The sequence below is a fragment of the Ovis canadensis genome, chromosome 2 (assembly GCF_042477335.2).
Source record: "Ovis canadensis isolate MfBH-ARS-UI-01 breed Bighorn chromosome 2, ARS-UI_OviCan_v2, whole genome shotgun sequence".
Classification (NCBI taxonomy): Eukaryota; Metazoa; Chordata; class Mammalia; order Artiodactyla; family Bovidae; genus Ovis; species Ovis canadensis.
The window spans coordinates 241,147,193-241,218,239 of record NC_091246.1 but is presented as its reverse complement, the minus strand read 5'-3'; the positions used below and the strand labels follow the sequence as shown (position 1 = coordinate 241,218,239).

The following is a 71,047-nucleotide window of genomic DNA, read 5'->3' as shown; positions in this document are numbered from 1 at the left end:
ACATGAGCAGAACTCGAACAACAGCTCATATGCCTCTTCACACGCTTCTCCACACTGAAGCCTCACTCGAACCCACTTATCATACACAGAAGCTGAGGCCCAGACAGGTGAAATAATTTGCCCAGGTTCAATCCTCTGAGTTAAGCTTGACTGCAGGTTTGCCCAATGTTAAAGCGTAGGCTGAAGACAGTCTTCAATTAAATCCATCCAGCCCTCTGGGAACACCTCCTCAGTCCCTGCTCCTGATACAGAGAACTGGACCCAAACAGGCTCTGCCCTCAGAAGCTAAGGTTGGTGAGGGAGAAGCAGGATGTAAAAATATAATTGTAGCTCAGCGTGATCTGTGCATGACACAAAAGAGGAGATACAAAAGCTTTATCCTCACCAGTAATCAAAGACATGCAAATTAAAACAATACAATGCAATTTTACCTATTGAAATTAATAGTTTTTGGTTCTTTTTTTTTTTTTTTTAAAAGATGGCATTAGAGTTGATGAGAACTGAAATCTGGAGCATTCTCAGACTCCCAATGAAAGGGTGAAGGCCATTGCACTGTGGTGTCAGGAGCTTTTAAAACAGACAGACCCCTTGGCCCTCTTAATCTACTCTTACGAACTCAATCCAAGAAATAATCAAAGATGCTGAAAAAGAACCACGCAGAAGGATGCTTATTACCGTTATTTGTAGCTGTAAAAAATCACAACCACCATAAATGTCTAGCAATAGAGGGCTGGTTAAATAAAATACAATATATCCGTCCATATATAAGAATATCAGGCAAACAATAAAAGTCATGTTCTTAAAGAACTTTTAATAACCTGGGGAAAGGTTCATTATATAATGATAAGTGAAACAAAGCAGGAAAAGAAACTATACTTATAGGATATTCTTTATTTTATAACAAAAATATTTAATCAATTCACTTAAAGTCTGGAAGAAATTAGTTAAGTCTGAGAGGATTATCAGTGACTTTTTGTTTCAATTAACACTTTTGTGTTTCTTCTTAACCTTTTACAAAATTTTTTGGGGAAAGTCATTAGAAATATATGTAGCGTGTGTGGTGGTGGAGTTTCAGGGGCTAGGCAGCTCAGGATGTCATGAGAACACAGCCTGGAGAGTCAGGGAGGGCTTCCTGCTAGAGGTGATGCCTATGCTGAGTCTCACATGCATAAGTTTATCCAAAGGAGGAAGATTGGTCCTAGGCTAGGAAATATTATGTGCAAGGCACAGAGGCAAGAGAGATCCTGACCTCTCCTGGAAACTCTTGGTAGTTTGTGGAGCTGAGTGAAGGGGCCACAGGTAAGCCCAGTCAGTGAGTGGAGACCTTGAGTAGGTTGAGGAGCTGGCACTTTGCCCTGAGAATAAAGTGGATGTTCCTTTGTGGGGAGGTGGCAGGGGGGCGGGGAGGGTCCTGTAACATAACAGGATCCAAGTTGTGTTTTCCAAAGATCACCATCATGGCCACAGCATGGGGCGTGGGAGATGCGGGGAGGCAGGATATAGAAGCCTGGGAGCCCGGGGGAGCCGTTGCATCATCTGGGTGAGAGAGGGGGTTGGCCTGGGCTGGGCGGTAGTGACAGAGAAGAAGAGAGGAAGGGCGGGCTGGAGCAGTGATTATGAGGAGATTTGACAGGACTCGGTGATTAATTGGAGAGGGGAGGCGGCTGGGGGAGGGGAGGCGCTGCCTCTGACAGCGGCTCTAGCATACGCGTGCATGCACTCAGATTCAGACCGCATGGTTTCAGGAGTGGCTTTCCCCCCCCCCCCCCATTCTCCCAAAGGAGCAGATTCGGGGCTCATTCATATCTGGCTGCAGACCCTGGAAGAAGCTGACCTTGGTCCACTCACCCACCTGACCTCTGGTTCACGCTGGGACCCCCTGCATGTGTGGGCTCCCAGTCTGCTGCACCGGAAAGCGGGAGTGGGCAGGGGTAAGGGGAAGCCTACGTGGAGGGGAGCCGTGGGCAGGGGCGGGCACAGAAAGACCAAGGCTAGGCCTTCCCTCCGACAGGTACACACGCGGACCAGGATCCACAGAGAGCGCACAGTCGTCCACAGGGACTCTGAGAGCCAAGGCACAGGCAGAAGAGACGCACAGAGGCACAGCCTGACGTAGGCTGTCAGACACCGGTCCTGTCGCACACAGCCGCACACCCACACTCAGCCAGCCTCCGACACAGTCAGCCCCAGACAGGTTGCACACTCAGGCTATTGTGCTCAGCCCGAGCCCCCAAGGGCTTCTGCCCCCAGCCTCACACCCCCTCCTTCCTCCCCAGAAGGACAGGACAGAGGGGCTAGCATAGGGGACTGGCAGAGAGACCAGCAGCCAAACGGGGCAGCTGGGAGAGAGGCCTCTAAGAAGGGGTTGCCAAGGCAACAGGCTCCTGCAGAACCAACCAGGGGCTTAGATTCTCGACTCTTATTTTTAGAAGTTGGGCCTGGACTGGTTGGGCCAGCCAGCAGGCCAGGCTTCCCCAGGCAGTGCCTGAGGGTATAGACACCAGCCTCAACCCTGTCCCTGGGGGTTCAAGGTGGGCATTGTTCCTGTGGAGACTTTCACACACCCCCAGCCTCTTCCCCAGGGACAGGCCCTGGGCAGGATCTTCTACTCCCTTCTGACTTCACACAGACCCCAGGTCCTTCCACCAGCCCAGTCTCTAACCTCAGGTCCCAGGATGGGGACACAGCCTGCCCTCCTATCTCAGCCTACTGGCATCTATGGCTTAATTTATGGCATGCTGGGGGAAGAAAGACAGATTTCCCCGGGGCAGTAAAGAATGTGCCCACAACACAGGAGACAGAGGTTCGATCCCTGGGTCAGGAAGATTCCCCTGGAGGAGGGCATGGCAACCCACTCCAGTATTCTTGTCGGGAAAATCCGATAGACACAGGAGCCTGGTGGGCTACAGTCCACGGGGTCGAAAAGAGTCCAACACGACTGAAGTGACTGAGCACAGCGCAGGGGGAAGAAAGGTGGGGAGCTTGGCCAGATTTGTGTGGTGCTGCCTGTGAGGCTTGTGTCTGAACAGTGTATATGTGTGTACTTAGGGGTGATTCTCACCCTCAACTCCAGGTGTCCATGGGTATGCGTGTGTGCATGAGTTCTCTCTTCTGCAGGGGCAAAGAGGAGTTCTCCCTTTCTCCCAGCCCCTCTCCCAGCCCCTCTCACCACCCCCACCCTAACCTCCATCCTTGTCTGGATCTCTTAAAAATGGGAAGAAGGCAGAGACCTCAGCAGGAATGGTGGCGGAGGGCCCGGGCTGTGTTGTCCCCTCTTGTCCAGACCCAGTTAGCTTCCGGCAGGGAGGGGGCGCGAGACTGGCAGCAAGGACTGGAGGGGCCAGACACACCCAGGTGGACAGGGACGGGCTGCGGGGAGCTTGGGGATGCTCCAGAGAGCTGACGTTAGGGTGACCCCTCCAGCTGCTGGGGATTTCTCTGTTAATCTGGGACTGCTCCGTTTGCATCTCATTTGCCTATATTTGCATAACAAGGACCTGGCTGGCACCAGAAATTGAAATTCCTAGCCTGGGTAATTATGTGAAAAAGCCTCTGGAGACCAGCAGGAATCCTGGGGCCAGGGAAACAGAGGCAGGGAGCTGGATGTGTTGATGTACTGGTACCCATTCAATCCCAGAGCCTCCATTCCTTCCCTAATCTCTGCAGCAGGAGGGGCAGGGATGTCAATGAGAATGGGGTGGGAGGGATAACAAGGTTAAGAATCAAGTCATCCTTGAGAGCCCCAGCACCCAGACAGAGCTGAGCACAGCATTCCCGTGGTGGGAAGGGCCTGGATTTGATCAGGGCAGGGTTGGCGGTCGGAGTGGGGAAGTAGAACTCAGCAACCTCTGCACCTCCTGTCAGTCCCCTGCCCTCCTCGGCCCCCATTAGTGTGTTAAGAGCTGACTTCAGCCAGAGAGCCTGGGATCATAGCCTGGGACTGTCGTTTACCAGCTCCCATATTTTCAGACCTCAGCAAGAGAGGCCCCTGCCCTGAACCGCAACCCCCCCCCACCCCCGCCGTTTTAAATGACCCCACTTAGGCTCTCTTCTGCACAGGGTGAGGAATTTAAATGTCCAAAGGCTCAGGACCTCCCTGGTGCTCCAGTGGCTAAGACTCTCTGCTCCCATTGCAGAGGGCCCAGGTTTGATCCCTGGTCAGGGCGCTAGATCCCACATGTCACAATTAAAGATTCCATATACTGCAACTAAAAAAAAAAAAATCCCGTATACGCAACTAATGAAAGTACCCGCATGCTTAGCGAAGGCTGAAGATCCTGCATGCCGCATTAAGACCCAAGTGCGCCCGTGCACTCACTTGCTTCACCTGTGTCCGACTCTTTGCGACACTATAGACCGTAAACCTGCCAGGCTCCTCTGTCCACAGTATTCTCCTGGCAAGAATACTGGAATGGACTGCCATGCCCGCCTCCAGGGGATCCTCCTGAGCCGGGGATTGAATCTGAATCTTCTGCCTTGAGCCACCAGGGAAGCCCCCATTAAGACCCAGCACAGTCAAATAAATAAATTCAATAAAGAAATATTAAAAAAAAAAAGTAAAGGTCCACAGGCTCACACAGTTGTGCCCATCTGAAGCTCCAGCCCACTTCGAGACCACACCCCAACCTCAGTTCAGTTCAGTCACTCAGTCGTGTCCGACTCTTTGCGACCCCATGAATCGCAGCATACCAGGCCTCCCTGTCCATCACTAACCCCTGGAGTTCACCCAAACTCATGTCCATCGAGTTGGTGATGCCATCCAGCCATCTACTCCTCTGACGTCCCCTTCTCCTCCTGCCCACAATCCCTCCCAGCATCACAGTCTTTTCCAATGAGTCAACTCTTTGCATGAGGTGGCCAAAGTATTCGAGTTTCAGCTTTAGCATCAGTCCTTTCAAAGAACACCCAGGACTGATCTCCTTCAGAATGGACTGGTTTGATCTCCTTGCAGTCCCAGGGACTCTCAAGAGTCTTCTCCAACACCACAATTCAAAAGTATCAATTCTTCGGTGCTCAGCTTTCTTCACAGTCCAACTCTCATATCCATACATGACCACTGGAAAAACCATAGCCTTGACTAGACGGACCTTTGTTGGCAAAGTAATGTCTCTGCTTTTCAATATGCTATCTAGGTTGGTCATAACTTTTCTTCCAAGGAGTAAGCGTCTTTTAATCTCATGGCTACAATCACCATCTGCAGTGATTTTGGAGCCCCCAAAAATAAGGTCTGCCACTGTTTCCACTGTTTCCCCATCTATTTCCCATGAAGTGATGGGACCAGATGCCATGATCTTCCTTTTCTGAATGTTGAGCTTTAAGCCAACTTTTTCACTCTCCTCTTTCCCCAACCTAGGATCCTGGAATTCCTTCCCCAAACAGCCCTAAGCCAGCTGCCAGGGCCTAATGGTCTCTTCCCACGTCCTTTCTCCTCAAAGCTGAAGGGTTGCAGAAGGGTGGCTCTTTGCCAAGAGCATGGCAAGCAGGAACTCAAGTGTTGAGGCATCAACAGGCATGCACACAAGGCCCCTCGTGCTGCCGCAGGGAGCAGAGTGGGAGAGAAAAGGAACCGTTGGATGGCTAGATGCCTCCTTTTATACTCTGCCCTGGGCTCTCTAAATGCTTGGGGTGGCTCTGACAAGCTGTTTGACCTTGGGCAAACCTCCCTGTGTGCCTAAGTGGGGTTAATAATAGTAACTGCCTCATAGAGTTGTTATGAGGATGAACTGAGTTAATTCATGGAAAGCACTTAGAACAGTGCCTGGCACAGAGTAAGAGCCTGTAAGTGTTAGCTATTATTATCTATTATCCTGGGACTTGGTTTTTTCCTTCCAGCTGCAGAAGCAGCACCTTTTCTTTCACTTTGAGGGTCTGAGGAAGTAGGAGATGGGATACCCTTTCTACTCCGCCCCTTTCTCCCTCAGAGCCCTGGGCCCCTGCTTTGCTCCCTTCCCAGCCACTGTGCCCCCAGGCCAGGAAGCCAGGATGCCAGAAGGGCAGCCAGGTCATTAGCCTGAAAGTAATGATTTGCTTAACATCCTTTTTGGTTGAAAATGAATGAGTTAACACATGAACAAATGAAAAACAGTCTGAATGGATAAAAGCCCAACAGAAGGCTGGATTGACTGACAGAAGGAGAAACTGACATGTGGATGTTTTGGCTTCGGGGGCCCTCAGATCTGTTTCCTCTCTGCTTTCATTAGATGGTGGGTGGCTGCTGGGGAATGAGGGGTCTAGCCAGACACTCTGCAAGGTTAGCCCTGGCTTTGGCAAGTGGCTCACGCCTAGTGAGGGGGCGCCTCTGCCAGGGTGTGGGGGTGCCCAAGGGGGTTGTGCCAGACACTGCCTATGCCTGGGTCCTTTGGTGTCGCGTGGAGGTCTGAGTGTGTGTGGATGGCTCCCTGTGAATCCCTGTGTCTGTGTCTCTGCTCAGAAGCTCCTCCCTGCCCAACAATGAGAGGCCCTGGGCAGGCTGTATCCGGGTCTCCAGTGGAGAGGTGGGGGATGTTGGTGAGCCTCATTACCTCCTTATTTACGCTGTGCCCCCTCTGGCAAAGCCAGGCCTCAGCATCCCCACCTGTCAGCTGGTGGGTGAGTAGTGATGGAGAACTCTCCCGGGGCCATCTAACCAGGCTAACCTTAGGAGAAGCAGGGGGGGAACCCATCTCAGGACCACCCTCTGGGCCCTTGGGCTTGGCACTGAGCTCATCTCAGACAGTGATAGGAGTGGGGGCGTGTGGGAGTGCAGATGTGTGTACACACGAGTGTGTGATTTTCTGTGTGCCAGGAGACGGTGAGTGGGCAGCTAGGTCTGGGAGTGACCGTGAATAGGATTTTACGTGTTTATATTCATGACCGTATCTTTGTAGTCTGGGAGCTCTTGTGCATGATGGAGTATGCCCCAGACCTCAGGCTAAGTGTGTGAGTCCTGGGTCTGGGGGCTTTCCATGAGAAGCTCTGAGGTGGAGGCAGGAGTGGGAAGAGCCCCTTAGGAACTGGAGCTGTGGCCTTGAGAGAAACGTTTCAGGAAACCCTGGCTCAACTTTCAACCAGGAGAAATTACCCTTCAAGTCTATTTCTTCAAGAACTGTTCTCATTCCTCTCCTCCTTATCTGGGTGAGGCCCGACGGTGCTGGGTCCCACTCCAGGAGCTGAAAGTCCCTCAGGGGGGAAACCAAGGAGTTCTAGAGGATGCTGGACTGTCCTTGAACCCAAACCCCTGGAGGTAGACCCCGGGATCATCAGAATTTGCAGGCTCCCCAGGAAGCATCCTAGAGACAATTTCATCCACCCCAGCACAGAGACAGGACACAGAGGAAGAGCCACACAGTTACCCAGACCTGGGTGCCAGCACAGCGCCACACAGGAACCGGAAGCCCACACGTGCAGCCAGATCCGCTGGACACAAGCACCTGCGCACACACCACGACAGGCCAACACCCAGACAGGCACTTAGATGTACAGACACGTGTACGCATACACACAGAAACATACACTGGTAAAACACACTCTTGCGAGGATATACACGCTTAGAGGTACATGCACACAGACATGCTTACATATGTGTGCACATATGTTCTGTCCCTTCCTACCCTCACCACGGTCCCTCACTACCCTCACTCTCAGACCAATGCCCAGCCATAGCTCTCTCTCACTATGCAAGGCCCTTTGCAAGGTGGACATCAGAGGAGGCAGATGCCACATGCATCTGGGATCCTGAGATCCTGAGAGTACTGAGCTGTGTGTCTACATGCCCAAATTGCACACGTGAGTGTCACTGTGTGTCTGGCAGTCTGTGCCGCTCTGTGCTGCTCAAGTTGCTCAGTCGTGTCTGACTCTCTGCGACCCCATGGACTGTAGCCCACCAGACTCCTCTGTCCATAGGGATTCTCCAGTCAAGAATACTGGAGTGGGCTGCCGTGCCCTCCTCCAGAGGATCAAACCCAGGTCTCCCGTACTGCAGGCAGACTCTTTACTGTCTGAGCCACCAGGGAAGCCCCTGTGTGGCTCTAGCTCTGTCTAAAACAGGGAAGTGTCTGTTTGCGACACTGTGGGTATTTTCCGGTGTGTGTGTATTTCTGGCAGGACCAACGTGTAGTGCCATGTACCCATTTATGTGAATGTGAGTGTGGGTGACAGTAAGGAATGTGTGTGTCTGTGTGCACTTTATGGACTGTCTCTGTGAGCATATTTGTACATGTATGTCTATGTGCACATCTGCATATATGCGCACTTTCCATGACTACATATGACTATGTGGTCCAGAATCCACAGACTGGCTGGCCTGGCTCCCCTTCCAGCAAACGCTGCAGCCTGGGGTGGGGCTGGGAGAGACTGGACTGAATCCCTCAGCCATTGACAGTCGTATTTACAGAGCTCCGAGTAAGACGTAATTGCTTCTATTAATCTTTCTCCAGTTGTTAATTGCTCACTTATCGGGTTGTGTATTATGCCGACTGTTGCTCTTAATTCGCCTCCATAGCTGTAGGTGTTTGCCGCCTTATTAACTGTTCATCGGCGCAGCTAGGGATGGAGACTTAATTGGCCCCCAGAGCGGGACACAAGCAGGCCAACTGGGCACTGCCAGGCTCTCAGCCTGTCCCTCGAACCCTTACCTGTGGAGCACAGGTGGCTTCCAGGGAAGGAGCTGGCCCACTGCCATCCACTGGCAGACAGCAGCCCGGCATACAGCAGACTGACAACTGCAGGGTATGGCTCCAACATAATCCCACCTCCTCCAGGAAGCCAACTAACCAAGCAGAATCCAGCTTCTACACTCCCTCTTTATCACCAACAACCATCCGCCACCTAGGATAGGAGCCAATCTCATTTATTTTAATTACCTGAACTTAACTGAGAACTAAGAGATCAACACAGAGTAGAACTGCCTCTTCTCCTTTAACATGTGCTCTGCCACCTCTCTGACCCTGGCTGTTAAGGTTACATAGAGAGAGAGGAGGACAAGAGGGAGCTTCTGCCAGAGCAGAAAGGTGACACTGGACTCAGGAGGACTTCCCAGTTTTTTAAGAGGCTCTCTGGAACAATTATAGATGGGGCAAAATGGAAACAATGACAGAATTCCAGTTTTTCCCCCATCTGCAATGATGCTTTTTAACTGTGGTACTGGAGAAACCTCTTGAGAGTCCCTTGGACTGCAAGGAGATCAAACCAGTCAACCTAAAGGAAACCAACTCTGAATATTCATTGGAAGGACTGATGCTGAAGCTCCAATACTTTGGCCACCTGATGCAAAGAGCCGACTCATTAGAAAAGACACTGATGCTGGGAAAGATTGAGGGCAGGAGGAGAAGGGGACGACAGAGGATGAGAAGGTTGGATGGCATCATTGACTCAATGGACATGAGTTTGAGCAAGCTTTGGGAGATTGTGAAAGGCAGGGAAGCTTGGTGTGCTGCAGTCCATGGGGTCACAAAGAGTCGGACACGACTGGACAAATGAACAACTAGAACAGAGTCCAAGTTAGAATGAGAACTTCCAGATCTGCTGCTCTATCCCAGCCACGCTCCAAGGATACCTCTCAGCTTCTGCTTTCACAGCCCCTACCGGGAACTCACTTCCTGCCTGGCACTGCTACACAGCTGCAGCAGTGAGAGGGTTCTCCATACTGAGCTGACTTCTGCCTCCCTTTGCCCCAAGCCACAGCAGAGGAGTCCCAGTTGTTCATAGTCGTCTCCAAATGGGGATACTAAGGACATAAAAGGCAAAGGAGTGGCCCCAGGGTCCCCCAGTCCTCTCTGGTAAGGCTCAGCTACATGGCTCTTCAAGCAAAGTTTCTGGCTGCAGCCTCCTGCTAGATCCTGCTCCATCCCAGACGTCACAGTCCTGGAGAATACTCGCTTGGTCCCCTTAAAACCTCATTTGGTTCTCAAAACTCTCAACTTCACTGCTGCTGCTTTGAGACAGAAGTGGAAGGTTTCTTGAAACGGTTGGCCACTAAGGTGCGGTGATGGTGGTGATGGGCAGGGCGTCCATGTTTTATCAATCTGGCCTCCAACCTCCAAGAAGGACAAAAAGGCCCACTAACAGTCCTCACCCTGTGCCTCAAACCCAGGCTGCTTTGACATCTGGAAGTTCTTCCCGGTGTTTTGTTGTCACGACATGAGCTCCAAAGAAGTCAGTTTGCTGTGGTTGGGGCCTGAGAGGAGCTGGGCTCCATGCAGGGCAGGAGAGAGCTATCATGGAGGGCCTACTGTATGCCAGAAGCAGCAGGAAGTGTACCTAAAAGTGATATCTCATTGAACCCTCACATAACCTGTTGAGTTAGGGATTCGTATTCCCATTCACAGAGAAGGACACTGAGCCACAGAGAGGGCAACTAAACTTGCCCAAAGCCACACAGACAGGAAATGGCAGAACTGGGATTCCAACCAGGCCCGGCATTGCCTGGTGGGACTGGGTCTCTGGTCAAGGGTACTTGGACAGATTCACTCAGACAGCTCCATGAGGTGACTGAGGGACCCAGGAAGCGGTGGTCACTATTACAGTTCACCCCCCTACCCCAAATCTGGAAACGTTAATAAGCGAAACACTCACGCATGCGCAGCCCACGTGCCCATGAGGCGGGATGAGGGAAGAGCAAACGTAACTGTCCAGGGATTGTTGCCCAAACAAGTTCCGACTCCGCCTCTATGTTAATAACATGCAGATACATATAAATTTGCACAAGCAACCGCTCAAATCTTCGGGAGCATTGGGGTGACACTGGAGCGGTTGCTATAGAAACCCAAAAGCGACCCCCCCCCACCCCCACCCCCGTTCCCTCTACTGCACAAGCAAACGCATAGACACGTGCACAAAGACCCGGGGTTCCTCACTCCAGGGCCCAGAGGTTCGCGGAGTCTCAGAGGGTGTGACCGGAAGGACCCTCAGAGAAGGCGTTCTGCCTGGGGGAAGCAGAAGCCCAGAGAAAATCTCGGGACAGCACGGCCTTCGGCCGCCCTCTACTAAAACCGAGGGGAGCTAGGGGCCTCTTCATGTCCGCGGTGGCGACTCCTACTCCGGCCTAGCAACGTGAGCCCCGCCCAGCGTCGCTTGGCAACCCCGAGCCCAGCAACCTCCGGCCACGCCCCCTAGTAACAGCTCGTCTTATCCGCGCTTCTGGCCATCTCTGCCAAAGAAAAGGCAAGGGGCTGTGGACTTCGGCCAAAAGGTGGGTGAAGGTTTTGCTGTCCAGACCTCGAGGCAGCCTGAGGATTTACGGGATCACCTATAGTCCTCTCCGCGGCGCAAGGTGCCAGAGGGCCGCATTATCACTCCCTTTTACAGAAGGGAAAACTGACGCTCCGAAAGGAAGTTTCAGTCCAGAGTACGGAGCTGCTTCTTCCTTGAGTGCTTGGGAAAGCAGCAAACGCTCTCCTGTTTTCCTGAGAGGAAGCCCTGGGCCTTGAGAGGGGGCGCACAGCCGTCCCCTTACTGCCTTGTATTAAAATAATGACCCAAGTTGCTGCCGAGTCAGCATCCAGCCGCAGGTTGCATGGTAATTTGCGTAATTTGCATACAAGACGGAGGCCCAGACAAGGCCCTCGGAACCCTGCCCCCTCCCCCGTTCATCAATCCAGTTCCCACTGTCCCACCCTACCCCCGCACGTGCTTCCAATCCCTGCCGCTAAATTCCCACACTTTGTCCCTCCCCCAGCTGGGCCTCCAGTCCTGCCAGCCCCGACCTCCATCCCAAGGTCTAGGGCCCCCTCTGCTGTCGATCGCGAGTAGGGCAGCAGCAGAGCTCGTGGGGCAGACAGGTGGTACACCCCCAACTACTGTCCCAGTGTTCCCAGCCCAGGGCAACGAAGGTAGACAACCGGTGGGAAGTGGTACAACCCTTCAAGCCGAAGCAGCGGGGGTAAGGCTGGCGTCCTGCCGCAAGTTCTCTCCTCCAATGCTAGCCCTGCTTCCGGACCCTGAGTTAGGCAGCCAGGAGGCAGTTAGTTCCTATGCTGCTCTCTGGAGGTGCACACACACTCAGATACCTTACAACTGCAGCTGCTGTTAGGAGCTCACCCTAGCCCCCAAACAAAGCAACACCATCCCGCCCTAACAACAGCCTCCAAACCCACCCTGAGAGTCCACATCCCAAACCAAGACCCTTGGTTTGTCTCCAGTATCAGTCCCTGGGGGCTGGCAAGAGGAACAAAGAAGAGACATCAGAGACCCACAGACACAGAATCAAACGCACACACATGCCCACAGCACTAGACACACAGAGACCCTCAGATACGCACAGAAACAGAGACATGGGGATTATGGTGGTGACCTCCAGCTACCCAAAGGGGAAAACCTTGGTAACTGAAAAATTAAGAAACCCCTGCAACTTGTTCTCCTCCTCTCCCTAACAATCTTTAAGTGTCTATGCCCTTTCAAAAACCCTCATTTCTTTCTCTCTCCCCAACCTAGAGCTGCCCTCTCTCCCATCACTACTTCTTCCATCCAGTTCAAAATACTTATTAAAATGTTTCCAGAGCCCACCATGGCAACAGGTGAACCCTGGCGCACAGGGATGGCCCTGGGCCTCAGATACTCAAAGGTGCCCCGCCCCTCCATCCCTAGCACTTTAGCTCTGCCATACCTGTGCACACAATCTTCCAGATACACCCACCCCAACCCACACAGGGCCAGTCCCAGGGTCCCTCCTGTCCAGCCAGCAGATGTAGTCTCAACTTTGCCAAATTCTTTATTAAACCAAAAATCAACACCAAGCAAATAGAACAGCAAACGTAAACAGCTAACCCTCTCCTTCCTATATCCCTGTTGCTCTCCCTGGAACACTTAAGAGTTCAGCACTGATGGGGGAATTAAAACCCCTCTTCTATGAGTAATGAGGGTCAGGTCTCTCCAGGAAGGGGACTATCAGTGCCAGCTCCATCTGTAGGGCCCAAAGAGGAGTCCAGGGCTGGGCCAGGGGGCTCTGGAGCTGCAGGGGGCTGGCAGAGAAGGCCAAGAGTCCCAGGGACTGTGGGAGGCTGAGCGGGGGGTTGGGAAAGTTCCTCCTGTCCTGGGGACATCAGTGAGGCTTGGAGCTGCTGGGTCATGGCCACCAGGGATTCGAGATGCTGGAGCAGGGCTTGGTTGGGACAGGAAGCCCTGTGGCGGTGCTGGTCATGGCCAACTGGTAATGCTGAATAGGGATGCCAGGACTGGCACCAGCCTGGTTTTGGAGGCCATGGCCCTCGCCCAGGACCCTGCCGGGTCTCAGGCTCTCCCCACAGACTCCCCCTGCCTCTGGGTGGTCTTTGCCAAGCACAAATTCCCCTTGGAGCCAGGCTGTCTTTGCCCTGGCTCTGCTGCACGGCACCCCCTGGGGGAGCGGAGCCCTTCAGGGCCACATGTGGTCCCTTGTCCTCTGGCTGGTAGTATCTCATCTCCACTTTTCTGTTGAAGGAGACCATTTTGTGAACCTTCCCCCTCAAGGCACCAGATCCTGCCATGGCCGGAAGCCCTGTTTGTGGGAGCAGCACAGCCAGCAACAGGCTTGAGTGAGTGGCTTCCAGGCCTGGAGAAAGATGGGGGAAGAGACCAAAGGCCTGCACAGAGAGAACTCACAGCCCCCAGAAACTGCATTCTGTCTGTGGCCAAGAGGTCTACAGCTTAGACCCCAAGAGAGCTTTCCAGCAGTAAGATGGGGCCCATGAGGGGCTGAGAAAAGTAAGTAGAAGGGTTTAAGATGCTCTCATGATGAGAGAACGGGTTCACTGGCTGAGAATGAGGCATGGATAGTTTGATCTCCAGACTGTGATTCTACCGTACAGTCCCCAGATCAGGCAGCCCAGGAACATCAAACCCTCTGCTCAGGAATAGGCACATCCCACTCCTTGATTCCACCCCACCCCCTTGCCCCCAACCATGCTTTCCTGGAGTCACGCCCTGGAGGCTATCCATGCACAAAAGCCAAGCCTGGCCCAGGACAGCTGTGGTAGGGCCCAGGACAGCTGTGGTAAGAATCTCTCTCCTTTCTCTTTTATTTAGGCCTGGCTTTCAGCCGATTATTTCTGGTTCCTGCCTCTGCTCTGCCGTGTTTGAGTCCACCGTGAATGGCCAGTGAGTTTCTTATCAGCCTTATTGGAGAGGCTGTCTAAGTGGTGGCTAGGAGCCCAGTTTCTGCTACTGACTGACTCTGTGACTCTAGACAAGTCACTTGCTTTCTCCCTACCTCAGTTTCCTCATCTATGAAATGAAGAAACTAATAGTACCATTCTGATAGAGTAATGCTGAGGACTGACTGACTTGATATGAACGCTGTCTGGCACATACTAGGCAGTGTACCAGTCTGTTCTCACATGTGCCTGTCCCAGGAGTTCCCTGCTGAGACGTGCCTGCCTCCACAGAAATGGGGTGACTATGTCAGCAACGCCCATCTGGCCACCAAGTGAGGGGAGGCAGGGTGTGGGACAGGCATCGGGCACTCACCTGGACCTCCAAGAGAGCGCAGCCTGGAGGGCAGGGGCTGGAAGGCAGGCAGGGGCAGCAGGACCAGCTTCACCTGCCCCATGGCTGCCAAGGCGTGGCGCTGCTTGATATTGAGGTAGGAGTACAGCAGGTGGCAGCTCTGGGTGTCCCGAGAGCTCCGTGGGCACAGTCTGACCACGCAAACGTCCTGTGGTTGCAGGAAGGAGCAGATTTAGCAACAGTCATGCTTTACTCCTATGAACACGCCTGGTCTCATGTCAACCTCTGAGAGCCATGTGAGGAAGTGTCCCCATTTTTCAGAGGTGGGAAGAGAGGGACTTGCCCAGGGTCATACAGGAGGTCTTCAGTCACTGGGGGGGAACTGGACCCAGATATCTTAAATCAGGTCTCTGCTCCAGAGTTGGAGCAAAAGAAAGCTCAGGGCTGGGGGAAAGTGCTAGGAGGAGAGGTGGTTCTCGTGGCGGGGTGGTTACCTTGGCCTCAGCTGGGCAGATGCTGGCCAGAAAGTCCCAGACAGCATCAGGGGCGATGCAGCTTGCAGAGCGGATCACCTGGGGCAGGGCCTGCAGGCAGGTAAGACTGCCAGTCAGCCTCCCAGCTTCCCACCCACTTAGGGCAGACTCAGGACCAGCTACCCGAAGTCACAGCCTGTGGCCAAGAGGACGGGCAGGCAGTCGATCAGAGCCCCCCTGGTTGTTGGGGCCCTAATTACTCCTGGAGGCCTACAGCCTGTCCTGGCCAATCTGCAACTTCTCAGAAACCCCTAACTCCCTCCTTAAACCCCTCATCCAATGTTTCAGCTGATCACTCGCTCATTCCTGGTTTCCTCTGAACCAGGAAACACCAGACCTTGTCCTGGGTCCTTCCTGCTTTATGCTTTGGGTTACAGGGAGTCCTTTGCCCATGTGTGAAGTGCAGCTGGCATCTCATTTGCCCCTATGCCTAGCATGGGGCCAAGCACAGAGAGGGTGCCAATGATTTGTTTCAGAATGATGAGTGTGTCAATGAATGAATGGTGGTGTGTGTAGCTGAGGGGGCTGGTTAGTGTGCGAGGGAGTCCCCAGAGACCAGGGCAGGAGTACCTGGATGAGGCGACAGCTGTGTCCTGAGACCAGCTGGGCCCTGACCCGGAACCGCTTGATGCAGAACATGTCCAAAGATCCTTCCCAGGGCACCTGGCTGGGCAGGGCCTTTGTGGGCCCAGCAGGCATCTGGAGCCTAGAAGGAGGGACAGAGAGACAGGGCCAAGGAGAACAGGTCATCAGGGCTTCCCCGGCAGCTCCTTAGTTTTCAGAGAAGGTCCTGTGACTCCAGTGGGTGCTGGAACACTGGTCCAAGTAAGGCCTTACAAGGCGGAGACCAGTAGGTGGGGTGATTAGTTCCATTGCACAGATGGGCAAACTGAGGCCCACACAAGAGGCAAGATTTGCCTAAGGCCATATGGAAAAGCCCAGGCTTTGTCTGCTGCCCTAGTGGGTGCCTCGCCTACCCACCCTGCTGGGTTGCCCACCTCCTTGCCCACTTCCCCACACCTGTCCTTGCGCGCTGCTAGAGGCTTCTCCTTGTTTTGGGGCATATCTGGAAAGGACACAGGAACCTGGCTTGGGCCTCTCTGGAAAGCATCATGCCGCATCCTCCTTGCAGCTTTGAGGGAGCCTGGCTGCTCACGTGAGGGCTTCCAGTCTGCAAAGAGCAGAGGCAGGAGCTGAAATGGAAGCCAGCAGCTAGGCTGCAGCCAGCCCAGGGCATTACAAACTGGGTTTGAACCAAGCCCTTTTCGAGGTGACCTGGGACACCCTGCCACCATTGCCCCAAGTCATGAATCCATGTTGCTGCTGAAGCCCACGCCAGTCCGGGCCTGCCCGCCGCCCCTGCGCCCCTCCTGGGTCTCCCCCGACCTGTGCAGATGCGGCAGCTGGGGTCTAGGAAGTGGTGCTCGTGCTGCTCCGTGCTCTCCCTCGATGTGGCGGGCAGGGCCAGGGGGCCGCCATCTACGGGCACCATGGGTCCCTGGGAGGCACAAGAGGAGAGAGGGGGTGGGCTGGGGAGGTGGCCGGGGAGTCAGGAGGCCTCCTGTTATATGGGGGCCTCAGCAATGTGGTTTTATGTTTCTAAATAAACACGCCTGGTCTCATCTGAATCTCTGAGAGCCGTGTAAGGAAGAGTGTCCCCATTTTCCAGAGGTGGGAACAGAGGGACTTGCCTAGGGTCACACAGTAGCTCTGCAGTCACAGGGGGAACTGGACCCGGATACTGTAAACCAGGCCTCGGCTAGCTGGAGCAGAAGAGAGCTCAGGGCTGGGGGGACAGTGCTAGGAGGAGAGGTGGTTCTCACGGCTAGGCGGTTACCTTGGCCTCAGCTGGGCGGATGCTGGCCAGAAAGTCCCAGACCACGTCAGCCCAATACGTTCTTTAATAACAAAAGGTACCACGAACTTGTTACAAAAAATTTAGAAAACATGGAGAATTTGAAAAAAAAAAAATCACTCCTTGTCTCACCACTCAGAAGCAACTGCTGATATTTTGGGTATTCCTTTATAATAGCTTATCTGTACCCAGAGTTTTGGGAATCCTTTTGCTAAAAGAGCTGGGGGATTTCCCTGGTGGTCCAATGGTTAACAATCTGCCTTGCAGTACAGGGGATGTGGGTTTAATCCCTAGTAGGAGAACTAATATCCTACATGACACGGGGCAACTAAGCCCGCACACCACAACCAGAGAAGCAGGCAGGCTGTAACGAAGATCCCTAGGGCTGCAGCTAAGACCTGACACAGCCAAATACGTCAATAAATAACTTTAAAAAAAAAAAAAAGGAGCTGGGATTATACATGCAAGCTTGTCTTTTCATTTTGTCCATGAACCCCAGCAGAGGCATCTACCATGTTACATGGTCCCTATAGACACCGCACTCATGGGGTGGACTGGAGTGTGTGCATCACCGCTGTTACACTGTTGAATGACAACTGGGTCATGCCCAGGCTTTCACTAGTACAGATAACACTGAGGACATCTTTGAGCAGAAAGTATTTTCCTAAACTTTCAATTTACCTCCTTAGGATGAGTTCTCATAAGCAGATGACAGAATCGGGGAGAATGAACATTTTTAAAGTCCTAATGCTCATTGCTAAATCAGCCTTTTACCTTACAATAGAACCAGCTTTAAACACAGAGCAAACATTTCTTTAGGAAGATTTGAAAAGATCTTGAAACTTACTTTTCCCTTAAAACCACCTCTAGAGCAGTGGACAAGGCTCAAGCTTTGGAGTCAGACAGCCTGGGTGCCAGTCTCCCCCACTGCCAACTAAGCGACCTTGGATTTGAGGTGCCTCACCCATCTCACTCATCGTGAGGTCTGAATGAGGCACTGCTTGTAAAAGGGGTGCATAGTAGGTGTTCAACCGGAGGGACTGCTATTCTGTGTCATCTTCCCCTCCCCTACTCTCCAACCACTCTCTCTACCCATCTGTCTCTGGCTCCTCCCCCTACATTTGCATTCACCTTTCTCAGGGAATGCAGATTGGCTTGGGTTGGGGAGCAGCCAGACCCCCTCAGGGCTCTTCTCTGCACCGCCAGCAATTCTGGTTGTTGGCTTGGATACTGGTACAGAAGAGTAGGGATTTCTGTGGGTCATGGTCACGGCCGTTTCCCCAGGAAACATGGCTCAAGGGACCTGCCCAACACTCCCCTATCCTGGACACACAACTGATTAGACCAGGATGAACATCCAATCCATGGAACACCCAACCAAAGCCAAAGCAGCCTTCTCCTGGGAGTGACTGAAGTGAGCCAAGGAGGCGCTCCAATTGGCTGCAGGAGGCTGACAATGGATTGGATGGATTCATTGATTGGAGGGCTGCTCCAGCCTGCTGGGCCAAGTGCAAGATGGAGGAGCCGAGGGGGTGAAGGAGCAGGATGGGCACGAGGATGGGGCAGACCCCAGGGGACAGAAGGACATGCTGCACAGATGGCCAGGACTCCACGCAGCTCCCTGCTGGAGCAACCTCGGTCCTTTTGCGGAACAGAGTAAGCCTCTGCTCCTTAACATTCCCAAAAGTCACTGCCTCAAACAGCGTGGCCCTCCTGCTTCCCAACCTGGGATGTGGTCGGAGTGCCTGAGGTTGGAGGGAACTGCAGAGACGGGACTCACTACTCCACACGTCGGGTTAGGCCAAAAGGCGGGGGAGCAGCACTGAGAAGGTGTCGGGACCCAGACCCTGTGCAGCAACCAACTCCGGTTTACAGCGACAACCCTGGGCCTCAGCGCAGTCAGGTGCCTTGCCCACGGCCACACGGCTGGGGAGGTGAGGGCTGGGCCCGTGGGCACAGGCCCTGCCTGGCAACCACCAGGTCAGGCTCCCACTTACCACCAGGTCCTCCAAGGTCAGCGTCTGGTCCATGTCCCGCAGGATCTCGACTTCCCCCTTATGGGTCAGCTTGGAGGCCGGGAGGCTACGCGGCTCCTTCTGCAGCTGCTCAATGATCTCCAGGCCCTGGTAGAGGGGGCAGGCCCTGCTCAGCTGGGGTTGGGGGCTCTGGCCACCAGGAGCCCACGTGCTCCATTTCCTCCTCCAAGGTCCCTCCACTGTCGCTCCCCTGCCATGCCAGCCGGTTCCCTTCATCCACACCTCTGCTTCTGCAGCTCCCTAACCTGGGCAGACCTCCACCAACTGCCCTACCTTTCCACAGTCCACTCATTTACCCTCCAACTCAAACCCTGCCTCCCCCAGGAAGCCTTCCTGAACTTTGCTCCTCCCACAAGTCAAACCCGCCCCAGACGGTATCCCACCCACTCTCTGTCCTGGAAAAGAGTGTGTGGTGTTGTCGAGAAAGCAGAGCCGCCGGCCCACCAGCTGCCACTAATAAAAACCCACAATGTGGTGTGCCCTTGGGCAAGCCCTTCGTGGCTCTAAGCTTCAGTTGATCTGTTCTTTAGAAATGAAATTAAGATTGTCATATTAAACAGCTTATATAGAGTGCTTACCCTAGAGTCTAGTTCATAGTATTTGCTCCTTGTGATCCTTATTGTTGATCAATGTCATCCTATCTGAAATGTTTCTGGAAAGCCTGCCTGTCCCTTTCTAACAACCCCTGGAGAACAGAAGCCCAGTCCTCCCTGTAGGGCTGGATTTGTGGGCATGGGCTCCATGCAGTAGCCCAGGGCCCTGTTCTAAAAGGGCTCCATGCTTCATGCTGCTGTCGTCTTGAAATTCTTAATCATTCAACAAAGTGCTCGCGTTTTCATTCTGCAGGGGCCCCACAGTTTACACAGATGACCCTACTCCCTGACCCCGACAATGCCCCGATAGAAGCTCAGACTGCAGTGGGCAGACGGACCTAATGGATTCCACGCATTAATTCTAACCAGCCTAGTATCTGTCAGAACAAGGTCTTAGTGCTCCCAGTCCATCCATGGGCCCCACTCCCTCGGTCAGTCCCCCTCTTTCTCACTGAGCCACCAACAACCATTACACAAACATCTCCCAAAGCTGCTCAGTGCCCACCACACTTCCTGTCTCAGAGCCATTCCCAGGGAGGGAAAGACCCACAGACACAGAGTGTGTGGGGGTGTAACTGTGAAGTGCGGGAGGCTGTGGGCTTCCTCACCGGGCCTGGGGCACCAGGAAGACATTCAGCCTTTTCTGGAACTTCTGGGGCTGGGACTGGAGCGGAGGCCTCGCACTGGGTCTACCCACCATAGATGGCGGATGATATTCCTGGACTCGAGAGTCTGGGCCATCATCCCCAGTCCCCCTCAGCCCGACACACACACCCCGAGTCCAGCTCCACAGAAAAGCCAGGGGACGACCACACCTCCAGGGACGTCACCTCTACCAGGCTCTCCATCCTCAACCCCCTTCATTTCTGCCTCTTCTCCCGTTTTATTCCCCCTGTGAGAAGAGGCTTTCTGACCCTCTCCCCGTCTGCCTGCTCTGTTTCCTCATTTCTGCTTCTGTCTATCCTGGGCTCCCATCTCACCGCCTTCTTCCTCACTCTGTCTCTCCAGCTCCATCCTCGGAGCTCCCCCAAGTCCCTCCGCCAGGTCCTGACCTGATCCGACAACTCACCCTCTTCTCCTCCCGGTCCCGCCAGCGGGCCAGCTCTTGGGGGGCCAGTTGGACTGAACTCATCCGCACCAGGCCATGGGGGGTGATGTCTCCATGAACCACTTTGAGAAACAGCTCCTACAGGGGTAGGAGCTACATAACGCCGCTTGGAGAACCCCCACCCCAACCCTGCCTGGCACTCCCAGGTCAGGCTCCCAAATACTCCAGGGCTTCCCACCTCAGAACAGGCCCCAGCCCAGCCCAGAGGCCCGCTCACCGGGTTCCTGGGGTCCCGCAGGTTGAACAGCAGGCTGCGGTACTTGGTCTTGTAGCGGCCGTTGGTGGCTTGTGTCAGGTTGAAGAGGGCTGCCTCGATGCCAGCAGCGATGCCCTCCACGACCTTCTCACTAAGCACCAGGTCTGGGTGCTTCCGAAGGCTGTGGGGTGGGGAGGGGAACAAGGGCAGGGCCAGGTCACTGAGCCTGAGAGCGGGCAGGCGTGGGGAGCAGGGTTTGGGCCAACTCCGGTTTCTACTCTGAACATTTTCCTAAGTGAACCCCTCTCTCCTCACTCTGTGAGGAACAGGTATTATCATTCCCCACTTACAGATGGGTGGCTGCTGCTCAGAGAAGATAAGGAGCTTGCCAAGGCCACATGATGAGTGGAAAAGCAAGGTCCAATTGCTCAGCCCCTGCTCTCCCTGACCAGGGAACCAGGGTATGGATGGAGGGGCAGAAGCCGGGGGGTGGGAGGGTGAGGCACTGGTCAAGGCAGAGGATGGAGACCTGGTCCTGGAAATAACCCTGAATCATCAGCCACTGACTTGCTGTGTGGCCTTTGCAAAATCCTGCCCTCTCTGGGCCTTGGTCTCACCGTTAGTAAAATGAGCGCTCTGAGCTCAGATATCTGAGATGGTCCCAGCACAGAGTTGCCCCGTGTCTGAAAGAATTTTCTGTGGGTGATATCCACAAGGACCGAGCAGACACTCAGAGCTGCAGTGGCTTAAAGGAAAAGCGCCACCTTGAAGCCAGAGAGACCCAGGTTCAAATCCGGCTCTCCACTGGCTTGCTGTGTGGGCAAATGGCCTCACAGGACAAAAGGGGGTTAGTGGTACACACACAAGCCCTCAGAACACGGCACAGCCTCAGGAGGTAGGACATGTGAGGGCAGCCCTTCAGGATGTCCCGGGTGTCAGAGGAGGTGGAGTAAGGCCTTACCGACTCCACAGCGCCTCCTGCATGGTGCGGACCACGGTGTCCCGTACCCCAGTATCCAGGGGTGGCTTCTCCTGTTGGGGCTGAAGCTGAGCTGTGGGGAGAGAGAGTCATGGGCTCCCAGGGGATGCTCAGGGCAAGGGAGTGGGGCAACTCAAGGCTGAGGGGCTTCAGGAGGTAAAGAAGGGGTCCCACCTCAGGGACCCAAAGTGTCTAGGATGTCTGTCTGCTGAGCCCAGGCAGCCAGCAGCCCCACCCCTTTGGGGAAGGACTGCAGGCAGATGATGAGGGGAGGAGAGGAGTCCCAGCAGGGGTCAGGCCAGGAGCTGGGCATGAGCCCCGTGTGTCCTCAGAAATTCCTGGAAGACAGGCGGCTGCTGAAGGGCACCCTCCACAGCCCCTCACCTAAGTCCTCGCCCCCTGCTTGTTCTCCAGGTTCCTCCTCTTCAGCCTCCACTGGGCTGCACTGTTGGGGAGGGGTGAGAAACTGAGGCCTCATCCCTGGGTACAGCCTCCCAGCCCCAGGGTCGGGGGCAGGGGCACTGTCTCTCCAGTCACCTGTGCACCCCCACATTCGCCCTGACCTGTGCCCAGGGAGGGAGACCACGTGGCCAGAGCAGAAGCACTCACCCCTAGACCCTCAGCACTGGGCTTCTGAACACGAACCCTCACCTGCAACAGAACGAGGACGCAGAGAAGAAGGGGGAGTCCCTGGGGTGCAGGGAGTGACTCCTGGGGATGGTGAAAGGGGTCAGAGAGACCACCAGGGTCCCCCTTCCCGAGGGAGGTGGCTAGAGGATCTTGGAATGGCGGGACATGCCAGTTGGCCAGGAAGGAAGGTCCATGACCGCTCTCTCCCCAGATGCATGGAGGCCACGGGCCCTCCCTCCCTCCCTCGCTGCAGCCAAGCTCCTGAACTCAGCAGTGCAGAGGAAGGAGCACACAGACACCAGGTTAGATGACAGGCTAATGCACCCCCGGCTGTCACATTCTGTGTGACCGTGGGCAAGTCACAGCATCGCTCTGGGCTGCAGCAACGCCTCTGTGAACCACACGCCCATGTGTCTCTCCCAGCAGGATTAAGTGACGTCAGTGTAAAGACCCTGTTCTGTACCTGGCGCCTCATGCGGCCCCGGGCCCTGCACCTTTTCTTCTTTCTGGGCCTCTGGACAGATGAGGCTGAGTAGGCCTCCATCATGTCCTCCAGAACCTCCAGCCTTGGAGGTAGCTGCCCCCCTGCCTGGCTGTAGCTCACGGCCCCCAGGAGGTAGATCACTGGTTCGGAACCAACCTGCCAGGGGAGAAGTGCCTTTCAGACCGCTAACCTCACCTGCAATTTACGGTCCTTTCTCTTCCCCGCTGAACTGTAAGCTCCATGAGGACAGAGAGCATGTGTGTCTTGGCCCCCACTGTACTCCCAATGCCTGGAAAAGGCCCGGCACGCAGTAGGGTTCAGTAAATGTTTGCTGACTGCCTGGTCTCCATCCCAGGAAAGGAGCCTGGCTTCATTTTCATCCTCTCGGCTTCACCCTTCCTCCCAGCCATGTTCACAGTTACCTGGACCCTGTACCGAGACCCTTCTCACCCTTACGACCAGAGGTGCTCATATCCTGTTCTGAGTCCACCCTCTCTTTCTCAAAATCTCTGTCAGGCCCCTTTTTTGGGGTCAGTGACTTGCCTTTTCCCCCTGAAGCAGACACATGGTGAACATATCCATCACCCCTCTGAAAGCCTACTGATCATCCCTCTGTTACCCAGAGAGAAAGCCCTTCATGACCCATTCAAGGTGCAGAGTAGTTCTGGGTCTTCTGATGACCTATAGGACCTATTCTGCTCCCCTTTCCGCTTTGGCCGCCAGGAAGCTCAGTTTTAACTTTAAACCTCCAGGATTGGTAGAGTAAGGGGTTGTTAGTAACAAGTAACAAGGGGTTGTTAGTAACAAGTGCCCCTTCCCCTTGCCCTTTTCTTGCTTTCTTTAGACTTTTATCCCATTTCAGTGTATTTTGATTCTTCCAACTTGTTACAAGTCACCAGGAGTTGTTTTGAAAGTAGATGGGTCTGAAAACTAATCCTTGAGTGAATGATCATGAATGGTCAGGTTCCAAGGTTTGGGGGAAAATGGAAGTCTGAGATTCACATCATAGGGAGTAAGGATGCTCTGGAAGAGGGCAGGCAGGGGCAAGGGGCTGAGATTGTCTCTGGGGAGGACCCCTCCCACCCCCACCAGACCTCAGAAGAGGGAGAAAGAAGAGCAGTAATCAAAAGCAAAAACCTACGTAACACACAAGCTTCACTCCATGGGCCATTCTCATCGCCTCCTTGGAGAGAAAGAGGATAGAAAGATTAGGATTCAGAGGACCCAGTGACCACCCCCCCCCCCCACGGCAGTGAATTCATAAGAAGATACCGACACAAAGGTGAAAGATGTATATTCAGTGTTCACCAGGTTGGCATTTGTAACTAAAAAATGGGGTACAATCCAATGTCCATCAAAAGGAGAATGGTTAGTAAATAGCAACATATCATACTATGGATTCTAAAAGTGAAAGCTGCTCAGTCGTGTCTGACTCTTTGCAACCCCATGGACTATTAAGGCCATGAAATTCTCCAGGCCACAATACTAAGTGGCCATTAAAAAGAGTGAGTCATCGTAAAAACCACCGTTTGTTGAGGGCTCATAAAGCAGCTGGCTGTGGAGGGAGCATGTCATACATGATCTTACTAAGATCTCTGAACAACACCATGGACTATGTACTATTTCTACCCTCATTTTACAGATGATGAAACTGAGGCTCAGAGAGGCTCTGAAAAGTCCTGGAGCTACTAAGCGGCAGAGCTAGAATTAGAACCTAGTTCTGTCTGACTCCAAAGTCCAGGCATTTAACTGCTGAGCTATGTGGGGAGCACTGCCAGATGTGGTAAGATTCATGGAAAGATGTCAAGCTGCATAGTTTGGAGAAAAAGAAAAAAAATAGGTTATGGAGAAGTACATGTTGCATAAGCCGATTTATGTAAATATATATTTATAGACGCATAAGACAGGTTATCTCCGGGGAATGAAATTCCAGGGGGACTTTCACTTTCTACTCGTAGACACCTGGGTATTTATGTTATTCAAAATGAGCATGTGGTTCTTTTACAATTACATACTATTTTTAAAATTAGAAAGTTCAGAACAATGTGTGTAGTGTGCTACCATTTGCTTTAAAAAGAGACAGAATTTTCAATTTGTATTTGCTTGCATCTGCATAAAATACCTCTGGAAGTATCCACAAGAACCTGGTAACAGAGGCTTCCAGTGGGAAAGGAACTGGGAGCTGGGAAGGAGGTTTTTCACTTTTTTTTTAAACCATGGGAATGAATCAGCCTTTCAAAAAAGTAAATTGAGAAGAAAAAAAAAGGGGAGGAGATAAGAAAACAGGATATCTGGGAAGGAAAGCAGGCAAGAGATTAAGAATGGTCTTTCCCAGTTTAAAACCTTTAGGCTGACCCCTCTTCTCAGGAGTCCACATACCAGTGTTATGAGGCTCCAAACAACAGGCAGCAGAATCAGACCGGCAAAGACTTCAGATACTGGACTTATCAGACAAGAATACAACATATGTATGTATAATATGCTTAAATAAATAAAAGGTGAGGGGACCTTCCTCATTGTCCAGTGGTTAAGAGTCTGCCTTCCAATGCAGGGACATGGATTTGATCCCTGGTCAGGGAAGTAAGATCCCACATGCCTCAGGGCAACTACACCAGCACACTACAACTAGAGAAAGTTCGCATGCCACAATGAAGCCCCAGTGCAGCCAAAAAAGAAAAAAAAGAAAAGGCGAGGTCAAACATATCAGTCAGTTCAGTGGCTCAGTCGTGGCTGGCTCTTTGCAACCCCATGGGCTGCAGCATGCCAGGCTTCCCTGTCCATCACCAACTCCCAGAGCTTGCTCAAACTCCTGTCCATCGAGTCGGTGATGCCATCCAACCATCTCATCCTCTGTCATCCCCTTCTCCTCCTGCCTTTAATCTTTCCTAGCATCTGGGTCTTTTCAAATGAGTCAGTTCTTTGCATCAGGTGGCCAAAGTATTGGAGCTTCAGCTTCATCATCAGTCCTTCCAATGAATATTCAGGACTGATTTCCTTTAGGATGGACTGGTTTGATCTCCTTGCAGTTCAAGGGACTCTCAAGAGTCTTCTCCAAAACCACAGTTCAAAAGCATGAATTCTTTGGTGCTCAGCTTTCTTTATAGTCCAAATATATGATGAAGGGCAAAAATACATATAAAAGACCAAGCATATTTGGTTGGGAACCAAACACAACTTCTGGAAATGAAAAATATGATAATAAGTATGAAAACTTAAAAAGTCAATATATAGGCCTAACAGTATTAGACAGCTGAAATAAGCTAGTGAACTAGAAGATAAGTTTAAAGAAATTATCCAAATTATTCACAGCACAGAGACCGTGAAACACAATCAAAGAAACAAAAAAGTCAGAGTGAAAAGCACTGATTTCACTCAAACCAAAGTTCCAGAAAGAGAGAACTGAGCAGAGGGAGTATTTGAAGACAGATGACTAAGAATTTTCCAGAACTGATAAAAGACAACAATTTACAGATTCCAAAAGCTTGGTGAATTTCAAAAAGTTTAAGTAAAAGTAGATTCACACCTAGATACATCACAGTGAAATTTCGCCACAGCAATGATAAGGACATCCTAAAAGCAACAAGAGAAAAAATAACCATCTAACACTTTGCTAGCCATCTAGCACTGACAATGTGCTATCACTGTTCTGAATACTCTCCACGTTAGTTTCCTTAATCTGCACCAAAACCCTGTGAGTCAGATATCGCTACTATTATTGCCCTTGTTTTACAGAAGTGGAAACTGAGGCACACAGAGGTGCAGAAAGGCTAGTCAGTTTCCTCAGTGTCACACAATTAGTAAACCAGAGATCTGAGATTTACATCCTGGCAGTCTGATTTCAGGGGTTTTCCCTGGTAGCTCAGCTGGTAAAGAACGTGCCTGAGATGCAGAAGACCCCAGTTTGATTCCTGGGTCAGAAAGATCCGGGGGAGAAGGGTTAGGCTACCCCCTCCAGTGTTCTTGGGCTTCTGTGGTGGTTCAGATGGTAGAGAATTTGCCTGCAATGCAAGAGACCTTGGTTCGATCCCTGGGTTGGGAAGACCCCCTGGAGGAGGGCATGGCAACTCACTCCAGTATTCTTGCCTGGAGAACCCCATGGACAGAGGAGCCCGGTGGGCTACTGTCCCTGGGGTCACAAAGAGTCAGACAGGACTGAGCACGCAGCACAGGCTGATTCCAGAGGCCACATCTTTAACCACTGATGCTACAATACATGTGTGCGCTCAGTCATGTCCAAGTTTTTGTGATCCTCGTGGACTGTAACCCGCCAGGCTCCTCTGTCCATGGAATTTTCCAGGCAAGAATACTGGAGTGGCTGCCATTTCCTACTCCAGGGGATCTTCCCGACCCAGGGATCTAACCGGTGTCTCTTGCGTCTTGGCGGGTGAATTCTTTACCACTGTACCATAGGGGGAAGCCCAACGCTATAATGCCTCTCACCAAAAGATATTTTACTTACAAAGAAATGGCAGTTAAACTAACAGCTAACTTTTCAATAGTAATATGGATGGCAAAACATAGCAGAATAATATTTTTCAATGTGTTTAAAGAAAATAATTATCAATTGTACACCCAGACAAAATATTTTTTGAGAACGAAGATAAAGATACCATAACTTACAAGACAGAAACAGACTTAACAGACATAGAAAACAAACTTATAATTACCAAAGAGGATAGCAAGGTGGGGTATAAATTAGGAGTATGGGATTAACATACACACACTACTACACATAAAACAGATAAACAACAAGGACCTACTGTATAGCACAGGGAACTATATTCAATATCTTAGGATATATTGAATATAGTTCCTGGGAACTATATTCAATACCTTAGAATATACTGAATATAGTTCCCTGAGCACAGGGAACTATATTCAATATCTTAAAATATATTGAATATAGTTCCCTGTGCTATAATGAAAAGAATCTGAAAAAGAACAGATTCAGTGAACCAAATCACTTTGCTGTATACCTGAACCTAACATAACATTGTGAATTAATTATACTTCAATTTAAAAAGTTTAAAAAATTTTTAAATAAAGATATCATAGATAAAAACCTAGAGAGTTTTTTAAAATAATTTTATCTTTCTTAATAAACGTTAAAAGATGTACTTGAGGCAAAAGGAAGAAAACATGATCCAGACAGAAAAGCTGAGATGCAAAGAGGAATTCTGACCAAAGAAAATGATAAGTATGTGGTTAAACCTAAACAAACACAGATTCTATGAAACGATAATATTTGGGTAATTTGTGGGATTGGAAAAATAACTGAGGACTAACTTCCTAGATAACAACATCACATAAATTGGGAAGGTGCATGCCTGGAATTAAAGCATTCCAAAATCCTGTTATTTCAGAGGGAGATAGTAACTACCTTTATACTTTGATAGCCTAGGTATTTCTGTTGACATTTCTAACAGACATCAAAAGAATATAAATAGGACACAGAAGACTTCCACACTACTAGAGAGATAAAAAGGAATGAGAAAAAGCAGTCAATCTAAAAGGAGGTGATAAGCCCCACTTGGCTGCCAAAGATGGCGAAAGGGCAGTTCATCGTGCTCAGCGCCAGGAGCCATCATGGCCGAGCAGGTGCTTCTGGCCAGAAGGCTGTGGTCGTGTGCTGTGAGGGCATCAGCATCTCTGGCAATTTCTACAGAAATAAACTGAATTACCCGGCCTTCCTCCACAAACGGATAAACACCAGCCCCCTTCTGCGGCCCCACCACTGCTGAACCCCTGAAGGCCTGAGGCACACTGCTTTGCAAGACCAAGTGAGGCCAGGCCGCTCTGGACCACCTCAAGGTGTCTGAAGGGGTCCCACCACCCTATGGCCAGAAAAAGCAGATGGTGGTTTCTGCCTCCCTCGAGCTTGTGCGTCTGAAGCCCAGGCAGAAGTCTGCCTACCTAGGGCACCTGGCTCATGAGGTTGGCTGGATGTACCAGGCAGTAAAAGCCACCCAGAAGGAGAAGAGAAAAGAGAAGGCCAAGTACCATATGACGCTTTAACCTCTGCACCACCAGGGAAGCCCATTCTCGGAGACAGTAGTAGCTAAAGAGGTGACGGAAGCAGGCCGAAAAGAACACAGAAGAAAACTGAAAAATTCACAGAGGTCCTCAAGACCCATGGATTTCTAGTCTGAGGCCAATAAAATGGTTTACTCTTCCTGCTTGGCTTGACCTGGCCTTCCTCCATCACCACACTTGGCTGCAGGGGACCCCCAGGGGCTGCCATCCAGCTGCCACAGGCAGCCTGGGGTTAGAACACTGGGTGCAGAGGAGGGGCCTCTGCCATGGCTGTCTAAGAAGGGCCTTTTTAAAAGTGTAGACAGGGCTGTGTTGTCTACATGGTCTAAGGGCTGTGCAGGCATAACTTGCCTGAGACCTATTCCTTCATGAGAGTTTTAGGACACAGACGGTTGGAACAATCAGTGCTATTGCAATACTGGCAAAAGTGAGCTGGAAGGCTTAGTTGGAAGGGACACCACACTGAGTAAAAGGAGTCTGCTTAAGCTTCCCACATGGTCGGATATATACTCTGCAGCTGCTAGGATGTGAGACAATGGTTGGGCAGGAAGAATCTGGGGTTCTAAAAGGTATTTATGGAAGGGAAGTACAGCCAAGGGGTCACAGGCATTGCCCTTGTGTCTTCCCTATATTTTGTGATCCAATATTAATCAATTATTTTTAAAGAAAATATAAATAAAAGGAGGCAATAAAAGGGAGAAATTGTATAAAAAATGCAGGGTATATTCAAAGTACAAAATAAGGCAGTAGGAATAGGTTCAAATAAATTGATAACTACGACAAATGCAAATGGACTAACACTTCAAATGAATATAAAAATTATCAGATCTTTAAAAAAGAAAATCCAATTGTAAGATATTTCTAAAGGAATTTGAACAAGAGTAGATGTGTGTATAACAGAATCACTTTGCTGTACACATTAAACATATGTGTTAATCAACTACATTCCAATATAAAATTAAATTTTAAAAGTAATAAAATTTTTAAAAGGGAAAAAAAGTATTTGTAAAACCTATTTCTGAAACACAGTGATGCAAAAAGGTTAAGAGAAAAAAATGGAGTAATATGTGAATGGGTAAATACTAACCAAAATAAAGTTTTATAGCTACACTAATATCAGATAAAACAGATTTTAAGGCAAAAAATAATGAGGTAAAGACCTTATTACATAATGACTAGCAGTTTCACCAAGAAGCTGCAACAATTCTAAATGTATACGTATCTAGTAACAGAACCTCCAAAAACAGAAAGTAAAAATTGGCAAAGCATGAAGAAAATGACAAATCCACATTGCAGCAAGAAATTTTTATGTATTTCTCTTAATTATTGTTAAATCTAGCTGAAAAAAATCAGTCAGGAGAAAAAAGATTCAATGAAAACAATGAAGAAGCTTAACCTGTGTACATATATAGAACACTGTTCTTAACAACTAGAGTCCACATATCTTTTCAAGTATACATGCAACATATATGAAAATTAAACACAGCCTAAACCATAAAGCAAATTTCAGCAAGTGTCAAAAAATGAGTATTTTTTAGACCAACACTGCCCAATTAAATATGAATGTGAGCCATAGGTGTATTTTTTGAGTTTTCCAGTAGCCACATTAAAGAAGAGTAAAAAGAAACAAGTGAAATTCATTTTACATTTTACTTAACACATCCAAAACATCATTTCAACATGCATTGAGTTGGCCAAAAAGTTCCCTCGGTTTTAAAGTTAAAAACAAAAGACACATTTTTCATTTTCACCAAAAACTTCACTGGGCAATCTATGCACTGGTTGTTCCACTACCTTCTGCTATTTTTCAAGCAACTTCATAATTCCATCTCCATAAAACTTTTTATCTTTTTGAGCAAAAAATTGTTCCAGGTGCCTTTTATAGTCTTCCAGGAAACTGAATTTTTTCCCACTAGGAGAGTTTTATAAGGACAAACTAAAAAGACATCTGAAGGTGCAGTGTCTGGGGAACATGCAGATGAATCAGAATTTTCCAGCCAAGCTGTTAACCGTTTTTGCCTGGTCATCAAAGAAACATGTGATGTTGTGTTATCCTGATATACGTAGTCTGTTGACTAATTCTGGATGCTTTTCATCAAGTGCTGCCTTCAGTTGGGTCTAAATGGGAGCAATACTTGTTGGAATTAATTGTCTGGTTTTCCAGAAGGAGCTCATAATAGAGGACTCCCTTCCAATCCCACCATATATACAACATCACCTCTTTTGGCTGAAGACTGGCCTTTGGTATGGTTGGTGGTGGTTCATTTCACTTGCCCCAAGATCTCTTCCATTCCACATTATTGTACAGTGTTCACTTTTCATTGTCTGTCACAGTTTGTTTTAAAAACGGAACGTTTTCATTATGTTTAAGTAGAGAATCGCATGCAGAGATAGTCAAGAAAGGTTTTTTCGCTTAACTTAGGTGGGATTCAAACATCGAAGCAATTAACATGACCAAGCTGGTGGAAACGACTTTCAGCGCTTGATCTGGATATTCTAGTGTGTCGGCCACCTCCCATGCGGTGTAACACTGCATCTGTGCTCACTCAATGGTGTCCAACTCTTTGAGGCCCCATGGACTGCAGCCTGCCAGGCTCCTGTGTCCACAGGATTCTCCAGGCAAGAACACTGGAGTGGGTTGCCATTTCCTCCTCCAGGGGATCTTCCCGATCCAGGGATCAAACCCACATCTCATGTATCTCTTGCACTGGCAGGCAGATTCTTTACAACTGAGCCACCTGGGAAGCTGGGTATAACATTAATTTTAATTGTTCTCAATCAATGCCTCAATTTGATCCCTTTCAACTTCAATGGAAAGATCTCCCAGAGAAGGATATGGCAACCCACTCCAGTAGTCTAGCCTGGGAAATCCCATGGACAGGGGCTACATTCATGGGGTTGCAAGAGTCGGACACAACCTAGCGACTAAACCACCATCAGCACTACCCAACCGTAGAGCATCATCCAGTAAGCAATCTCCAGCATGAAACTTCAAAAACCACTTCTGAAATGTTTAATCACTCACAGCACCTTCTCCACACACTGCACAAATCTTTTTTTGCATTTCAGTTGTGTTTTTACCTTTCTCGAAATAATAAAGCATAGTATTCTGAAAATGTTTCTTTTTATCTTAATCTTTAATATTAAAATAGCCACTATTGTAAAGTAAAATAAAGTAAAAATAAAAATTAGAAAAAAAAGAAAACAAAGTGAAAAAAATAGCTACACAAAAATTCAAGACTGCGGGGAGAAATACCAATAACCTCAGATACACAGATGACACTACCCTTATGACAGAAAGTGAAGAGAAACTAAAGAGCCTCTTGATGAAAGTGAATGAGGGAAGTGAAAAAGCTGGCTTAAAATTCAATATTCAGAAAACTAAGATCATGGCATCCAGTCCCATCACTCCATGCCAAACAGATGGAGAAACAATGGAAACAGTGACAGACTTTATTTTCTTGGGCTCCAAAATCACTGCAGATGGTGACTGTAGCCATGAAATTAAAAGATGCTTGCTCCTTGGAAGGAAAGCTATGACCAACCTAGACAGAATATTAAAAAGCAGAGACATTACTTTGCAGACAAAAGTCCATCTAGTTAAAGCTATGGTTTTTCGAGTAATCATGTATGGATGTGAGAGTTGGACTATTAAGAAAGCTGAGCATCAAAGAATTGATGCTTTTGAACTGTGGTGTTGGAGAAGCTTCTTAAGAGTCCCTTAGACTGCAAGGAGATCTAACCAGTCCATCCCAAAGGAAATCAGTCCTGAATATTCATTGAAAGGACTGATGCTGAAGCTGAAACTCCAATACTTTGGCCACCTGATACGAAGAACTGACTCATTGGAAAAGACTCTGATGCTGAGAAAGACTGAAGGGGACGACAGAGGATGAGATGGTTGGATGGCATCATTGACTCGATGGACATGAATTAGAGCAAGCTCTGGGAGTTGGTGATGGACAGGGAAGCCTGGCGTGCTGCAGTCCATAGGGTCGCAAAGAGTCAGACACGACCAAGCGACTGAACTGAACACAAGAATTCACCAATTTTGATGTTTTTTAAAATGCATGCCAATATGACAAGCCTAATAATCCATCTAAAACATTATTAATTTTAATTTCTTTTTTTCAGTGACTAAGTCACTGCAATCCAGGACTGTATTTACAGTCATAGTACATCTCAACAAAGGTCCGTCTAGTCAAGGCTATGGTTTTTCCAGTGGTCATGTATGGATGTGAGAGTTAGACTATAAAGAAAGCTGAGCGCCAAAGAATTGATACTTTTGAACTGTGGTGTTGGATAAGACTCTTGAGAGTCCCTTGGACTGCAAGGAGATCCAACCAGTCCATCCTATAGGAAATCAGTCCTAAGTGTTCATTGGAAGGACTGATGTTGAAGCTGAAATTCCAATACTTTGGCCACCTGATGCAAAGAGCTGACTCATTTGAAAAGACTCTGATGCTGGGAAAGATTGAGGGCAGGAGAAGAAGGGGACGACAGAGGATGAGATGGTTGGATGGCATCACCAACTCAATGGACATGGGTTTGGGTGGACTCCGGGAGTTGGTGATGGACAGGGAGGCCTGGCGTGCTGCAGTTCATAGAGTTGCAAAGAGTCGGACACGACTGAACGACTGAACTGAACTGAACATCTCAATTTGGACTGACCAACTTTCAAGTGCTCAGCAGAGACAAGTGGCTAGGGGCTACCACATCAGATGACTCAGATAAAGATCATTTTCTCAGGCCACAATATGCATTAGTTGAAAAGCAATAATAAAGGTTTCTCTGGTGGCTCAGTGGTAAGGAATCCACCTGCCAATGTAGGAGACACAGGTTCGATCCCTGGTCCAAGGTCCCACACGTCACAGAGCAACTAAGCCCGTGCCCCACAGCTGTTGAGCCTGTGCGCTCGAGCCTGGGAACCTCAACTGCTGAGCCCACGTGCCACAACTACTGCAGCTCTTGCATCCTAGGGTCTGTGCTCTGCAACAAGGGAAACCACTGCAATGAGGAGCCCAAGCACGGCAACTGGACAGTAGCCCCCGCGTGCGGCAACTAGAGAAAAGTCCACACAGCAGTGAAGACCCAGCACAGTCAAATAAATTAATTAATTTAAAGAAGGATAACAAAAAGAGAGCGAGAGAAGGAAAGTAAAGAAAGAAATTCATACGAATGGAAATTAAGAAATAATGCTTATAAATAGTACACAGGCCAAATAAAATTAGTAAAAATTATGAAATACTGAGAACTGAATTATAATAAGAAAGGTTATATACAAGAGTATGTGGATGCAGCTAACATGGTCATCAGAGGTTCCTTTGTAACTTTAAATGACTTTATTAGAAACAAAATAAAGAAAATTAATGAACCAAGCATTATTCTCAAAATATTATAAAAATAAGAGAATAAATGGAAAGAAGCGTGACACTAAAAACAAATATACAACAGACAGGGTCAACAAAACCAAAAACCAGGTCTGTGAAAAGACTCAAAAAGCAGACAACTCTCTGGCAACAATAAGGAAAAGAGGGAAGGGACAACAAGACAATATTTGCAATGAGAAATCATGTATTAAAAAAAATAGAGGATCTGTAAAATACTTTATGCCAACATGCAAGTAAATTTGAAGACTCAGATTAAGTGGATGCATTTCTAGAAAGATGTTCAGTTCAGTTCAGTTGCTCAGTCGTGTCCGACTCCATGAATCGCAGCACGCCAGGCCTCCCTGTCCATCACCAACTCCCGGAGTTCACTCAGACTCGCGTCCATCGAGTCAGTGATGCCATCCAGCCGTCTCATAACTTACCAAAATTGACTCAATGAAAATTTTTTACAAAACTGAATAAACACCTAAGCATAGAATTAATTGACTCAGTAGGGGAGGAATTATCTTCCCTAAGAAAACATCCGTCCAGATTTTTCTTTAACCAGTGATTCTACTGAAATGTTCCAAGAACAAGTAATTCCAATTTTATACAAACTGCTGCAGCAAATGGGAAAAGAGAGCACAGTCTACAACTCATTCTTTGAAGCTGCAAAACTGAATACTGAAACCTCACAAGGGCAGTATGGGAACAAATCATTCCAGGCCAGTTAACTAACTCATCAACAGAAACACAAAATTTCCAAACCCAATACTATCAACAAGAAGACATAAGAAACATAAAACACATCATTATGTTCTGGAAACAAACACAACACATGTTTATGTTTTCAGAGAACATAAACAAGATACAACATGATCAACTGGGGTTTATCCTGGAAATGAAAGACTGACTTAACATTTAAAAAATCCAACTCTTTAAATTTACTAATATTAGTAAGAGAATAAAAATCATATTATTTCAAAACCTGTAGAAAATATGTTTCTTAAAATGTACTTTCCCTTCATAACAAGCAAATCAGGAATAGAAGGGAGTTCCCTTACAAATATATACTACATATAATATATTATTATATACTTATATATTATATCATATAATAGTATATATTATATAATATATATTATAATGATATATACAAATACAAATATAGCAAATATACTGGTGAAATGGTGACCACATTCCCCTTAAAATCCAGAACAAGAGAAGGGTCCCTGCTATCACCACTTATATTCAATGTTATACAGGTCTACACAATACTATAAAGGCCTCAGCTAGCACAATAAGGAAATGGAGTCGGGGAGATGTAAGAATTGGAAAGGAAATAACAAGATTGCCATTATTTGCATGTTTCATGATTGTCTACATAGAAAACAAACAAAATCCTAATAGATAAATTATATAAATAAAAGATTTCTGCAAAATCTATTGCATTTTATATACCATCAATAGCTAGAAACTGCAGTTTTAAAAAACTACCATTTTATAGCACATCAAAAATACAAAGAAATAAAATGAGACATTATATGGTTTCAAATTAGTCTGCTTCCCAAAAAATGAAAATAAAAAAACTAATAAAAAAGAAAGATAATTTTTAAAAGACCAAAAAAAAAAAAACCCCACTAAAAACAAATTAGTCAGCCCAGAACTTTGAATCTATACCTAATCAAAGCTCCAGATTCAACCACCACTTCACAGAAAACAGAAGATCAGGGCTCACTATTCCACAGAGATGCAATAAGCTACAACTTAGTAAATAAACAACTTAGTTTCTTCAAAAACAGATTTCAAGAGACTTAGAGAACAAACTTGCGGTTGCCAAGGGGGGAAGAACAAAGGGAAGGGATAGTTTAGGGAGTTTGGGATTAACATGTACACATTGCCATATTTAAAGTGGATAACCGGTGCACTGGGATGACCCAGAGGGATGGTACGGGGAAGGAGGTGGGAGGGGGGTTCAGGATGGGGAGCACATGTACACCCGTGGTAGCTTCATGTTGATGTATGGCAAAACCATACAATACTGTAAAGTAATTAGCCTCCGATTAAAATAAATAAATTTTAAAAAATAATAAAAATAAAAAATAAAATGGATAACCAAGAAGGTCCTACTGTATACCACAGGGAATTCTGCTCAATGTCATGTGGCAGCCTGGATGGGAGGAGAGTTTGAGGGATACATATATGTATATACATATATGCATATACATATATATATAGTGGAGTTGCTCTGCTATACACCTGAAACTATCACAATATTGTTAATCAGCTATACTTCTATATAACATAAAAATATTTTAATTAAAAAAACTTTTTAAAGTTCAGAAAAAACAAGATTGGAAAGAGATCTATGGGTTGTGTGTGCATGTTCAATTGTCTCTGACTCTGCGACTCCATGGACAGTAACCCCCCAGGATTCTCTGTCCATGGGATTTCCCAGGCCAGAAAACTGGAGTGGATTGCCATTTCCTCCTCCAGGGGATCTTCCTGACCCAGGGATTGAACGTGTATCTTCTGCGTGTCCTGAACTGGCAGGCAGATTCTTTACTACTGAGCCACCTGGGACTCCCATCTATAGGTTAAGAGAGGCTTAAAAAGCATATCAACCAATTCTAACATACAGATCCTATTTAGACCCTAACTTAAAAAAAAAGTATAAAAATAAATGATCATCTTTATGAGACTACTGGAAATTTGGATATGGCTACAGTCCATGGGGTCACAAAGAGTTGGACATGACTGAAGCAACTTAGCCTGCGTGCACATTCACAGCAGCATACTTACAATGGCTATTAGGTGAAAATAACCTAAATTTCCATCAACAGATGAATGGATAAACAAACTGTGGTAAATACATACCATGAAATGTTAATTCAGCCTTAAAATGGGAATGAAATTCTGACACATGCTACAACATGAACCCTAAAGACATCATGGTAAGTGAAATAAGCCAGACACATTAAGGACCACTACTGTACAACTTTAGTTATATGAGGTATCAAAATAGTCAAATTCAAAAAGACAGAAAGTAGAATAGAGGTTATGAAGGGCAAGAGGAGATTGGGGAATTATTATTTAATGGGTACAGAATTTCAGCCTGCGAAGATGAAAAAGTTCTGGAGATGGATAGTAGTAATGGTTGTACAACAACGTGAACGCACTTCATGCTTAACTGTACACTTAAACATGGTTTTAAAAGGGAATTTTTACATTGCATATGTTTTATCACAGTAAAACAATTTTAAATAATTAAAATTTTCTGGGACTTCTCTAGCAGTCCAGTGGTTAAGACTTCGAGTTTCCACTGCAGGAGGTACAGTTTTGATCCCTGGTTGGGGAATTAAGATCCCACATGCTGTGCGATGTGGCCAGACAACACCACCAACAACAAAAAAAAAGAATTTCTACCTATCAACAGATACCATAAAGAAATCAAAATATGAACTTTGGGAAAATATATTTGCAAAACATATAACAGGCAATGGAAGAGTATCTAAAATATATACTTATTTAAAAAACTCCTACAGATCAATAAGAAAAAGTTAAAACAACCAAAATGTTTTGGTGAAAGACTGAACAGAAAATACCAGAATTTATGCCAAGAGTCTCCTCAGTAATAGGGAAATGAAAATTAAAACACTGAGACACCATAGCATATCCTCACTCTGGCAAAAACTGAAGTTTGATAATATCAGGTGTTGGTAAAGATACGGGGCTACTAGAATTTGGCACTGCTGATGGGAGTACAGACTATTTTCAACCATTTTAGACACATCTGGCCCTAAGCTGAAGACATGTACACTCTATAACCTAGCAATTCCACTCCAAGGAATATTCCATGGAGGCATTCTTGCCCATACGTACCAAGAAACATACAAAAGTGTTCATTACAGCAGCACCAGATGTAAAAGCGAAAACCTGCAAACAACCCAAATGCCCACATGGAGTCAAGGAATAAATAAACTGTGCCATATTCATGCAATAGGATACTTGCTGCCAATACCTAGGATCTGTGTGATCTTGGGAAAGTTACTTAACCTCTCTGTGCCTCAGTTTTCTCATTAGTAAAATGAGGATCATACCAGTTATCAACTTCCTAGTGTCAATGCAAGGATTATTATCATTATTCAAGGCTCTGAGAACAGTGCCTGGAAGACAGAAAGCTCTCTCTGTAACCTTTGATGTTGTTAAAGAATCCTTGGTTCCTGTCCTTGAGAGATTCCCTCCTAGTACCTGACCACACTTCAGTCTCTCCAATTCCCTTTAAACAATGTTCAGTTCAGTTGCTCAGTCGGGTCCGACTCTTTGCGACGCCATGGACTGCAGCAGCCAGGCTTCCCTGTCTATTGCCAACTCCCAGAGTTTGCTCAAACTCATGTCCATTGAGTCAGTGATGCCATCCAGCCATCTCATCCTCTGTCGTCCCCTTCGCCTCCCACCTTCAATCTTTCCCAGCATCAGGGTCTCTTCCAATGAGTCAGCTCTTCACATCAGGTGGCCAAAGTACTGGAGTTTCAGCTTCAACATCAATCCTTCCAATAAATATTCAGGACTGATTTCCTTTAGGATGGACTGGTTTGATCTCCCTGTAGTCCAAGGGACTCTCAAGAGTCTTCTCCAACACCACAGTTCAAAAGCATCAATTCTCTGGTGCTCAGTTTTCTTTATAGACCAACTCTCACATCCATACATGACTACTGGAAAAACCATAGCTTTGACTAGACAGACCTTTTTTGGTAAAGTAATGTCTCTGCTTTTTAATATCTAGGTTTAATACCTAGGTTTTTAATGTCTAGGTTGGTCATAACTTTTCTTCCAAGGAGCAAGTGTCTTTCAATTTCATGGCTGCAGTCACCATCTGCAGTGATTTTGGAGCCCCCCAAAATGGAGCAATGTTATGCTCACTCATCTTTCCCACCTCCTTCCTCCCCTCTGACCCTGTCGTCACTACCGCTCCTCTCCTGCAGTGCTCCAGGCTGCCTCCTCTGTGCTTCTGTGTGTGCTCTGTCCTTCCTGGGATGTTCTTCCTATGTCTTGGCCTGCTGCACACCCACTTTCTTTGCTCAAACCCAGCTCCAACAGCCCCTCCTTCTGCTCCACCCTACCTCCAAGCCTTCCCTCTCACCCCTCCCCAGGGAAGACTCAATTGTCCTCTGGGGATCCAGAACATGCCAGGCTTCCTATCTGCATTTCAATTCTGGTTACTTTGTCTCCTCTCCCCTGGACTTTGAGATCCTGGAGGAGCACCCCTGTGTGCTGAACAAATAAAGCTCCATAAAAACCTAAATCCTCTGGACAGACCTAGAGATCATCACACAGAGTGAAGTAAGTCAAAAACAAAAAAACACGTATCATATGATATATGGAATCTAGAAAAATGATACAGATGAACTTATTTGTAAAGCAGAAATAGACACACAAAAGTAGAGATTAAAGTTATGGATACCAAGAGGGGAAGCACTGATGGGATGAACTGGGAGACTGGGTCTGACATACACACACTACTAGGAAAAAAAGAAATAACTATGAGAACCTACTGCAGAGCGCAGGAAACTCTCTTCAGTGCTCTCTGGTGACCTAAGTGGGAAGGAAATCTAAAAGAGAGACTGTACATATACATATACCTGATTCACTTTGTACAGTAGAAACACAACACTGAAAAGCAATTATACTCCAACAAAAATTAATTTAAAAGAATAAATAAACTGCATTCTCCCTCAAGAGGGAAAAAAGTCTAAATCTAGTAGCTAGGCCTTTGGCAGCTGGGCTCAGGGTACACAGTGGAACTGGATAGGCCGGGATTCAAACGCTGACTCCATCACTTACTTGCTGTGTGACCGTCAGTCAGTCACTTAACTTTTCTGAATCCCAGTTTTCTTAATCAGCAAAATAAGCATATTAACACTGAATTTTCATGCTACTATGAGGATTAAACATGAGGCGATGACCTATGTGAAGCTCCTAGTACATAGTAAGCACTTAAAAGAGCTATTTTTGGGCTGTCCACCTGCTGGAGACATGTGCCTCCCTCACACACAGCCTGATACTTTGTAGCTGCAGACAGGGTACCTGAGCTGAGAGCCTAGTGGGGCAGAGGAGCTGTGTACCTCCTGCACTGTGAAGGGCAGAGCAGGGGCCCCTGGCAGAGCTGCTCATCCCACGCCTCCTGTTATCCCAGCCACAGAGTGGCTCCAGATCTCACTAACCACCCTGGGGATCAAACCGACTTCTCCACCCTCCTCCAAGAATCTCTGTATCAAACCAAAAGAACACAACACAGCCAGCCTCTCACACCAGACTCCCAGTAGTTCTGGGGCCCAGCTGATCCCCCGCACCATTTCACAGAGGAGGCAACTAAGATTCAGAGAAGAGATGTCTCTAAAGTCACTCAGTTGTAAGAAGCAGAGGCTGACCTTGAACCTGTCTATCTGTTCCTGATATGAGCTGAGCGGTCTCCAGGAGAAGGTGCCAGAGTCCTGAGAGGGGATCCAGATCAGCTGGGCACTACACCCACACCTGCCCACACCCTACTCAGCCTTGGCCTCAACCACCTGCCTATCCCTGTCGCAGTACAACCTCCATTCTTCTTCCGCAGCTGGCACCAGCTGCCATGGCAACCGGCTGTTTGGGATGCTGTGGGATGAGGGACCGTGTCGCAGAGTCAAGGATGGGACTAAAGCAGAGAGCAGCCGTGGGTTGCTTCCCGTCAAGGCGGAAAGGCACCTGCCTCCACCACCAAATTCAAACACCCCCTCAAAACACTGCAGACCCAGGAATCCCACTTCTGGGCATCTGGCCCACATAGATAACCTGAAATGGGGAGAAGCCAGATGCACAGGGGTTCACCTCGGCAGTCCTTGGAGGAGGACAAAGTATAGTCAACAACAGGTAACATTTCTGAGTATTTTTCTTGTACCAGGCACTGTGCTAAATACCGAACATAGGTACATGTCATCTCACCTGCCCCTTACCACTGCCCAGTGAGGTAAGTAATTTATTGCCTCTATTTTACAGATGGGGAAATTATGCTCGGAAAGGTGAGGCCACTTGCCTAGGTCACATTCAGATAGCAGCAAAGCCAGGCCTGAATGCCAATCTGTCAGCCTCTGAGCTTCATGCTCTTAACTACAGGACAGTGACTAGAAATGAGAAAAGCAAGTCCCAGCCCACCCTCTGGTCCCAGCAGTGCCTGTAGACAGACATGATGCAGCGTTCAGGGAAAGCACAGATTTGCCAACTTGGAAACGTCTTCAAACTCTAAAGCATATGAAAATCAAAGTACAAGTCCCAAAACAATGAGGCACGGCGTGAGCCTACTTATATATAAAAAGGTATGATCAATATAAGATGTTCATATATGTATAGAAGTTCATAAAAAAGGAGACTGGAAGAATGCTAACCATTAACATCAAACAAAGGGCAATTAGTCAGGAGACATTAAAAGGGATTTCCTCATTCTATGTCAACAAATTCACTGTAAAAACAATTTTTAATACCTAAAAAATCAAGTTATAAATTTTGATCTGCATGGTTCCATTTCTAGGCAAAGAAAAGATATATATGTATATGAAAAAAATGGAAGAAAGGATACATACACCAATATGTCAACAGGAGATAGCTCTGAATGTTGTTGGCATTATGGGGATTTTTATTTCTTCTTTATTTTCTACGATAAACATCTATTTGTTTTTTATTAAAAATTAATGTTTTGAGTGATATTTACACAGATAATGTAATAGTATCTCTAATGTAATTATAGTCCAAATAGTGATAAATCACCACAGGCAGCTGATTGGTTCCTATCCTAGTTCAACTAATTTGCTTGTTTGACCTTGACATACTCACTTCACCCGTCCGAGCCTCAGTGTCTGCATCATTAAAATGGGTATATATCAACAGCATCTTCTCTGTAAGGGTGTTAGGAAGACTGAAGATAAGTGCTTGGGAATAGTGCCCAGCATGTAGTAAGCATGCCAGGGGCCTTTACTGCTGCAATGATGGTGGGGAATGCGCGCAAGCAGGCAATGCAGTAAGCTTTCCGGACAGACTGCCTGGGTCTGCATGCTGGCTCTGTCATTTGCCAGCTGTGAGACCTTGGGCCCATAACCTCACCTCTCTGGGCTTCATGTGAAGACTAAATCAAATGCACTCAGCACACAACACATATTCTATCAAGGGGATAAAAATTCAACTATGTGACTATGATATATAAAATAGGTAACCAACAAGGAGCTACTACATAAAACAGGAAACTATACTCAGTATTTTGTAATAACCTATAAGTGAAAAGAACATTCAGTTCAGTTCAGTTCAGTTGCTCAGTCGTGTCCGACTCTTTGCGACCCCATGAATCGCAGCACGCCAGGCCTCCCTGTCCATCACCAACTCCCGGAGTTCACTCAGACTCATGGCCATCGAGTCAGTGATGCCATCCAGCCATCTCACCCTCTGTCATCCCCTTTTCCTCCTGCCCCCAATCCCTCCCAGCATCAGAGTCTTTTCCAATGAGTCAACTCTTCGCATGAGGTGGCCAAAGTACTGGAGTTTCAGCTTTGGCATCATTCCCTCCAAAGAAATTCCAGGGCTGATCTCCTTCAGAAGGGACTGGTTGGATCTCCTTGCAGTCCAAGGGACTCCCAAGAGTCTTCTCCAACACCACAGTTCAAAAGCATCAATTCTTCAGTGCTCAGCTTTCTTCACAGTCCAACTCTCACATCCATACATGACCACTGGAAAAACCATAGCCTTGACTAGACGGACCTTTGTTGGCAAAGTAATGTCTCTGCTTTGAAATATGCTATCTAGGTTGGTATATATACATATATATTCAGTTCAGTTCAGTCGCTCAGTCGTGTCCAACTCTTACATATATATAATTGAATCGCTATGCTGTACATCTGAAACTAACATGATGCTTCAATTTTTAAAAAATTCAACTATGTCAGAAATATACATCAGAGCAATGCCATTTTCTGCCCTTGACATATAAACATATTGACCATGATTATTAATATTAATAAAATGACAATTATTATCATCAATAAAAGAACAATGGAAAGGGAAGCAGTGAATACAGGGAACATGGCTAGGCACTGACTCCCTTGCTGTGTGAGCTTGGGGAAGTTTGTTAACTTCTCTGAGCCTCAGCTTGCCCTGGGAATATAGGGCTAATGCCTATCTCACAGGACTATTGTAACACTCAAGGAAAAGCACATTTAACACAAATAGATTTACCTTGTGCCTTATGCTGTGCTAAGTATGTTATTTCACACCATCATCTCATTTATTCCTCAAAACAACCCCACTAAAGTGGAACTAGTATTCCCTTTTCACACATGAGGAAACAGCTTAAAAAATATTCTAGGGTCACTCAACTAGGAAGTGGGCAGAGATAGGATTTGAAGACACGACTCACTGACACCAAAAGATAACGATGCCTTTCCCATCCCAACCTCTCAGAGTCAACTTACCAGTCTGGGGCCGCTTCCTGGGCTGGATTCTTCTGTTTGGTCCTGGTTGGAGCTGTCTGGCCATCTGTTAGTGCCCTGATCCTGGGCACCAGGCACTGGGTCCATTTTCAACTGTTTAGCACACTTGGAATTTCTCTGCCTCGTGGATGGGCCTGAGCTAGCCTTGCTGGCTACAGGCTCCAGGAAGCTGGAGGGGGTGTCACCAAGTCCCTGCCCTGGCCTCCCCCAAGACACTGGTCGAGCCACGACCTCCAGCTCCTCCTGGTTGTGTGAAGCACCATGGCCATCACCATCGCCAGGCCTCATGATGTGCTCAGCTTCTTGCTGTACTGTGGAAGCCTTTCCAGACCCTCCTGGGCACAGCTCAGGGCTCTGGAGAGGATCCCGGGCAGCTAGCTGAAGTGACAGTCCTCCAGTGGGCACAGGGGAGTTCACAGGGTCCCAGGGGCTGCCTGGCAGGGTCCCACCCCTTACAGTGGGCAAATATTCAAACTTCTCAATCCCTGAGTCACAGTCCACCCAACCTCCACCTGGGTGTCCAGGCCCAGACCCAGTGTCCTTGCAAGAGAGAGCACTGCACGGGCCTCCCAAGGACGCCACGTCAGCACCTCGCAGGGGGCCTTCCACAGCCTGGGGCTTGTTCCCACTAGGGCTCTGACCAAGCTGTAAGAAGCTACCTTCCTGACCCTCTGAGGGGGTCTCAGACTTCCTGCTTTTCTTTCTTGCCCCCACACACCCACTACAAAGATTCCTGGGACAACTTCCTGCTAAGATGTCATGCAGAATAATCTGGACCCTCTTGAAGGCCTGAGCCCTCCCCTGGGCAGGCTCTGTGGGTAGGTGACAGCAGAGCCTGGGGCTGGGCACCAAATTCCAGCTCTGTCCCACAGCTTGCAGCCCCAGGACCACAGGATGGGCCGTGGCCTCTGGGCTACCCCCAGGAGCACCCACTGCCTGGGAGCTGGCACCTTGACCAGACTCTTCCCTGAGGACCCTCTTCCCACTGCCAGCACAAACGGGGTCCCTCGAGCTCTCTCCTGACAGGTCTGGTGCCAGGCCTGACATGGAGCTGGTTTCTTCCATGTCCTCCTGGAAAAGTCCAAGGCTGTTGAGGGAACTGAGAACGGGGTCCTCCGTGCTGGGGCCCAATGGAGCCGCCTCCTGAGACATGTCTGTTTGCCTCCACGGGCCCAGTGCCGAAGGTAGGCCTGTGAGGAGATAAGAGGGGGGTCTGACCTGCCGGCCCACTCAGGACACCAAGTCAATGGGAACCTCGGAGGCAGCCTCCCTTATAGGTGGCACCGCCAGGGCACCCAGGAACCACTGACATAAGCACCCCAGCGGGACACAGTGCCCCAGATGAGGGAGGGGAGGCCTGTCTCCAAACAGGGTTGAGCTACAGCCACCTTTTATGAGGTCTTCCCCTCTTCTGAGAGTTCACATATTTGCTTGTATGAGCTTTAAAAACAAGTTATCATTTATGAATGATGTACTTCTGTGCATTACTTCATTTCATGCTGCCAGCCACAGGCGAGGAAACTGATATCCAGTGGCTCGCCCAAGGCCACGCGCAGATAAAAAGTGGAAGACACGGGATTCGGCCCCGGAAAAAAAGACCAGCTCTAAATCACTCAGGTTAATTGTCCATCACCCTCACATCAGGCTGCGCCTGAGAGACATTCCCAATTACGTTCCCAGCCTGACCAGGCAGTCTCCCACCGCTCAGGGAACCCAGAACCCACCGACCCACTCGCTCTCACCTGGGGTCTGGGGTCTGGGGTCTCCCCTTCTCGGGGTTCGACACCCAGGTGAAAAGGGGCTGAGATCACATGATGCGGAGAGCCCCCGAGGGATGGGGGCGGAGTCTGTTGATACGCCAAGGGCGGGACCTCGGGCGTGCTGGCGTCGCTGCTCCGGCAGAGGGCGCCCTCTCCCACCCAAGGGCTTCCGGGAGGAAGTGCCTGGCGAGAAAGGGCCTTGAATGCCTGCGTGAGAGTTTCATTTTGATCCTACGGCAATGGGGCGTTACTGAAAGCACCTGAACCTCTAGAGGAGTATCAGAATCAGATCTACATTTTTTTCTCAATTATTTATTTCAATTATTGCTGTCTCAAATATAATATATGTAGATGAACACGCAACACCCAACCCCAACAGAAAGGTTAGAAATTAAAACCTAAAAGTGTCCTCTCACTTGCCCAGCTCTTGAGAACAACTTTCTTTCTTTTTTTATTCATGTGATTATGAATAATATACTCATACTTCTATTCCTTGGTTTATTAATGTCTTTGTTGTTCAGTCGCTCAGTTGTGTTCCTCTCTTTGCCACCCCATGGACTGCAGCTCGCCAGGCTAACAGTGTTGATTGACTAACTGCTGTGTGATTTCATTACCGATCCTTCCTGTTTGCTCCTCCCAGTTTTTGTCTTTTATATTTACATATATTTTTTGGTTTTCGACTAGTTGCTATTACAGTCGTCCCTTTGCTTGGAGAATTCAGTTCTCCAATTCTCAGGCACACCAGAATTCTGGAATGCTCAAGTCCCTTATACCAAATGGCATAGCCATTGTATGTAATCTATGTACATCCTCCCCAATACTTGTCATCTCTAGACTTGTATAATTCCTTGTACACTGTAAATGCTGTATGACTATCTTGCATGTGCTTAAGAAATCCAAATTTTGCTTTTGGAGTCTTTCTTGAAATTTAAAAAAAAAAAATTTCCATCTGGAACTACCCTGGTGGTCCAGTGGCTAAGATTCCACACTCCCAATGCAGGGGGCCTGGGTTTGATCCTTAGTCAGGGAACTAGATCCCACATGCAATAACTAAGAGTTCACAGGCTGCAACTAAAGATCGTGCATGCCACAACTAAGACTCAGTGCAGCCAAATAAATATATATATCTTTTTTAAAAGAAATGTTGCTGACTTTTTAAAATAATTAATTTATTCCTGGCTGCTCTGAGTCTTGATTGCGCAGGCTTTCTCTAGTTGTCGTGTGTTAGTTGCTCAGTCATGTCCAACTCTTTGCAAAACCACTGACTGTAGCCTGCCAGGCTCCTCTGTCCATGGGATTCTTCAGGCAAGAACACTGGAGTGGGTTACCATTCCCTCCTCCAGGGGATCTTCCCCACCCAGGGATAGAACCCGTGTCTCCTGCTTTGGCAGGTGGATTCTTTACCACTGAGCCACCAGGGAAGCCCCATTTATAACATTATACTATGTAAGTACTTTCACTGTAGAACTAGAGATTTGACTGAGAGGTAGATGAAATTCCCCAGCATGAAACTTGTGCCATGTGAGACCACAAGAAGCTTCCAGTCAATGGGATTACTACATTCAGTTAGAATTAATACATTTAAATATTGGCTTGACCAAAAAGCTCATACAGGTTTCCATACGATGTTATGAAAAAACCCGAACAAAGTTTTTATCCAATCCAATAAAGATGTTGGATGTTAAAGACATGATGTTGAATTTAGAAAGCAAGAAAATGTTAATGAAGGAAATTGAGTGCTGGGTATATGGAAACTCTCTGTACCAATCTTCATTTTTTCCCCTCCAAATCTAAAACTCTTCTAGAAAATAAAATCTAAGAGGAAAAAAAGGAAGCTGTAGTGTGATCTATATTGAAAACTCTAATTATATGGCCGTCAAGGTCACAAATGAGGTTAAGAGGTGAGATTGGATGTTACCAATGACCACAATTACTGCTCTAAAGAAAAATTTTTGAAGATGACTTCACCCTGTGGAATATCCTAGTCATGATGGCAGAGACATGGACCAGGGCCATTAAGACCAAGTAGACTATTTTTCTGGCCCATTTAGATAATGAAAGTCTCCCACAGTTGGACAAGGAAAGGAGAAGCAGAGGTATCACATGGCATAGAGGATAAAAGGGCAATGGTGACTGATAACAAATAGTGCTACTTCAAGCCAAGGTTTCCATACGTTGTTACAGAAAAACCCGAATGAACTTTTTAGCCTATCCAATATCTCAAAGACATGATGTTGAATTTAAAAAGCAAACATATGTTAATGAGGGAAACTGAGGGCTGGGTATGTGGTCTATATCCTTAACCTATATTAATCCTATGTTTACCTCTTTTAATTTACTTTTAGTAAATTGGTTTAAAAACCCAGCAGGTCTCACTGTCTCCTGATATTCTAAATGTCTTGTCATACAAAGTGATCAAGGTAAAGTTTTGCCCGGTTTTGGCCCAATGCCCTTTACTGAACTGTGTGCTGATTCCTCTACTGATTCATGACGTCTCTGACGTATACCTTGTTCCCAGTAACGCCTGGGTTTATTTCTGGATTCTTTGTTCTGTTCTAGTGATCTGTCTATTCCTAACTAATATGCCATTATTTTAATACTATGGTCTTGTGATAACATCTTGATACCTCGGGGGCAAGTCCTATCCCCAACTTGGTTCCTATTTTTCATAACTGTCTTAGCTGTCTACATACCTTTATTCTTTCATATGAATGGTAGAACCATTTTTTCAAGTTCCCTGAAGAATTCTGTTTGGAATTATACTAAAATTTCATTTAATGTACAGATTGGAGGTATAACTGAATATGTATAATACTGAATCTTCTAACCTATAAATTTGATTTCTCTCCATACTTTCTATTCAATTTTGTGATTTTTCTCCACCAAAACATTGTGCATTTTTATTAAGTTATTTTGTGCTCTGTAATCTTTGTTACTTTTTTCTTCTTACTTTTCCACTTGTTTATTACCAGTGAAAAAGAAGACAGTTATATTTTGTGAACTGTGTATCCAGAAATTTTGCTGAACTCTCTCATTAATTGTAATAATTTTTCTATTGGTTTCTTGTAATTATATGTAACTGTATGATCATTAGGTCTGAAAATAATAACAATTTCATCTTGTATTGCATTAGAGTTATAGTTCCCTTCTTTATTTGATATCTTTTATTTAGCCTGCATTTTCATTATATGTCATATTTCTTTTTCTAATCTTCTTGCATTGTGTAGCACTTGTAGTGCCATTTTGAATAGACGCATGGGAATTTTTTTTTTTTTTTACTTAAATGGTAAATTTCTAAAGTTTCTCAATATTTGCTGTAGACTTTTGGTGAAGTGAAGTGAAGTCTTTCAGTCATGTCCGACTCTTTGTGACCCCATGGACTGTAGCCTACCAGGCTTCTCTGACCATGGGATTTTCCAGGCAAGAGTACTGGAGTGGGTTGCCATTTCCTTCTCCAGGGGATCTTCCCGACCCAGGGATCGAACCCAGGTCTCCCACATTGCAAGCAGATGCTTTACTTTCTGAGCCACCAGGGAAGACTTTTGGTAGATAATATATATTACATTAAGGACATTCCCTTCTGTTATTATCACTAAATACTTTTTTCACTAATGAGGCAAATTTTTGCTCCACATCTTTTGATACCTTTCTACCTAAAACAATGCAATAAAATGCATTGATAGCATTTTCTAATGTTGAACCATCTTTGCATTACTAATACAGTCCTTAGTGAAGTATGATTTAAAAAAAAATAAACACCACCACATTTGATTTAATACAGTTTAGTAGGGTTTTTGCATCTCTGTTTAGAAGAACGATAGCGTAAAGATTTATTTCCTTATTCTGCCTTCTCTGGTTTTAGTGTCCAGTTTGTACTAGTCTTATAATATGAATCAGGTAATTTTTTATAGCATCTTTTATAGCATTGTGTGAAGATTTTCTACTCCTTATAACACTTGGTGAAATTCACTGGAAAATTATGTGGTGCCACTGGCCCATGAGACATTTTACTACTAGCTTGATTTATTAAATGACTCTTGGTCTATTCAGTTCTTTTTCTTTTTGAACCAATTTTAGTAGTTTATGTTTTATGTCTATCTTATCTAGGTTTTCAAATTTATTTATTTACTTATTTTTACATGTGCTCCCCATCCAGAACCCCCCTCCCACCTCCGTCCCCATCCCATCCCTCTGGGTCATCCCAGAGCAACATCCTTGAGCACCCTGTCTCATGCATCAAACCTGGACCAGCAATTCGCTTCACATATGATAATATACACGTTTCAACACTACCCTCTCAAATCATCCCACCCTCGCCTTCTCCCACAGAGTCCAAAAGACTGTTCTTTACATCTGTGTCTCTTTTGCTGTCTCACATATAGGGTCATCGTTCCCATATTTCTAAATTCCATATATATGCATTAATATACTGTATTGGTGTTTTTCTTTCTGACTTACTTCACTCTGTATAATAGGCTCCAGTTTCATCCACCTCATTAGAACTGATTCAAATGTATTCTTTTTAATGGCTAAGTAATATTCCATTGTGTATATGTACCACAGCTTTCTTATCCATTCATCTGCTGATGGACATCTAGGTTGCTTCCATGTCCTGGCTATTATAAACAGTGCTGCAATGAACATTGGGGTACACGTGTCTCTTTCAATTCTGGTTTCCTCAGTGTGTATGCCCAGCAGTGGGATTGCTGGGTCGTATGGCAGTTCTATTTCCAGTTTTTTAAGGAATCTCCACACTGTTCTGCATAGTGGCTGTACTAGTTTGCATTCCCCCCAACAGTGTAAGAGGGTTCCTTTTTCTCTGCACCCTCTCCAGCATTTATTGTTTGTAGACTTTTTGATAGCAGTGTAGGTGTTCAAAGTTGTTCATAGTCTGGCACAAAGTTGTTCATAGTATTCCCATGAGTCAAAGAAAAATCTCTGTTGTATCAGAGTTATAATCCACTTTTCATCCCTAATACTGTTTATTCGTGCTTTTCCTCTTTCTCTCTCTCTCTCCTGATCAGTCTTTCTATGTTTTGTTTTGTTTAAGAATTAGATTTTTGTTTATTTTCTCTGGGCTTTTGTTTTGGTTTTGCCATTATATTTTCTATTTCATTACCTTCTGCTCTTTCTCTCATTATGTAATTTCTTCTGCTTCCTTTGGTTTACTATTGTTCTTTTAATTCCTTCTCTTTTTATAACTTTTTAAAAAATATTTGTTTATTTGGCTGCACCAGGTCTTCATTTCGGCACGTAGGATCTTTTGTTTGCAGTGTGTGAGATCTTGTCCCCTGACCGAGGATTAAACCCAGACCCTCTACACTGGGAGCATAGAGTCTTAGCCACTGGACCACCAGGGAAGTCTCCTTTTAATTCCTTCTTAACCTGAAACTTCAGTCTTTTTTCTTTTTAAATAAATTATTTATTTGTAATTGGAGGATAATTGCTTTAAAATGTTATGTTAGTTTCTGTCATTACATCAACATGAATCAGCCATAGGTATACACATGTCCCCTCCCTCTTGAACCTCTCCCTAAGCCCTACTCCATCCCTCCCCTCCAGGTTGTCACATAGCACCAGGCTGAGCTCCCTGTGTCACAGGACAGATTCCCACTGGCTCTCTATTTCACATAAGGTAATATGTTTCAGTGCTACTCTCTCAATCCAGTCCACTCTCTCCTTCCCTCACTGAGTCCACAAGTTTGTTCTCTCTGTCTGTGTCTCTATTGTTGCTCTGCAAATAGTTTCATCAGCACCATTTTTGTAGATTCCATATATATTCGTTAGTATATGATGTTTGTTCTTCTCTTTCTGTATAACTTCACTCTGTATAACAGACTCTAGGTTCATCCACCTTAGTAGAACTGACTCAAATTCGTACCTTTTATGGCAGGGTGATATTCCATTGTATATGTGTACCACAACTTCTTTATCCATTCATTTGTCGATGGACACCTAAGTTGCTTCTGTATCCTGGCTATTATCCATGTTAGGGATCTAGGTTGTCCGTTCCTGTATCAAAATCTAATGCCTGATGATCAGAAGTAAAGTTGAGGTGGTCATGCCGCACTGTGCATTTTAATTGTACATTTGCATCTGGCAGCGGGCTTTAAATCGGAATCTTCAGAACAGGTGAATGTTGATGTTCATCACTGAAGCCCATCTGTGCTCCCAAGTGTTTGTGCCAACTTACACTCCCACCAGTCATTAGGAGAAACCCCCTAAAGACTCTGCATCCTAATAGGTGCTATTTTTTCACTTCTTAATGACCACTTTCTTTTTAATTTTATTTTAATTTATTTTATTGAAGTATAGTTGAAGTATAGTTGTGTTTATTTCTGCTATACAGCAAAGTGACTCAGTTATACATATATATATATATAATACACTCTTTTTTAATATTCTTTTCCATTATAGTTTATCAAAGGACATGGAGTATAGTTCCCTGTGCTATTGTTCGTTCTGCATATAATAGCTTGCTTCTGCTAATCCAAGCTCCCAATGCATCCCTCCTCCGCTCTCCTCTTGGCAACCACAAGTCTGCTCTGTATGTCTGTGAGTCTGTTTCTGTTTCATAGATAGGTTCTTGCATTTTTGACCACTTTCTAATTCTTAGTACCCTGCCTCTCACTCACTTTCTCTCTCTCCTTCTTCTTCTTTCTTTCCTGCAATAAATATGTGTTTGGGGCATATATTTCTTTTCCATTTTTAAGGAAAAACAAATCTTTCGTATTTTCAAGGAGTTGTTTGTTGAGAGTGTCATTTGCTACAGAAGGGCCTGGAAATATATCTATATATATATATTTTTTTTTTCTTTTTTCGACCAACCTACATGTAGAATCTTAGTCCCAACTAGTGATTGAACCCATGCCCCCTGCATTGGGATCACAGTCTTAACCACTGGACCACCAGGGAAGTCCAAACATGGAAATATAAAGACTAAATAAGGAAGGGCCCATCGTGTTACACATGTGGAATCTGAAGTATGACACGAATGAACTTATTTATGAAACAGACTCTCACACACAGAGAGAAAACAAACTTTTGGTTATCAAAGGGGAAGAGGGTGGTGGGGGATAAATTAGTTTGGGATTAGCAGATACAAACTACTATACATAAAATAAAGAGACAACAAGGCACTGCTGTATAGCACAGGGAAATACATTCAATTTCCTGTAAAAAGCTATAATGAAAAAGAACAAGAAAGAGCCTAACATGGAGCCCAGGGGCATTGGTGACTCTAGCATGGGAATGACAGAAGGGAATGAAGCAGGAGGTTTGCTAGCAAAAGGAAGGGGAGGACTGCAAGGTCAAAGGGAGAGGACTTCCAGGAAAAGGAGCATTGAGTTTATGGCCAAATGAGAAGGAGCCAGGGAAGAGGGGATGATGGAGACACAGGAGCAAGAGCTAGCTCAGTGTTGAGAGCATATGGGCATTACAGCTCTCTCCTTTTGTGCAAAGAGCACTCACTTTAGAGCTGAACAGACATAGGTTCAAATCCCAGGACTGCCATTTGAAAGGGTGACAACACACTTATCAGAGAGGTGTGAGACTCATGGAGCACCTAGACCAGTAGCCACTCAATGCTCAGTGGTTCTTTCCCTCCCTTCCTTCTTCCCAAATGTCTGAAGCCCAGACTAGGTTTGGAAGCTAGGAGGTGACCCTCGGCCAAGTGGGCTGCAAGGGCAGAAATTTCCTGCCTCCGAGGAAGGAAGAGGGATGGGGAGAGCTAAGGCCGGGAGCCCAGCCCGGGAGAAGCAAAGGGGCTCCTGGGAACCAGGGAGAGGCAGCGTGCTGATGGGGGAGACCTTGGTGCTGTATGTTTGGCAGGGAAACTGCCGCTGATTGAGGGCTTGGGGGCTGGGCCTTCCTGGCTGGGCACCAGCCGAGTGAGTGGATGTGGAACCCCAACACAAAGGGCTTTGTCTTCCTGGCCCAAGAGGTGCCATCTCCGCTCCCAGCCTGCAGCCAGCTGGCGTGGCCCAAGCTGGCTTCCTGCCCCACCTGCCCCTCCTCCTGCATCTCCATCTCCGTGTCCTGAGGTCCATCCACCAAGTCCTCCCAGGCAGAAACCTAAAAGTCAACGACCTCTCATCAGCCATAAGGTCTACCAGCCCCACCTATCCCTGTGCTTCTCCTAGCAGTTCCAGGGCTGGGGACCTTCCCCAGGCACCAGGCAGCTCTCCGCTGGCAGGATTCCCTCCAGTCAATTACTCGACAGGCTGGGCTTTGACTGTCCCATACCCCTCTGGCCACCACACCAGAGGCTACTACAAATTCAACTAGCGGGAAGGTCTCAGTCTTCACTCCCTGAGACGGGCTGATTTTTGTCAGTCAGCTTCTCCAGCTGCTGGGGAGGGGCAGAGAGGACAAAGTTTCTTTTCCATGGATACCTTTGTGCATTTTTTTCAATTCTGGCTTCTCAATCTGTGGGACCCAGGGAAAGAAGGGAGGTAAACTCGTGACAGCAGAACAGATGTCCCTGGGAACTAAGCTTCCCCAGAGGCACCCCCTGCACGGTCAGTCCCAGGCTGGCTTCCACCAGCCAGCAGCAGCAGAAGTCAGTGGGGCGGCTCGCTCAGAGGTCACCGTGCCGTCCCCCTCCACTGAACCTGGCCTGCACAGGCCTCTGGCTCACCATCGCACTACCTCCTCCCAGCTTCCTCCATTTGCTGAAGGACGAGTTGTTGACTTAAGAACTGGAAACCAGAAGCAAACCCTCTGGGCCCCAGGCAAGAGACTCTGGAACACAAGGCGTCAGCTCTGTGTCCCGAGGCACGGACTCATCTGAGGACAGGCACCATGGGACTTTGCTGAGGCTGCCGGCTGCTGGGACCCCAGCCCCTGGGACCTCCTCTTTGACTCAAGGTCATGCCCTGTACACTGTGAACTCTGCAATCCTGGCCAAGGTTGCTGGGCACTGCCGGACCTCTGACTGAGCCCTCCTAAGATGTTCCTGAACCTGGCTGCCCCTCTAAGTTCCGGGCCGAGGCCGAACGTTCGGGATTTCCTGTGCCTCTGAGCTCCTAGCAGCAGAGGCGATCGCTGGTCAGACACTCCAAGGCTCCTGATCCTCAGCCTGCAGGGTCGTGGACAGACACAGCCAACGATAAACCAGGGCCATGGCCGCTGCAGGTGGACATGCTTGTGTTTATGCAAAGCTACTGGCACCTTGCCCAAGGCTGCTGATGCACACACACATCATATCAACGTGACTGCTTATCATTGCCGACCTTCGTCACCTGGCTGAGGTCGCATTTGTCAAGTTTCTCCACTGGCAAGGCTTCTCCGCACCTCCCCTATCCCCCTCCCACCCCCGGTACTCTTAAGAAGGCAGCCATTGTGTGCAACCCACACGTAAACAGTGGGGAGTTATGCTGTACTCCTTGAGGGCAGAATGTCTACATAAATTATTTGGAATTCTGCATGGGAGGTTTTTCTCTCCTTAATCATTTATTTATATCATTTATTCAATCATGTATTTGTAATCAGTAAGAACTCATGGGTATTTATTGTGTGCTATGGGTTGTAATCCAATGCTACTTTATTTTCTTTTGTTGCTCAAACTGTTCCAGTTTTGGTCACTGGGAGCTCTTTCAATTGGCTCCCGTGTCCCTTTGACATTTGACACACCCCCATTATTGTGTGTGTGTGTGTGTGTGTGTGTGTGTGTGCGTGTGTGTCAGGGGGCAGGTATATTTTCTACCTCCTTGGAGACTTTTGATGTCAGTTATCAGATGCGGCTGAGACTCAGAATGATCCCACCCCGCTTTTTCACTCGCCCCAGCCACTTGCTACTACGCCTCTGACTATGAGAGACCTCGGAGTAGCTGGACAAACTGAACTTGGGACCCTGCCCTTTCCTGCCTCCCCAGTCATTGCCCTGCAGAAACAATGCCCTTTCCCCTGGCTGAGTCTGTCTGCCAGTTTCGGCCCCAGAAAAGCTTGGTGACCATAGTGACGTAATTGCTTTCCTCAGTGTGCGCGAATAAACATATTTAAAGAACAAAACAAAACAAAAATTCTGCTTCCCTATGATCTTTGCAGCCTACCTTATCGTCTTCATTCCTAAATGTCAGATAAATGTTCTTTTGCTGGAAACTGTTTTTATGACCTGCCCTCCCATCTGGTCACGGTGGCCATCAAGGTCTTTGGAATCAACCAGACTCAGATTTCAATCCAAGTGGCCCTGGGCAGTCACTTGACCTCTCAATGCCTCAGTATTCTCATTTGTAAAAGACAGATAATAATAGCCTCCAAATAGCTACCACTAAATGAGCCCCTGATCCATGAATTAGGTGGTAACTTACTAAATGCATTTAATACTCCTAACATACATAGTAGGTGCTCAATAAATGGAAGCTATTACTACTGTTACTAGTGGGAATCTTCCTTTGTCTTCCTCTCCACAGTCTCTCCTTCAAATCCATCGTCTACTCTACAGCTCAGACATGGTGGTATCACTCTTCCACTCACAATCTTTCCAGAAACCAGAATTCCAGAACCACTCCGCATCCTGGGATTGACAATCTTACAGAATCTGTGTTGCTTAAGGACCTGGCCTCATCTTCCTTGTCAACCTAAATCCCATCAGACTCTTAACTGTTCCCCAAACAGGCCTTGCACTTCAAATGTCCTTGCCTTTGCCTGTGTTGTTCCCTCTGCCCAAAATGCTCTTCCAGGCTGTCTTATCTGGAGACTGCCAGGTTGGAAAGAGTGTGGACTTAGAGTCCCACAAAACTGCGTGTGATCTTCATTTGGACCCTGGCTCTGCAGCTTATCAGCCGTGTAGCCTCGAGCAAATTCTTTAACCTCCTTGAGTCTCATTTTCCTTACTTATAAAATGATGATAATAATATAGTCATTTCATAGGAACGTTGTAAAGATTTCAGTAGATGATCTACATGAAGCATTTCGCGTAATGGCCAGCACACAGAAAATGCTTAATAAATGCTCCCTGTCTCTCTCTAACTAAAATCAGGCAGCCAGGAGTTGCCTGCTCTGCTTATTGATGGATCCAAGGCTAAAAATAGAACTGCAGCCTTGGGGAGTAGGTCCTTCCAGAACTGGGAATTGATGCCCTTGGTACCACGGATGGAGAAGGAGCTTGCCTTTCCCTCTGGGGGCTGCTCAGAGAAACACAAATCTTAGTGCCTCCGGCCTTTCTCCATTATTTCCAGGGCAGGCCTGTGGAGGCTGGACCAGCCCAGGCTGACAAGCTCTCCTAGTAGCGAGCTCTGCGGTCCCACAAGCTGGCTTCTAATTCCTGCCTTGCCATTTACTGGCTCTGTGACCTTGGGATGACAACTTGCTGTCTCTGAGAATCATTGTTAGTGCTAGCCTGGGAAACTGACAATGGTAATAACCTAGTTCGTAAAAACAAATGGGCTTCCCTGGGGGCTCACATGGTAAAGAATCTGCCTGCAATGTGGGAGACCTGGGTTCAATCCCTGGTTTGGGAAGATCAGTGGAGGAGGGCATGGCAACCCACTCTAGTATTCTTGCCTGGAGAGGAGCCTGGCAGGCTACAGTCCATGGGGTCTGTAAAAACACAGCTTACCACACACAGAGGCCTTGAAGCCAATGACTGCCAGCTCTAGGACTTTGGGTAATGACTCCCCTGTCTGAGACTCAGTTTCCATATCTCTGAGATAGGCACAGTAGTTTTGACCCTACAAGGCTTGTCATGTGGGTCTAGAGAAGCCAGGGACGGCAGCTGCTGACAGCAGTGGCACCTGATGGGAACCTGAGTGATCCAATGGTGCATTTTCCCACCTGAGAGTTGTAAGGAGCTGAGACAGAAATTTATTTGAGCTATTTGTAGCTACTGATCCACCAGCCTTGGAAAATGCAAAGAAATGCATCCAACAGAAAAACACCTGTCTTTTGCTGCTAACAGGCGAGTCCTGCCAGTGAAGGGACCACTTGTGTGTGATCGACTTCCCCCTGCTGTCGGTTTATGCTCCGGGCGAGTTGTCTTGTCTCCCAGAACAAGATGCTGACTTAACAAAAGCAGATCCTGCATTGCAGACAGGAGCCCCCATTTTCCCTTCTGTAGTAGTAGTCTTGTTTTGGTATTGTTTTGTTTATTCTTTTTTTTTTTTTTTTGGCTGCGCCAAGTCTTCATTGAGGCACATAGCATCTTCAATCTTCATTTCGGCATACAGGCTCCTTCGTTGTGACATGTGGGATCTAGTGCCCTGACCAAGGTTCGAACCTGGGGCCCCTGCATTGGGAGAGCAGAATCTTAGCCGCTGGACCACCACGGAAGTCCCTGCAGTGGTCCTCTTAATAGCAAGGTCAAGGACATGCCTCCAGCTTCCAGGGGACTGAGCCTGCCTTCTTTGATTGATTGATTTATTATTTTTGGCTGTGCTAGGTCTTTGTTTTTGCTCACAGGCTTTCTTTACTTGCGGTGTGCGTGAGCCCCACTTCTTCACAAAGACACAGACATACGGAACTTGGATGGCCCGCAACCCCCAGGCCATACACCCTGCATTGTTTCTCCCCTTGTTCCCTTTCTGGGACAGTCCAGTCAGGCTGTAGCCCCTCCCCTATTTCTGACGTTGGGATAGATACAGAATTGAATTACGATAACATTAACAAAAATACACAATCCCATCACTTAGCAGTCCTCGGGGCAGGAGGATAGTGCAGAGATCGCTGCAAGAGATCAAGAGCCCAGGGCCAGGGCACCACATGCAAAGGTTTTCCTCCCAGCCACCTGCAATCTGTGCACCTGAAAGGAAAGGAAATCGTGTTCTTCTGCACAAAAGAAGGAAGACTAGGTGGTCTTCTCAGGCCAGAAAACCTGGAGGACTGGTACCACGAGGCAGGGGCACTGACCCAGCGGCTTCTAGGATGAGATGCTGCCTCTGGATCCTCATCTCCTGGGTTCAGATCTCAGCTCCACCACTGGGGAATTCTGGGCAAACCCCTTGGTTATCCTGGTGTGTGTATTTATTTGTTTGTCTGCATATTCACAGCACTCTTGCCTGCAGACAATGGGGTCCACTCTGGCCAATTTAAGTAGAAAGGGAATTTAATTAGGGATGTTAGGCTCATTGGACGATGGAGAACTCAGCTCTAGATCCAGCTCAGGAGCATCTCCAAGAAGCACACAGCAGAACTGAGCTGATGGGGGAACTGTTGTTGCCATCGCAAACCCCGGGACCAGTCCTGCCTTGGCCACCATCCAGGCCAGCAAAAGGTGTGCCCCACACACAGCTGCTCCCACACAGCCTATCTTCTGGTTGATATCTCAGGAGGATGAGTGTGATTGGAGGAAAGTAGATCACATGCCTATACCCTACAAGGGGAGATGACTTCTGCTTTGGGAAGGAGAAACTTAAGATATAAAGGCTAGTCAATATGTAGAAAGGAATTGTTTTTAACTGTTAGTCAGTAATGAATGATAAACTTTCAGTATATCCGTCTTATCTGCTTCCCCCTACCTTGAACAAAAGCTCCGTGAAGCAGGTATTATCTTGAACGTCTTGCTTTTTTAATTATTTAATGTATTTATTTTTAATTGAAGGATAATTGCTTTGCAGTATTGCAGTGATTTCTAGCAAACATCAACATGAATCAGCCATACGTTTACCCATGTCCCCTCTCACTTGAACATCCCTTCCACCTCCCCTCCCTCTGGGTTGTTACCGAGCCCCAGTTTGAGTTCCTTGAATGTCTTGTTCACCTCTGTATCTCTCACACCTAACATGGAGCCTGTGAAGAATACACAGATTAAATAAAGTATGGGCAATGAAAGAACACCTGTACTTTGAGGCTACTGGCCAAATTACAGTCTCTGGTTGGGGAGGGGTACAGCTTCACGCTTTTGGGAAAGCTACTCCTTTTCTTTTTTAAAAAATAATTTAAATTTTGACTGTGCCATGTCTTCGTTGCTGCACAGGTTTTTCTCTAGTTATAGTGTGAAGGTTTCTCATTGCTGTGGCTTCTCTTGTTGTGCATGGGCTCTAGGGTGCGCAGGCTTCAGTAATTGCGGCCTCCAGACAGATTCTTCACCGCTGAGCCACCAGGGAAGCCCCAGAGCTGCTCCTTCTTTGTGGAATACCCGTTCTCCCATCCATGGGATTCTCCAGGCTAGAGTACTGGAGTGGGTTGCCATTGCCTTCTCCATAGCAGCTTAGCAGCATTCCTCCCCAGCCCCTTACCTGATGGTGAAGGTGTCTTCATCTCTCATTTCTCAGTCTTGTCTCACCTCCTCCTGGAGGCCTTCTTTGATTTACAGCCCCATCCCTTACCACTGCCATTATCACCACTGTCACCACCCTGGGGATGCCCTGGGGTAGTGGTTAAGAAGGCAAGCTTTACAGCCTGGCTGCTGCTGCTAAATCACTTCAGTCGTGTTCGACTCTGTGCGACCCCATAGACGGCAGCCCACCAGGCTCCCCCAGGCTTGCCTGGGATTCTCCAGGCAAGAATACTGGAGTGGGTTGCCATTTCCTTCTCCAATGCATGAAAGTGAAAAGTGAGAGTGAAGTCGTTCAGTCGTGTCCAACTCTTAGCGAACCCATGGACCACAGCCCACCAGGCTCCTCCGTCCATGGGATTTTCCAGGCACGAGTACTGGAAATGCCAGTACAAAAACTAGCAAGGTGGCTGATTTCAAATACTGGCTTCAGCTCTTTCTAGCTGCTGGAGCTCGGGTAAGTCTTGTAATCATTCTGAGGATCATTTTCCTCATCTATAAAAAGGGGTAATAATAGTTTTTAAGTCTCAGAGTTGTGCTGCTTCAATGAGAGAGTAAAAGCAAATTCTCAGAACAGGGCCTGTTGCAGAGAAACAACTCAGACCACTGCTGATGCTGGAGCTGGTGCAACCCTTCTGTTCATGATAAGGCAGCATCATGATTGTGTTCATGCCTGTAACATCAACTTAACTGAGACCTTCTGGAAATCAAGAACTGGGGTAACTTTTCCTCCCTTGCCCCATATCTTTCCATGCGGTTCATCTACCATGCGGTGTTTGCTGGGTAACTGATGAACTCAACCAAAGAAATCACAAGCGCAAAGGAGGCTTTCCTGGTGATCCAGTAGTTAAGAATCCACCTTGAAATGCAGGGGATGCCAGTTTGACCCCTGGTCCCAGAAGATCCCACATGCCACAGGGCAGCTAAGTCCGTGCGCCACAACTACTGAGCCCGGATGTCACCGATTCTGCAGCCAGTGCGCCCAGAGCCCGTGCTCTACGAGAGAAGCCACCGAATGAGAACCCAAACACCACAATTAGAGAGTAGCCCCCATTCTCCACAACTAGAGGAAGCCTGGGAGCGGCAATAGGGCCCAGTGCAGCCAAAAATAAAATAAACAAAGATCTTCTAAAAAACACAAAAACTGATAGATGAAACACTAAGTTTTTCTGTTAGAAAACAACTAAAATGAAATGAACCCAGAGAGAGGGGGAAATGGCAAATAGTTAGTGCCTTCATTATGTAAAGATTTCGTACACAGCGATAAAAAATATCAGAGTAGCTAAGACAGATCTGGACAAAGGTCACGAGCAGGCAATTCAGGTGAGGAAACAGAGGAGTAAGTAAACATGGAGGAATAGTCAACTTTCTGCAGGAGAAATAAAAATGAGATACCAATGAAAGCAACAATAATACAGAATACAGAATTCGATGTGGAATTATTTAGACACTGAAAAATGTCCACTGAAAAAAGTGGGAAAATGGTTACGTAAATAATGACACATTGATTCAATGGCACATCCACCATGAAATAATCATGAACACGTTGAAACAAGTGCTTAGGAAACAGTAAGTTTACAAGCAGAGTGCAAAATTAAATTTCAAGCATGATCACAAGTGCAAAATGTTCATATGGACTTGATGAAAGCTTGGCAGAAGCTTTCTGAAAATTTAAAGAAAATGAAAACCGTTGCCTTCATAGAAAAAAAAAAAAAACCACTTTAGTAAGTATCCATCAGACCCCAGACACTATGCCTAAGGAATCCCACAAACCTGATCTCACTCACATCCCCAATTGTCCTCAAATAATCCCCATGAGGAAGGTGTTGTTCCCCTTTACAGTTTAGGCAGCTAATGCAGAGAGAGGGCCAATAGCCTGCCCAAGGTGGCACAGCCAGGAATCGGCAGGCTGCCAAGCCTGGTGTGCTGGACTCCAAGCCCAGGCCTCTTTCCAGCACATCAGATGTGTAAGATGGATGGGGTCCAGTGGCTTCTCTTTCTTTTTAAACATTGCCTTTAGTGCTGTTTAAATGTCATGTGTGCGATCAAAACACAATTAAAAGAACAACTAAAGCTGTCTCAGGCAGCTTAGCCCTGGTCCCTCCGAGAGTTCTGTGGACCAGCGCCCCACCCTGCCACTGGCTGATGCCCATGGTTTTGCCCAAACAATATCAGGAAAAAAATCTTGCTGACTCTTCTGTCCCTCTTCACTGGATTAAAAACCCCTGGGAGGCACCTGGCCTTTCCTCACTAAGACCTTCCTTCCCACCCAAGGTATCCCAGGAGCTCTGGCTACCCCTGCAATGGGGATCCCATTACTAATGTCAGAATTTCAAAAGGCCAAATGGGAATTGTGCTTTCACCCTGAACAAAGCCTCGTGGGCTACTGAAGTGTCCCGTGTCACTGCTTGAACGGTATTAGGGCAACATGGGGGAAGATAACGGAGTGTCCTGACTCTGAGCACCAGGAGGAAAGGTGCTGAGCACTGGAGACTTGATAGGGCAGAGGAAAGGCAAAGAAGGATGATTCAGAGTCTTGAAGAAGGAAAGATGCTGGGCTTTCAAGGAAATGAAACCAAAGAGTTCACTGTGGACAGAGTGGAGAACATTGAAAATGAGGCCAGAGAGGTTAACAAAGGCTCATCCCGTGAATCCTGTAGGCTCAGCAGCCAATCACTGTAGAGGAGAGAAGTGAGGTTATTCACGATGCAGTTGGAATGTCCTATTTGAAAAAGTTGGTCCTTCCCCACTTCTCCTGCCATAAAGCAACAAGAAGGAGAAAAATGAGGCAAAGGCCATCTTTGAGGAAACCGGGAGAAATCTGAAATGGAAGCAGATAAAAGCAAGGAAGCTCGGAACAGAGCTTCAGGGGGAAGTAGAGAATTCATTTTTCAGAGTGATATGGTAACAAAAGGAAATAAGCTGTCAGGGTTCAGGGAAACTATTGGATTGCCCAAAAAGTTCATCCGAATTTTTTCATAATATCTTATGAATAACTTTTTGGCCAACCCCATACAATGTCACAGAAATGGAAGTCAAGCTGAAAGTAACACAAAAGAGAACAGGCTTTGCTGAAACACGGTAAGGGAGGAGAAATTATAAAGTTAGAAACCTGAAATGAAAAGGTTTTTTTTTTTTTTTAAGTTTAACTGATGAAATAAAATGACAAAGAGAAGCCATATGTACATAACAGAAGAAGTAAACCAAAATAATGGCATCAAACAATATTATTGCAAGATACAGTTCAAGAACATATTTTAGGGGGAAAAGAGACATTGAAAAGTTAATGAGACCCATGAAAACTGACTCAAAATGATCCATACCAAATATATTCTAAGAAAGCAGTGGGATTTCCAAAGTTCAGAAAGAATCCTTTGGGCAACTCCATGAAAGGGAACAAATCACATACAAGGTGGGGAAATAAGGCTGGCCTCTGACTCGGCGGCAGAATCCAGCGTTGGAATTCAATAGAGCACCACCTACAACGTCAGCAAGGAGAGAAAGTGTGACTCAGGAATTTTATTTTCAGCTGAAGTGTTGAGCCAGCATAAAGGCAGAAGACAACATTTTTGAACACATGTGGGAGTTTGGAGGCTGAAGCAAAGCCATCTAGATTTGTTAGAAGAAGGGGATTTTTTTTTCCTTTTGGTGATCTAGAATCTTAGGGTTCATTTATGTGTTTGTACAGGCTTCCCAGGTGGCGCTAGTGGTAAAGAACCTGCCTGCCAATGCAGGAGACATAAGAGACGCTGGTTCGATCCCTGGGTTGGGAAGATCCTCTACAGGCAGCCCACTCCAGTACTCTTGCCTGGAGAATATTCCATGGACAGAGGAGCCTGGTGGGCTACAGTCCACAGGGTCAGGTCACAAAGAGTTGGACGCGACTGAGGTGACTCAGCATGCGTGTGTTTGTGCAACAGATACTTAAAGATTCTTGCATGTGTTGGGGCCTGTGCCTCAGAGTCTTATGCATGTAAGCCTTGTGCATAAAAGAGTCTGATGTTAAGTGCTAGAGAGGGTAGGAGGAGAGCCTCCTTGGAGAAGTGAGCTGGCCTTGGACAGATGAGTGGGAGTACATGAAAGGGAGGGTGTCCCAGACAGAGGGAAGATCATTATACAAAGGCAGGCAGGCAAAAAGGCACAGGAAAAACAGTCTAAATTATAATTCAAGATGCCACCAAGGGGGTGTTCTAGGATGTTCAGGCATTTGGAATGAATGTGTGAACTCTGAAGATCTGAGATTGGGGAAGGGTAAGAGGCCTTTAACACTGGTCTTTTTTTGGGGAAAAAAAAAAAAAACTTTACTGCCTTAGGCAGTGTGGAGTCCTGGGGTGGTTGAAACATGAAAACCATTGTTTAGTTGCAAGAAGAAAGAGGTCAGTTCTGTGAGGACTCAGATTTCACCATTCCCACAGTTTCTTAAGCTAGTGTTCATACTGGATGGAGCACATTCTATCTCTTCTAAAGTCAGGAACAAGACAACATTGCCCACTCTTACTGCTTTTGTTCCGTGTTGCATTGGAAGTTCTGACCAGCACAGAAAGAAGAAAAATAAAAACTTAAGGATTACTGTAAACATCTGAATACTGTTCAAGCACAAGGAATGTGCTTGTATATTTCCTTATTTTGCATCTTTATCTTTTCCCTGGAGTTTTAAAATATCTTTCCTTTGTTCTTGCCCTTATTATTAAGAATTTCCCCAACAACTGTGTAAGATTGGTCTTCTTATCCCCATTTTTGAGATGGAGAAGGAAAGGTAGACAAAGTCCAGTCGATACACAGTAGAGCTAGGGTTCTTCTCTAGCTTAGTGGGACGACTCTATCAACTCCTAGGCTGGCTGTACTCAGAGATAAAAGACATGCTGGGGAGACAATGGTGTAGTCAGGATATGACTCAGTTATTTGAACTTCACAGAGTTCACAAAGAGGAGGATGGTTGCAGGACATTCCAAAAGGCACCTGATTGGTGAAGATTCTATGAAAAGATGGATGGAAAGCTTCCCTGGTGGCTCAGTGGTAAAGAATGCTCCTGCCAATGCAGGGGACACAGGTTCAATCCCTGATCCAGGAAGATGCCACATATAAGCCCGTGTGCCACAACTACCGAGCCAACACTCTGCAACTACTGAAGCCCACTCACCTAGAGCTCTTACTCCACAACAAGAGAGACCACTGCAACGAGAAGCCTGCTCACCGCAACTAGAGAAAGCCTGCGCACAGCAAGGAAGACCCAGCATAGCCATAAATAAATTAAAATTTTTTAAAAAGAAAAGACAGATGGAGGGCCAGCCACCCTGGCCAACATTCAGTTCCCCAAAGGGGCCAAGCAACCTCTCCCCAGCCTCAAAACTTTTGCACACACTGTCCTTGTGTCTAGAATGCTTTTCCCCTGCTCTTCATGTGTCTGGCTCCTCCTCAGCCTTCAGGGCACCACTTTGTTCCCCTCCACAGAGAGCTTCCCCGCTTACTTTTCATCTCTATTTCCCTGGGTTGCTCAAGGTTTTGTTACCAAGTCAGGCTCCCTTCTCCCTGGGGAGGCTGCCTCTAGAAGGCTCCCTAGGCCTCACGCAAAGAAGCCCTGGGTGGTCTCTCTCACCAGGTCATCAGATTGGCCCATTCCTGTAGAGGTCCCAGGCTGGGTGCTGGAAGATGCCATCCTGAGCCCTTGCAACAGGAAATAAAGCACTTCGCCAATTCCTTGTTATTGGGCACCTGCAAGCAGAGAACTTCTTTTGAACACAAACAAGAACCCCTCAGGGGCTTCCTCATCTCCTTCTCTAAACCCCACATCTAATCATCAACTTATTTAATAAATTTCTTGAGAGCATCCCACGTTCCAGACCTGTGACACACAGGGAGGGTGACTCACTGCACAAGAGCACACAGGACAAGGACAAGTTGGGATCAAGATGCAACATACACCCAGCCACGAAGATAGGGGCTCACAGAGCTATGAGCTCACAGGCATCAAAAGGATGCCTTTTTCAAATTCCCTGGAGAGGACTGGACAGGCTAGCAGCAACCCTGCACATTTATGAATGTGCAGTTCGAGATGGAGCCTACCCATGTGGAATTACAGTCCAGTGGGAGACAGACAAATAATTAAACAGCTGAATATATAATTAGTAAAGTGAAAGTGCTAGTCGCTCAGTCGTGTCCGACTTGTTGTGACCCCATGGACTGTAGCCTGCCAGGCTTCTCTGTCCATGGGATTCTCCGTCCATGGGATTCTCCAGTTAAGAATACTGGAGTGGATGGCCGTTCCTTTCTCCAGGGGATCTTCCTGACCCAGGGATCAAACCTGGGTGTCCTGCATTGTAAGTGGACTTTTTACCACCTGAGCCATCAGGGAAGCATTCACACTTATTTTTCTCATGAAGACTCTAGGCTTCTGAGAAGCTAAGCAACTGGCCCAAGGCCACTCAGTTAGTGAGTGGCAGTCAGGGTTCAAACTCAGGTCTCCTGGTTTCAAAGTCACAGTCTGCTCTGCAAAGTGAAAGAGGCATTTTAGCTATATCAGCATTAATGATGAGCATCAGTGCCGACCTCCAGCCTCTGCATTTCTCCCTCTTCCTGGCCTTTGGATGACAAACTCGGGTCTCTCTGATCCTGAAGGTCAACCATCCTCTTGCCCTTGCCGTCTCTTCAGCTCAGCTCGCTTGAATTCGCCTGTTGCCTATTGCAGAGGCTTTTGGTGAAATGAATCGTGTAATTTTTACTTCCTGCCTCATGTGTCTTTTGGACCCCGTCATTCATCTGAGGGGCTAGGCTGGGGATAGACCTAAGTGACAGCCCTGTGCTACACTCGTGATTCCATTCACAATGGGAACTAAAGCCACTATATATCTGGGACTAAGCTGCTGTGAATGAAATTATAAAACTTTACCGAAGGACATAAAAGGAGATCTGAATAAGTGGAGAGACACATCGTGTCCCTGGATGGAAAGACTCGGTATTATAAAGATGTCACTTCCCCCCAAGTCACCTATAAATTTCATCTAATTTTAATCAAAATATCGAAGTTTTTTTTCAATGGAATTTGACAAGCTAATTCTTAGGTTAAACTGGAAGAAAAGATATACAGAAAATACACACAAATAAAAAACAATTTTAGAATTTTTACTGTGGTAACATATACATAACATAAAACTTATCATTTTAATCATTTTTAAGTGTATAGTTTAGTGGCATTAAGTACAGTCACATTGTTATACAGCCATCACCACCATCCATCTCTGGAATTATTCTATCATCCCAAATTGAGATTCTGTACCTACTAAACAATAACTCCCCATCTCTTTCCTTCTCCCACAAGAAAAAAATTTAATGAATAAAACTAAGGGACAACTGCCAGTCCAGAAATAAAAATACTTATAAAACAAGGGAAATTCTATCTATCTATCACAAGTGTAACATTTCAAATCCATAGGGGAAATTCAGACTATTTAATCAATGGCATGAGGACAAATGACTGTCCAATTTGAAAACCACCAAATTTGAACTCCACCTCACACCAGACACACGCACAAAGTACCTTTGATTTAAAGAACTACACGTAAAACACAAACCTCATAAACCATTGGAAGAAAAGTGGGAAAGGTGGATAGATTTGACTACACAGAAACATTTCACTTCTGAATGACAGAAGACTATGGGAGCAAAGTGAAAAGACATGTAACAGCCTGGAAAACAAACCTGTCATTGACATGCAGGAAGGCAACACAAGCACATCTCGAAATAACTATCCTTTTATTTTCCCCACTTCCTCACGTCAATCAGAGGTCCCACTTTACCTCCAGGAGAATGAGTGCTTTCATAGCAGGAATACAAAGAGAAGGAAACAGCCAACGTTCAGATGTCATTGTTTTTTAACTTCCCAGATAGTCTGCTGAAGCTCACATCAGAAACCACACGTTTGAAAGGCAGAGCCTTTGATTTGCAAGAGACTGCTTTTGCCGAGAGAAGAAAATGTTCTTGAAAATCGAAAGGGAAGGTCCTGAAGGAAGCTGAAGGCAGAGTTTATGCGTTAACTATAGATGGAAAAGAGAACAGAGACAACCCAGATCACGTGCCATCTGGGGAAGTAAATGGGGTCACTGAGCTGGGAGAGGGGTAAGGAGCGGGAGGAGGCATGACCTTGGAAGAGGTCAGTGGGTAGGGGCCTGGGATGAGGGAACTTGACGTGTGGGACCACAAGGAGGGGAAGGGAGTCAGTGCCCAGAGACTGCTAAGCCCTCTCCATCACCACTACCAGGGGGCTTTCTGGGCACTGGACCATCACCAGCAGATTTTCTGTGGCCACTTAAGTGGGCACCAGAGGCCACCTTGGCCGAAGGGCCACATTAGCCATCGACTCTTCAATGACCAACCTGGGCCTTCATTGGCCGCTGTGTGGCATGCTCAGCGGGAGTGATGGCTACCCTTGTCCTGAGTAGCACCCTTGTCCTGCTCAACTTTGCTGAGCAGCCCCGTCTACACTTACCCTTATTAATGCATTCCTTTTTCAAACAGTTCAGGACATTCACCAGGCTCCCAAATCAGGGCATGGGATCTTCAGCTCGCATAGAAGAGGTCAGTCAGTTCAGTTCAGTTCAATCGCTCAGTCGTGTCCAACTCTTTGTGACCCCATGGACTGCAGCATGCCAGGCCTCCCTGTCCATCACCAACTCCTGGAGTTTACTCAAACTCATGTCCATCGAGTCAGTGATGCCATCCAACCATCTCATCTGCTGTCATCCCCTTCTCCTCCCACCTTCAATCTTTCCCAGCATCAGGGTCTTTTCAGATGAGTCAGTTGTTCGCATCAGGTGGCCAAAGTATTGGAGTTTCAGCTTCAACATCAGTCCTTCCAATGAACATTCAGGATTGATTTCTTTTAGGATGGACTAGTTGGATCCCCTTGCAGTCCATGGGACTCTCAAAAGTTTTCTCCGACATTGCAGTTCAAAAGCATCAGTTCTTCAGCATTCAGCCTTCTTTATGGTCCAACTCTCACATCCATACATGACCACTGGAAAAACCATAACTTTGACTAGATGGACTTTTGTTGGCAAAATAACGTCTCTCTTTTTTAATATGCTATCTAGGTTGGTCATAGCTTTTCTTCCAAGGAGGAAGTGTCTTTTAATTTCATGGCTGCAGTCACCATCTGCAGTGAGTTTGGAGCTCAAAGGAATAAAGTCTGTCACTTTTTCCACTGTTTCCCCATCTATTTGCCATGAAGTGATGGGACCAGATACCATGATCTTAGCTTTCTGAATGTTGAGTTTTAAGCCAACTTTTTCATGCTCCTCTTTCACTTTCATCAAGAGGCTCTTTAGTTCTTCTTCGCTTTCTGCCATAAGGGTGGTGTCGTCTGCATATCTGAGGTTATTGATATTTCTCCTGGCAATTTTGGTTCCAGCTTGTGCTTCACCCAGCCAGGGATTTCGCATGATGTACTCTGCATATAAGTTAAATAAGCAGGGTGACAAAATACAACCTTGACGTACTCCTTTCCCTATTTGGAATTAGTCTGTTGGTCTGTGTCCAGTTCTAACTGTTGGTTCTTGACCTGCATACAGATTTCTCAAGAGGCAGGTCAGGTGGTCTGGTGTTCCCATCTCTTTCAGAATTTTCCAGACTTTGTTGTGATCCACACAGTCAAAGGCTTTGACATAGTCAATAAAACAGAAGTAGACGTTTTTCCGGAATTCTCCTGCCTTTTCAGTGATTCATTGGATGTTGGCAATTTGATCTCTGGTTCCTCTGCCTTTTCTAAATCCAGCTTGAACATCTGGAAGTTCATGGTTCACATATTGCTGAAGCCTGCCTTGGAGAATTTTGAGCATTACTTTACTAGCATGTGAGATGAGTGCAATTGTGCAGTAGTTTGAGCATTCTTTGGCATTGCCTTTCTTTGGAATTGGAATGAAAACTGACCTTTTCCAGTTCTGTGGCCACTGCTGAGTTTTCCAAATTTGCTGGCATATTGAGTGCAGCACTTTCACAGCATCATCTTTCAGGATTTGAAATAACTCAACTGGGATTCCATCCACTAGCTTTGTTTATAGTGATGCTTCCTAAGGCCCACTTGACTTCACATTCCAGGATGTCTGGCTCTAGGTGAGTGATCACACCATCGTGATTATCTGGGTCATTAAGATCTTTTTTTGTATAGTTCTGTGTATTCTTGCCACCTCTTCTTAATATCTTCTGCTTCTGTTAAGTCCATATAATTTCTGTCTTTTAGTGTGCCCATCTTTGCATGAAATGTTCCCTTGGTATCTCTAATTTTCTTGAAGAGCTCTCTAGTATTTCCCATTCCATTGTTTTCCTCTGTTTCTTTGCATTGATCATGAGTAAGGCTTTCTTATTTCTCCTTGCTATTCATATAGAAAAGGTGGTAGTAGGGAAATGAAGACTTCCTGCAACCTATATGTGACTAGAACCAAATAATGGTAAAAAATACCCTGGCTAAATAGATCCACAATATACAAAGATCTCCTATAAACCAATAAAAAATAGACTAGTAATCCAATAGAAAAACAGGCAACGGATATGAAAAATAAGATTCACAGAGAAATACAAACATCCAATAAGTATTGATACATGAAAAGATGTTCAGTATCAGTTCTAATTAGGGAAATGCAAATTAAAACAGCACTAACATACATTTTCCTTAGCAAATTGGCAAAAATTAATAAGTCAGATAAGGAGACAGAGCACAGTCATGTGCCCTTGATGGAGGTATTCACTGGCGAAGTTTAGTAAAGGGTAATCTGGCAATTCCATAGAAATTTTAAATGTGTATACCTTTAAATCCAGGAATTCCACTTCAATCAAATGTTCCTCTAGAGGATGGTTGAGAAAATCATCGATAAAATGTGTGCAGTAGAGCTGTTCTGCAACATCGTTGTTAGAGTGAAAAATTGGGTAGCAAATTGGGAGGGCGGCTGTCACTGTTTAGATGGGTTGGTCACAGCAGGTTTGGCCAAGAAAGTGACCCTTGAGTAATCCCTTAAAGGAGGTGAGAACTGATCCATGCAGACTTTTGGGGAAAAAAAACGTTTCAGGCAGTGGGGTTAACCAATGTGAAGATCTGAGGCTGGAGCACACCCAGCACGTGCAGGAAAGCGAGACTGTCATTGTGCTTGGAGAAGAGGGACAGTGTCCAGGAGGTGGGAACCTTCAGGGTTCCCCTCATAGGCCATCTTAAAGGCATTGTGGGTTTTGCTGTGACATTGGAAACCACTGGAGGGACTTATTATTAAGATAAAAAGGCAACATATTACATTAAAAGTATAGGATGATATGGGGCTTCCATGGTGGTTCAGTGGTTAAAGAATCCACCTGCCAGTACAGGAGATGCGGGTTG

At 46.8% G+C, this 71,047-nt stretch overlaps 2 protein-coding genes and 1 pseudogene across 3 annotated transcripts; 1 reads left to right on the top strand and 2 right to left on the bottom strand.

Annotated features, from left to right (window-relative positions):
- Window positions 1–12,667: 12,667 nt before the first annotated feature.
- LOC138434747 (SPOC domain-containing protein 1-like) lies at window positions 12,668–21,009 on the bottom strand. 2 transcript variants are annotated; one of them, XM_069579493.1, is made up of 9 exons: window positions 20,740–21,009; window positions 20,484–20,600; window positions 18,783–18,908; window positions 16,317–16,428; window positions 15,951–16,101; window positions 15,501–15,636; window positions 14,892–14,981; window positions 14,419–14,605; window positions 12,668–13,504 (listed from the first exon to the last, which is right to left on the bottom strand). In XM_069579493.1, the coding sequence occupies exons 2-9, from the start codon at window positions 20,544–20,546 to the stop codon at window positions 12,837–12,839; spliced, it is 1,533 nt and encodes a 510-aa protein (XP_069435594.1). In that variant the 5' UTR covers window positions 20,547–20,600; window positions 20,740–21,009; the 3' UTR covers window positions 12,668–12,836. The 2 variants fall into 2 exon arrangements, with proteins under 2 accessions (XP_069435594.1, XP_069435595.1); XM_069579494.1 differs by lacking the exon at window positions 20,740–21,009 and having other exon boundaries at window positions 15,501–15,650; window positions 15,950–16,101; window positions 20,484–20,561.
- Window positions 20,601–44,871, bottom strand: SPOCD1 (SPOC domain containing 1). The gene is made up of 8 exons (XM_069573783.1): window positions 43,702–44,871; window positions 23,953–23,994; window positions 22,791–22,967; window positions 22,235–22,348; window positions 22,082–22,142; window positions 21,680–21,770; window positions 20,740–20,944; window positions 20,601–20,615 (listed from the first exon to the last, which is right to left on the bottom strand). The coding sequence occupies exons 1-8, from the start codon at window positions 44,869–44,871 to the stop codon at window positions 20,601–20,603; spliced, it is 1,875 nt and encodes a 624-aa protein (XP_069429884.1).
- LOC138433147 (large ribosomal subunit protein uL13 pseudogene) lies at window positions 28,355–28,960 on the top strand (annotated as a pseudogene).
- Window positions 44,872–71,047: the final 26,176 nt, after the last annotated feature.

What these genes read in the sequence shown, in the direction of transcription:
- LOC138434747 (XM_069579494.1), bottom strand. Translation starts at nt 20,546, where the DNA reads ATGAGTTCAGTCCAACTGGCCCCCCAAGAGCTGGCCCGCTGGCGGGAC. An exon ending in GGGACCGGGAGGAGAAGAGG is followed by an intron (nt 18,909 to 20,483) that starts GTGAGTTGTCGG and finishes CCCCTCTACCAG; the next exon opens with GGCCTGGAGATCATTGAGCA. An exon ending in GCGCTCTCTTGGAGGTCCAG is followed by an intron (nt 13,505 to 14,418) that starts GTGAGTGCCCGA and finishes ATCTTTCTCCAG; the next exon opens with GCCTGGAAGCCACTCACTCA.
- SPOCD1 (XM_069573783.1), bottom strand. Translation starts at nt 44,871, where the DNA reads ATGTCTCAGGAGGCGGCTCCATTGGGCCCCAGCACGGAGGACCCCGTT. An exon ending in CAGGAAGCGGCCCCAGACTG is followed by an intron (nt 23,995 to 43,701) that starts GTAAGTTGACTC and finishes TTTCTCTCCAAG; the next exon opens with GAGGCGATGAGAATGGCCCA. An exon ending in CAGGAGGCGCTGTGGAGTCG is followed by an intron (nt 20,945 to 21,679) that starts GTAAGGCCTTAC and finishes GCCCGCTCTCAG; the next exon opens with GCTCAGTGACCTGGCCCTGC.